General features: G+C 45.5%; 2 protein-coding genes across 9 annotated transcripts in view; both read left to right on the forward strand.

Moving 5' to 3' along the window:
• The first annotated feature begins 478 nt into the window (after positions 1-478).
• LOC119179735 (uncharacterized) lies at positions 479-25,049 on the forward strand. 4 transcript variants are annotated; one of them, XM_075869789.1, is made up of 3 exons: positions 497-774; positions 18,429-18,750; positions 22,962-25,049. In XM_075869789.1, exons 1-2 carry the CDS (start codon positions 654-656, stop codon positions 18,746-18,748), a joined length of 441 nt encoding a protein of 146 aa, XP_075725904.1. In that variant the 5' UTR covers positions 497-653; the 3' UTR covers positions 18,749-18,750; positions 22,962-25,049. The 4 variants fall into 4 exon arrangements, with proteins under 4 accessions (XP_075725906.1, XP_075725904.1, XP_075725905.1 ...); XM_075869790.1 differs by having other exon boundaries at positions 24,610-25,049; XM_075869791.1 differs by lacking the exon at positions 22,962-25,049 and having other exon boundaries at positions 479-774; positions 15,458-18,440.
• A 24,052-nt stretch (positions 25,050-49,101) lies between these two features.
• The window catches only part of LOC142767652 (uncharacterized), a 25,934-nt gene continuing 2,946 nt past the window's right edge, over positions 49,102-72,089 (forward strand). The window contains exons 1-4 of one of the 5 annotated variants that reach the window (XM_075869794.1): positions 49,102-57,240; positions 61,264-61,585; positions 67,612-67,648; positions 67,719-72,089. The exon at positions 67,719-72,089 is cut by the window's right edge and continues 2,946 nt beyond it. In XM_075869794.1, the coding sequence (XP_075725909.1) occupies positions 69,322-70,221 (900 nt within the window). In that variant the 5' untranslated portion in view covers positions 49,102-57,240; positions 61,264-61,585; positions 67,612-67,648; positions 67,719-69,321 and the 3' untranslated portion in view covers positions 70,222-72,089. Of the gene's footprint in view, positions 57,241-61,263 lie in introns of all 5 variants that reach the window. The other 4 variants (XR_012885074.1, XM_075869795.1, XM_075869792.1 and 1 more) reach the window with 4 other exon arrangements.

Below are 72,089 nucleotides of genomic sequence, written 5' to 3' on the forward strand. Positions count from 1 at the left end.
CTGCACCAGCTCACTCTCGCTCGTGGTTTTCCTTTAGCCATCGCCCGGCCGACCGTTGGACCGAGTGCCCGACAGGCCTACGTTCAACCCTAATCCCGCTATCATGCCGCCTCCGCTAACTCTCCTACCGGGCGCCCTGAACTTCTTCAAAACAGCCGCCCGCCCCATTCACGTGGTCAACGTCACTGCAACGTTGCCAGTGTCTCACACCTACAGTACTCTCAACGCAAGTTATTGATTAGGATAGAAAAAAATAATAGTGTTCACAAACACAAAGAAATATGTGATGGTGATGATGATAGGTGGCTGTTCCCTTTGAGTCGGGTGGTCACAGATAGTGTGACCTAGCCGATAAGAAAAAAAAAAGGAAGAAGGCGAGAGATAGAAAGTCTCGGATGAGACAGCGGGGCACACTTGTCACATAAGTCTTTTTGTCCTATATAAGTGCCGTGTCTGTCTTGTCAGTCCCTATCGCATCGTAGCTTCCACCACATTGTTTTAAGAACAGGGCGCGCCACCTGGCGGCTTGAAGGCGTTCGCGCGCGCAGGCCAGTCTTCACTGCACATGTTTAGCGTGAATCAAGCGTGGGCTTTTCGAGCGCTTGTCCTTCGCGTCTGAATAATTTGCGCCCGTTTCTGTAACTGAAGCCCACATGGCATCATCAGAACCATCTGGCCGTCCCCATATCAAGGAGAAAAGCGAACGCAGGTACCGCTCGGTCAAAGACTGCTGCAGAAAAGGCGCAAGTGGATTAACGCCGGGCGGCAAGTCAAGTGAGTGAATTCATCTTTATGAATTCCTCTTTCGAAGTGTGCTGCTTTCGCTACACACTGCGATAGCAGCCTAAGACGAGGTTCGGTCTTTTTTTCGAAGCAAACTCGGGTAACAGTCATTGTGCGGGCAGTTTACACGGGGGGGGGGGGGGGGGGGTGCTTAATGTAAGTTTATTGTATTGTAAACGTCTCATGTTTGGTAGGTTGATATTTTTGAGCTGAATTTACGGATATCGTTCTGATGAAATGAAGGACGTGCAACACAATTTCTGTGCTAGCTTGCGAAGCACCGAGTTGCCGTCTTACGCCATGTGTTTTTTGTTGATGACGATCGCACTACATTTGGGCAAAAGTGGATTATCGTGTGGTTCGTCGCAAGGAAATGGGAAATTGCATGTTCACTGGAAGCCGTTCTCTGTTTTGTTCGCGCTTAGTTTTGTTTCGACACCGCATGCTTTACGCGGCGTTGATGTGGTTGACGCGGTGGCGGCCAAGAAACGGCAACGGACCATCGCTGTCATGCGTGTTTCTTGTCCGCTGATACTTTTGCGCTATTAATTAAAGCTATTTATCCCCGACTGTTGTATTAGCGCATTCTTGTACATTGAAATTGCGATTAAATATTGCGCCACCCATGCAGGAGAGGAAACTTAAGAAATGTGTGAACTTAAGTTGACATAAAAGATAATTTTAATGTGCAGCGTGTTTATTGTTTCAACCATGACCCTTTCATTTATTGACACTGCTGCACCAGCTGCAGTCGGTTGATGGGACTTACTTTTGTTTTATTCACTTCAGTTTCGGGGACTCCTTGATCAAGCTGGCAGCCCCGCCGCGGTGGTCTAGTGGCTAAGGTACTCGGCTGCTGACTCGCAGGGCGCGGGTTCGAATCCCGGCTGCGGCGGCTGCATTTCCGATGGAGGCGGAAATGTCGTAGGCCCGTGTGCTCAGATTTGGGTGCACGTTAAAGAACCCCAGGTGGTCTAAATTTCCGGAACCCTCCACTACGGCGTCTCTCATAATCATATAGTGGTTTTGGGACGTTAAACCCCACATATCAATCAAATCAATCATGATCAAGCTGGCAGTCTCGTCAACCTCACGGACGCCGAACACATGGTTATTGTCCAGCAAGCGGCGTTCTTTCCGCAGTAGCGACGGCTGAAAATAGTCGTCAAGGCCTTCGACAGGCTTCAAACCGCACTACACAACACGCGACATCGTGCCTAGCTTCGCACTGTGTGCAGGTGCTGCTGATTGAAGAAGTTCCTGATCAAACACAGATTGTGCTGTTGCGCGCTGCAACTTGGTGGGAGCTCTCACCTTGCGAGAAGACGAAACGTCGGCCATCAAACTTTTAAGCAGGAAATTTCCAAGGAAAGGATCTGTGATAATACTCGGGGTAGTTCTCTACTGTTTGAGGCCAGGATGGGAGTACTGTGAACGAAGACATATCGGGCCAAATACGAAGGGGTAGACACGGTATGCAGTGCATGTGGAGAGGAGGAGGAAGCTGCCGAACACTTGATAATGTTCTGTAAAGGGCTTCACCCTTATAGTTCAGGATGATGGCACAGATTTTTTCAAAGCACCGGGGTTTAGGGACAGAGAGGGCAAAATAGACTTTAAGCGGGTAGAATTAACTAAAAGAAGGTTATCTGATTGGTGGCTAAAGTCAAAGCACGAGTGAAAATTAAACCCTTCACTGCATATTTAAAGGGAAAAAAAAAGATAAAACTAGTGGTTAGTTCACTAAGGAAAACGGCTAGGTGGCGTTAGCCGCCGCCCGATCTTAAGTGTACAGCCACATCTATCCATCCATTGGTGGCGTCGCCTGACGATTGTTGGTGTTCCCTATGCGGGTATGTTCCACATGGGATTGACACTTGTAGTAGCTACCCAAGACGAGAATACACATGGGGAATTTTAGTGCATGAGCATTAAGAAATGCCCAACATCGGTAGCATCTACCCGAAAAAAGCATAGAATAAATGTCAAGAGTTCCAGCTGGAATCGAACCAATGCATTCTGCGTGGCAATGAAGCATTTTGCCACAGAGCTATGCCAGGTCCCGAACTGCTTTTCGAATAGACGCTTATCTTTGTGAAACGTCAATAGTGGTTGCAGTGCTGCCTACCCAATTTTATGAACATTAAATACGTACTCCTTTGAAACAGCCGTCAGGTCGAGGTAACGTCAATTTTGGTTAGCTGTCATGCCCTGAAGTTGATTTATATAGCAGTGTTTAAGGCCAGCATCTTCGCGAGCATACGCTCTTCATATGAGCTTCTGGTGTTGCTAATATGCATGTCCCAGTTCGCATCGTTGTGCAAGTGCAAACAACTGAAACTCTTCAACGTATGTCTGTGCGTGCAACATTTGTCCATATATTTAGAGTCATTTCAAGACGTGTCACTCAATGAAAAATTTGCAACACTGTAACCTTCCCTTTGCATTCTTCCCATAATGTCGATTCCCAGGTATATGGGATCTGCCAAATTTTTCCTATCCTATTTATGAGCAGCCACTATGTTGTTGAGTTTATATTGACTTAGCCAAATCAATTTTCTACTTAAGTCGGGGCTTAGTCCGGGGACTGTTCGTATTGTAAAATGATGTGCCCAGTTATGTGTCTGCCAAAACCCGCATTTGCGCTGATGGCTGTGTACTGTTGTGTAATTAATACCAATAATGACCACATTTCGCATAATGATTCTTTTGCAAGTGGTGCGACACATGGCAAATGAACATAAGCTTTGTTGAAACAGTCATTTTTTCCTACTATAAACGCACCTCTGTTTGTTCGTTCGACTACTCTTTCAATGGCTTCTCTCTGAAACGTGTGTCCAATAAGTAATCTAAGCTTTATCTTCACAGCCAACATGTCCTTGTCTAAACGCACCTAACACACTTGCGGTAAAGCTTAAAAGAAAGCTGGGCTATCTAAACGATATAATGCTTCACTCGAAATAAAATTGCAAAAAGTATAAATCGCTCATCTGTCCCATCCTCGAATATGCTTGACATTATGGAACCCTTATAAAGTATCGGAGATTAACACACAGTAATCTGTCCAAAGAAAGCCATCAGTTTTATGTTTTTATTGCTGCAATTTTTCACCCTACACTCGCCTTGCTACATTAGATCTACAAACAACTAACAAATATCTGTCTTTCAATAATTTTTAACCCACAAGAAATAGCCGCAACTTCAACCTGGCACGGTTTTGTGCCTGTTTTATGTGTTTTAAATTCAGCTTCTTTCGGCACACTGGAAAAATAGAATGTATTGTCTTGGTCAACTAAGTAATTGCCTTTTGGGAAATTTCTTGATTGAATGTATTTTGATTCGCACTTCATTTATTAAGAGCTTTATTGTGTTTTTTCCCTCATTCTTTCACTTGTTGCGTTGAATAGCCTTTCTGTGTGTGTAATGCAAACCTACTCCTGCCATAGCCCAAGTTGGGCTGTAGTATACTAAAATAAAGTAAAATAATAAATGAAGTTATATTGCAAGCGACGTTGTTCACATAGGCTGAGGAAAACAAGTTTATGGTTTTTGCTTGTACCGTTATGTGCCATCAATTTTTTTTTTAACCTGTTACTACTATTGCATATATTTACTAATGTGTATCACCATGCCTAAAGTCAGAAAAGTTATTACCGTTAAGTTATTACCGTTACCGTTAAGTTATTACCGTTAAGTTCAACAGTCATTGCATAATGGCAAAGTAAACATGGGTGCGCTAGCAGCGTTAAATCCCTGCTGCTGTACCAGTGTCGAAGTTAGCCCATGTCACCGGGGTGCCATAATTAGCCCACACCATGTCGTATCGTGTTGTGGCTCTGGCAGTAAGTTGGTTGCTGCCCTTCAATGCGGCACATTCTCTGCTCTGAAATCTCTTTCTAATAGTAAATTATCACTGTCACCACTGCACTGCTTCAGTAGGCATTGGGTATGCTGATTTCTAAATATTTTGGAGCAGTATTCAGTCTACATTTAATAACACTTGTAATAAATCCTAGCTTCTAAAGTGATAATGTGACACCGCCGACCAGCATAGGCACTAGCTAGTGATGTTATCTTGAGGGACTTGAAGGTTTAAACATTTTGTTTGCCTTCCTTTGCTCAAAACAATATGTTTATATAAAAACTACAAACTAAACATAATAATAATACAGTAATGTTTTAGCTTGCAGTACTGCTAAAAGGCCAAAAGCCAACCCTGTTTCAACCGCCGCAGAAGAATATGAGACGTGTCTCAATGGCACCTGCCCTAGCATACCAGTATAGTGTCCGGTTCTAGCAGTTCTTTGTGGCTGGTGCGTTCTTCTGGGAAACATCAGTTCAGTGCCGTCATTGCGACTAAAGGCAGTGAATGCTCGTTTTGTCTTGCAATAAAATCAACTTTGCATGCATCGGCACTTCATGAGTCTGGTCTTTTGTTGTCATTTGGAGCAGAAAGCGAGTACTTCTCGTGGATGGACTTGCAATCGGTCATGCATCGTGGGAAAGACATTATTTGGACATTACAGGTTCGAAAAGTGATTCGTGTCTCAAGAAACCACGCAAAAGCAGTACACGTGCACCAATTATAAGTGCTTGCAAACAGCATGTGACATGTGCAAGATATGGCTTGCCCCAACGTACAGACAGAGTGTCGGAACAACTTTCTTTTTTCATTTCAGTTATAGTTCTGTTCGACCAAAAAAAATCTTCCTTTCATATCTGTTCAGGAAAGAGAACAAACAGTTTTGTAACGGTAAGTGTTGAATTGCGCTAACAATGCAGCAACATAAGAAGAGATGATGACACGGAGAGTGTGAACTTACAACAAAAGGCTATTTTCTTGTTCACACAGTTTTTATCCACCAGACAGGTGCTACCAGAAGTGTACAATAATGAATTTTTTAGAAGCGTAAGCTTTTTACTACATACTACAGATAAAGAGTGTTCCACTCTCACTCTCATGGTTTACTGATGGCTCTGACTCGCGCTCTAATGTTTAATGCTCATATATATCCCATGAAGTGGAGGGGTAACAGCTGCGGTGGTAGCTCAGTTGGTAGAACATCGAACATGTTATTAGAAAGTCGCAGGTTCGATTGCCACCCACGGCAAGTTTTCTTTCTTCACGTTTACAATTACTTCTAATAACATCCCTTATATTTTCCTTGATGTAATTGTCTGTTATATCTTATTAATAAAATCCTCAATAGCATTCCATAGTGTGGTATTGCCAGACACGCAGGAATATGCACAGTGCATCATTGAAGCCTGCACACATAAAATGCATTTGTTTTCTTCTTGAAGTGAGAAGTTTGTTTGCCCAACAGCTTTTCTGATGTTGCGGCTGTGCTGAGGTGGTGTGATCAAGCTGGTTGAATGCAGCGCATTGTCTGAAGATAAGGTGTGCTCTTTTGAAGAAACATTCTCTTCTAATTCATACTGGGCAGCGAGAGCAAAACCAGAGTCGGATAGTGTTATTTTTATTGGTGTTGAGTTTGTGGACAGTGTGCTCAGCCATATTGCCGCTTTATTGTGCGTCTGAACTCGAAGCACATTCTATGAACAAGAAAGACTGAGACCACCTTGTAAGATTCGGCAATAAGCTGAGAGCAGCTCTACTAAAGATAGAAATCAACTTCCACTGCCCCTACAAGGGAGTGCCAATAAACATAAATATGAAGTTTAACACGCCTCTCTTGCAAGCGGGTGGTGAAGGAAGAGCACTCCTGTAGACTGCACGATCCACTGAATCTGTGCTGGAACGTAGCACAATCAAATTTCAAATGCTTTTTGCGAGTCCTAGGAAGTGACAGCACTTCCCACTGACGAGATCTCTGCGAATGAAAAGTTTCATTTTTTATTAGTTATTAATACCCTTTTACTCTCACTATTACATAAAGGGGCCCTCAAACACTTTTCTGAGTAACCGTGAAATAATTCATTGGAAAAGCGTATTAGCTCACAAATTCAACACCGCAAAAATTTCAAGAATCCGTCTAGTACAAGCAGAGTTACAAAAATTTGTCACACGCTGCAATCGCATTCTCTCTTCTCTTGTCCCGGCAAAAGCGTTGGAAGCTAAGCAGGGATGTATGGGAGGGGCAAACAAAAAACGTCACTTGCGCCTCGTGACCTTGAGCACTTTTTCTTTTTTCTTCCAATACGCGGCTTTTACAGTGTGATTGCAGGCATGGACAAGTGACGGCTACTCGCGGCGACCTCTGTATCAACCGAGCACGCCCTTTTCAAATCAGCCAATGGCTGATAGATGGGCTTACTACGAGTGATTTTTGGGCTTGTTCCGTGATTTGTCGAGAGAAGAGAAAGCTACTTTTAGCTGACTGATAATTTATTATAAATTCTAGGCCACATGCTGCGCTATATTTGGCTCGAGTATTGTAGGGAGCCTCCCCTACCGATTGGCAGCGTTTTCTGACCATGCCCAAGAAGTGTTGCAGGGCCCCTTTACATAACATCTTGAATGTATTAGAACATTCGTAAGTTTCAACCAGAAAAACTGAAATTTTGGATAAGTTTTATAAGAAACCAGATTTCTCCCAGATTACCAGCTTGAAATTATGTCAGCGGCTTATAGTCTCCTGAATTTCAAAAAATATATAAACTCAAAAACGAACAACCCTACCTGCATGTTGCTGAATGGCACAGCCACAGGTGTACAGTGCTCTAAAGACAAGTGCTTACATATTTGAGGAAAAATTTTAGCTGCCTAAAAGACAACAAGAACGAAGAGGCACAGAGAAAGAGCCAAATAGAAATTTCCCCTTATTATGATGTGCCAACTAGTGCAGCAAAAAGTAATTCTAAACTTGCATTATTATTGCTACTACTGGCTGCCTCCTCAGCAATGTAGCGTTGAAGTGTAACAATTTGACGAAAATTTATAGGTTGATACCACACCAACAATAAACACCATTGTTCACATGACTCGGATTGGTACCATGGATATGAGTTGTGTGGGTGTACTGTAAGTGTCTGTGCTGACTTTAAAAGTGGTCTCTGTGCTGTTGCGGATGTGTCCATTCCATCAACGGAGCATCCTAGCAATTGTATGGTTTGAGCATTGCCAGGAATGCAACATGCCCGCATCTTGGAAATTGATAATTTGTTTACTTTTGTGTTCATGTTTGATTTGTTATCTACTTTATTGTGAGTGTTTATGCTGGCTTTAAATGTGGTCTCTGTGCTGTTGCAGATGTGTCCATGTCATCTACAGAGAGTCTAAGCCTTGACCAGCATGTTTTCAACTGGTTAAAAGCATTCCGGACACACACCAGAAACAATTTGTGCATGTTAATAATCTTTCCTTCAACCTCTCCTCAGTCCTGTCTGGCGTGCCTCAGTGTACCATCCTCGGGCCTCTTTTATTCTTTACATATATTGACATTTCATTTTCTGTAGAATCTAACACTCTCCTTTTTGCCAATGACTGTGTCCTTTACCGCTCAATGCATAACACTACCGATATTTCTTTCCTACTGCTTCACCTTTTACATGTTCAACAGTCGTGTAGCACATGGTAAATGTCACTTAATAAGAATAAAACATTGCTCATTTCTTTCCATTGTTGCAGAAACGGTGCTGGCTACTTACACCATCAACAACTGTCATATAGCTGCTACTAATTCGATCAACACCTAGGTGTCCATCTTTCAAATTACCTATCATGGTGTGACCACATAGATCACATAGCTCACTCCACTAACCATGCCCTTAGGTACATACGCTGTAACATATTCATGGCAACACCTTCCATTAAACTACTCACTTATGCCCCGCCGCGGTGGTCTAGTGGCTAAGTTATTCAGCTGCTGACCCACAGGTCGCGGGTTTGTATCCCGGCTGCGGTGGCTGCATTTCCGATGGAGGCGGAAATGTTGTAGGCCCGTGTGCTCAGATTTGAGTGCACGTTAAAGAACCCCAGGTGGTCGAAATTTCCGGACCCCTCCACTACGGCGTCTCTCATAATCATATTGCCACGAACGTAATAACAGAGAGCGACGAAACGACTTCTTGCTTGTCCTCAGACCAGGACGCAAAAGCCCTCTTCTTTCTTCACTTCCAAGGGATTCCCCCTACAGTTGATGGCTCATACCCACTACCTGTGACATTACTCCCTCTCCTCGAAAAGCATCGGCTCGATGCTGGTAATGAGCATTGAGAAAAAAAATGCGAAAGAAAAGATGCTACCATGGAACCCAACAACTCCGTCGTAAGGGAAAAAAAATGGGCTGGCGTCATAGAAGAACTCAATAAAGAAAGGAGTAAGTACACAAGACAATAAAAAAAACTAAAGTGGCAAAAAAAAATAGTCATTGCATGGTAAGTTAGTGCACGTTCGATGGATGACGCGAGAAATATGGCTTGAGTCTTGACACGTGCACCACATCACTTTGTGGAAACCGACGGGAACGTCTTGAGGTGCCCTCAGGGAGAACTTCATACGTAACGTCACTGAGTCGGCGCAGAACTTTGTAAGGGCCGAAGTAGCGCCGAAGCAACTTCTCAAAGTGACCACGCTGTCGCATGGGAGTCCACACCCAAACTTCATCGCCTGGTTGGAAGGTAACCTCTCGGTGTTTAAGGTTGTAGCGGTGTGCGTCGGCAGTTTGGCGAGCCTGAATACGGCATCGGGCGAGTTGACGGGCCTCCTCGGCGCGTTGAGCGAACAATGCAGTGTCCGTGTTGAACATGCTCAAGTTGTTGGGAAGGAGCATTGCGTCGAGCATTGTGGTGACCTCTCGACCATGAACTAAGCGAAATGGGGTGAAACCTGTACTCTCTTGGACTGCTGTATTGTAAGCAAAAGTTACGTAAGGGAGTATATCATCCCAGTTCTTGTGATCAACGGCCACATACATAGACAGCATATCTGCAATTGTCTTGTTCAACCGTTCAGTGAGTCCATTTGTTTGGGGGTGATAACCCGTGGTTTTCCGATGTTCTGTACCACTTAGTCTCAGCACTTCTTGAAGCATCTCTGCGGTGAAAGCTGTACCACGATCAGTAATTATCACAGCTGGCGCTCCGTGACGAAGTACGATGCTGGTGACAAAAAACTGTGCGATTTCCGCTGCGGTAGCTTTGGGCAGGGCCTTTGTTTCGCTGTAACGCGTTAAATAATCGGTGGCAACCACAATCCACCGGTTTCCAGACGAAGAGGTGGGAAATGAGCCGAGCAAGTCAATGCCACTTTGATGGAATGGTGTCTTCGGCGTGGCGATGGGCTGTAGTAGTCCTGCTGGTCGAACAGGTGGAGTCTTACGGCGTTGGCAGTCGCGGCATGTGCGGACGTACTGCTTGACTGTCTTCGCGAGGCGGGGCCAGTAGTATGAGCGGCGAATTCTTTCCAATGTGCGCGTGTAGCCAAGGTGTCCGGATGATGGTTCGTCGTGACAAGCATGTAAAATATCGTCCCGAAGCGAGGTTGGCGCAACCAGTAGGTAAGTAGCCTGGGTATGGTCGAAATTTTTCTTATAGAGGACTCCATCCCTGATGCAGAACGAGGCCAGCGAACGTGCGAAGTTTCGAGGAAGGCTGCGTTTTCGGCCTTCGAGGTAGTCAATCAGCGGGCTTAGCTCCATGTCGTCGCGTTGTTGTTGAGCCAAGTCGGTTGCTGACACAGAGGAAAGGAATGTATCGTCCTCTTCAACGTCCGCGTTAGTACTTCCAATTGGTGCACGTGAAAGACAGTCCGCATCAGTGTGTTTGCGTCCTGATTTGTGAATGACTGTAACGTCAAATTCTTGCAGCCGAAGGCTCCAGCGTGCTAGACGACCGGAAGGGTCTTTGAGGTTGGCGAGCCAGCATAAAGAATGGTGGTCGCTAACTACCCTGAATGGTCGACCGTACAAATAAGGGCGAAACTTTGTTATAGCCCAAACAACGGCTAAGCATTCTTTTTCTGTTGCAGAGTAGTTTTTCTCTGCAGATGATAGTGTTCGACTTGCATAGGCAATCACGCGCTCTATGCCATTTTGCCATTGAACCAGTACAGCTCCAAGTCCGACGTTGCTGGCATTCGTGTGTAGCTCTGTGGCAGCGTTGTCGTCAAAGTGAGCGAGTACAGGTGGGGCTTGGAGATGGTTTCGTAGCGTGTCAAAGGCGTGATGCTGATCATGGCCCCAAACAAATGGTACGCCGTCTTTCGTAAGTTCATTTAGCGGTTCAGCGATATTAGAAAAGCCTTTGACGAAACGTCTGTAATGTGCGCAGAGTCCCAGAAATCGGCAAAGGTCGCGCTTGTTCGTTGGGACAGGAAATGCGGCAATAGCTTTCGTTTTCTCAGGGTCTGGGTGTATACCGGCGTGGCTGACGACGTGACCAAGAAATTTCAGTTCCTCGAATGCAAAGTGGCATTTCTCAGGTTTGAGAGAAAGTCCAGCTGTTCGAATCGCCTGAAGAACTGCCTGTAAGCGCTGGACGTGCTGCTCAAACGTGTCCGAGAAGACGACCACATCGTCAAGGTAGACAAGACACGATTGCCATTTTAGCCCAGAAAGAACCGTGTCCATCATTCTTTGAAAAGTAGCTGGTGCCGAGCACAAGCCGAATGGAAGGACCTTGAACTCGTAGAGTCCGTCAGGAGTAATGAAGGCAGTCTTTTCGCGGTCGCGCTCATCAACAGATATTTGCCAATAGCCGCTGCGTAGATCCATGGAAGAAAAGTAACGAGCATTGCGAATGCGGTCCAGCGAGTCGTCAATTCGTGGTAAACGATACACGTCTTTCTTTGTGATCTTATTCAGCTTTCGGTAGTCGACGCAAAATCGGAGAGTACCATCTTTTTTCTTTACTAACACAACAGGGGACGCCCAGGGACTGGTCGATGGCTGGATGACATCGTCCTTGAGCATCTGCTGGACCTGTTGGCGTATAACGTCTTGTTCTTTTTGCGAGACTCTGTAGGCATGCTGTCGAATGGGTCTCTCCGTAGGCTCGGTGATGATACGATGCTTGGCAAGCGGTGTTTGGTTAACTTTCGAAGTCGTAGCGAAGCAGTCCCGAAATGAGCCAAGTAGCTTCAAAAGACGTTCCCGTTGTGCAGACGGTAGACCCTGGTTTACGTCGAGATTGCTTACAAATGTCATGGCGGAATCATCGCACGACGAAAGAGCAGATAATGTTGAAGAACCAGGGACGTCGGCAATATCCTCAAGGTATGCGATCGCAGTGTGTTTGGTAAGATGGCGGTACTCGTTGCTGAAATTCGTGACTAATAGGCAAGCCTGCTCTCTACTGGGCTGAACAATACCTTGGGCAACGCAGATTTGTTGTGCAAAAAGTAGAGACAAATTTCCTTCTGCAATTACAGCATTGGGGACGTCTTGGTCCCATTCAACGTTGATAAAAAGGCTGCTGCGGGGAGGCAGAGTAACAGATTCGGAGGATACACGTAGGGCAGGCTTCGATGAGCGGGCGTTTTCCGATTCAGGATGAAACGGGTCCTCGAACGACACCTGCAAGTCTCGTAAGTCAATAATTGCGCCGTGTTCGCGAAGAAAGTCCAGCCCCAGGATGAGTGGACGGGAGCACACAGGTAATACGAGGAGAGACCCTGTGAACATCGAAGCACGAACTCGAACACGGGCTGTGCACATTCCAGTTGGCGTGACGAGGTGGCCCCCTGCCGTGCGCAACGGCGGTCCTTGCCAAGGCGTAGTTACCTTCCTCAGTTGGGATGCTAGGGCGCTGCTCATAACCGAATAATCGGCGCCGGTGTCGACGAGGGCAGTGACGACGTGATTATCGACGTGTACGGTGATGTCGGCGGAAACAGTCTTGTGACTTTCGGAAACGACTGGAAAGTCAGAACGGTCTTTGTCGGGTCTTTGCGTCGAAGGAGGCTCTTTGACAGTTCGTTGGGACGCGGCTTCACCCCCAGGAGCCGCGGTTTCTAGTTGCCCCTGTGGGGACTCGGTGACCGGCCTCTGAAAGGAGCATAGGATGACGAGGGAATGCTAGGTGACGTGGGGCGGCGAGGTGATGGCGATCGTGATTGGGGGCGGGGACCAAGGCGAGGAGCTTGCTGGCCCGTAAGGTACGCTTCAATGTCGCGGGGATGCTCACCGTAACGCAGGCTACGAGCATCTGGGTGAAAGCCAAGGAGACCAAGCTGGCGGTACTGGCAGTTCCGGTAGACGTGACCCGCTTCGCCACAGTGGTAGCAGAGTGGACGGTTATCGGACGTACGCCACACGCTGGCCTTTGTGGCGTTCTGCCGCGATCCAGACGGACGATAAGTTGGTGCACTCTGAAACCTTGAAACGGGTGGCGGAGTCGAAGAGGTGCCCTGGAATCGATGGCTAGTCTGATCCATTCTCCCCATGGTGGGATCAAGGCCATGTGGTGCAGGAGATCGCAGAGCCGCCGCATAATTCAGCACAGGGGCCTCAGGTCTTGTTGGCGCGAGTGGGGTGACCACGTGTCAGATCTCATTTCGGATTAAGTCTGCGAGATCACTTATGGGTGGTTGGGGTCCCGCTGCTTGGAGTTGGCGCAGCTCGTCCCGCACGACGCTTCTTATGAACTCATCGAGGGCTTGCCTCTCGCTGTCAGCCCCGATAAAGCATGCAGCAGGGGTCAGGTCGTGGCGTTCATACTGTGACGACCTATACTGGAGAGTACGCTCCATTGTGGTTGCCTCATTTATGAACTCTGCCACAGTCGTCGGTGGATTGCGCACGAGTCCGGCGAAGAGCTGCTCTTTTACCCCTCGCATTAAATGCCGCACCTTTTTTTCCTCGGACATTTCAGGGTCAGCACGCTTGAAGAGTCGAAGCATGTCCTCGACAAACATCGAAACTCTCTCGTTGGGACGTTGGTTCCGGGACGAGATAGCCTGCTCCGCTCTCCCTTTCCTTTCAGTGCTGCGGTACGCATCACGAAACTGTTGGCTGAACTCATGCCACGTCGCAAAGGAACCCTCGTGATTCTCGTACCACGTTTTGGCAGAGTCTTCTAACGCAAAGTAAACTCTCCGCAGCTTGCGAGCTTCATCCCATTCGTTGATGTTGGCAACTCGATTGAAGTGGTCAAGCCAGTCGTCAACATCTTCATAAATGTCTCCATGAAATGAGCGTGGTGTTTGCGGCGCATGAAAAACATGCGGGAGAAAAGAATAGGCGTCATTGGTTTGACTCGCCTGGTTGTTAGTTGAAGTTGCCATCTCGTCTTGAGAGAGGGGACCGTACTCGGGAGATAGTCCTCGCAGGCGGCGACTGCTTCGTGCCGTGGGAGCTGTAGCTGTCTCCAAGTAGCTCGGTGTGTCGGCTGAAAATCTGCAGCCGAGGCGCATTTACCCAGCACCTCCACCAGTGCCACGAACGTAATAACAGAGAGCGAGGAAACGATGTCTTGCTTGCCCTCAGACCAGGACGCAAAAGCCCTCTTCTTTCTTCACTTCCAAGGGATTCCCCCTTCAGTTGATGGCTCATACCCACTACCTGTGACAATATGCTGGTTTTGGGACGTTAAACCCCACATATAAGTCAAACTACTCGCTTATTGTCAGACCTAAACTTTATGCATCTGCCGTCTTTGACCCCCATCAAACTAATCATATTATAATTATGGAGTCTGTTTAGAACTGAGCTTTCAGATTCATTGCTTCAGATCACTCCTGATACTGCAGCATCTCCAGCTTACAAAACCAGTTAAAGCTTCCTACCCTCATTCTTCATTGTCGTATTGAACATCTCTGTCTTTTCCATAAACTTTTTTACTCAGCTGCACGTGACAACCAGCTAATTCAACCAGTCCATTGAGGTTATCGCACAAGTCAGCCAGACGCTGCGATTCCGCCACGTGATCACACCACATAATTTCAGCAGTCATTCTTCTTTCGCACCGCCCGAGACTGAAATGGCCTTCTGGAAGACGTGGGCCGTCAGCCACGATATTCTGTGCACTTTGAGAATGCCATCCAAGAAGCTTACTCAGCTGTATCTTCATCATTACTTTTGATGCCGCTTTTTTTTTTTTTTTTTTTTGTCGCCCACTCCTCATGTAAAGTTTCATACGGAACCTTTGAGAATACAGTGATTAAAAAAAAAAGCTTGTATGGTTAGGACTTTGCCAGCAATGCAACATCCCACCTGTTGAAGATTGGTCATTTGTTTAATGTTGTGTTGGTGTTTGATTTGTTATCAGCTTAAAATTTTGACAGTGATATAATCATAGTTTTTGGCTGCTTCCTCTGACTGCCAGTTTGCTTATTTTAAATCAAGGAGTCTGATGTTCTCTTGTGTCCTATCATAGTTTGCTGATGTTCTTAAACAAAAAAAAAATGAAATTATTGCTTTCCAATAGTTACACTGGTTTTTACAAAGCAATAATTTAGGCTATGTTGCTAACACATACTGTTGCCTTTAGCAGTCTGTTTAACAGTCCCAGTGTTTTTGCGACTTTAGACGAGTCAAACAGTTTTGTAGATAAGTTATTGCAGTTCTCTGCATTCGTGAATTTCTTTTGCATTGCAAAAAATTGATAACAATATTGAAAAAAGTTCACTAGGACAGTTTGTTTTTTTTACACCATTATGCCTTCTGTACTTTAAATTAAGCATTTATATTTGAACTTTTGTGCTATACTTTCAAGTCTGTAGAGTTGCAATATTACTGTTGACAAATACATGTCGCTTATTTTTTTCTTGCAGGGCCACATTCTAAGGGACCACAATTTCCTGAATACACTGAATTATGCTTGCATTCTCTGTGACCATCAAGTGTTTCAACATATGCACTGTCAATTTTTTTAACTGTAGCTTTTATATTTTGTGACATCTATTTCATTTATGTTATTTCTTGTGTAAATTTTTTAATGGACTTGTTGTGCTCATTGTATAAATAGTTTGATGTCTTAAATTCATTTATAGCCTTGTTAGGCTGATTAGTGCATTGTGGCTCTCATATCTAGCTATAACATTCATTTAGGATGATGTTTTATTTTGTGGTGAATGTCTACTTGCTTGTAGTAGTTGCTGGACTGAAACGTAATCTAGTCAATAGAAGTTTACCTTTTCCATGTACTTTTCGCATTATCGTGTTACTGAAATACTGGATGAAATAAGTATGTGCATGCATCTTTATGAAATATAAACTCTCTTTCATGGAACAAAAAATACATGGAAGTTACGTTTTACATTTTCGGCCATATCTAACAAATTCACCTTTGTTCGTGGCTGTCCACAATATCAGCTTTGCAGTGACTCCAGATGCCAAGTCAAAATTAACCAAAGTGTAAGCACTAATAATGACCACAATATTTCAGCTAGCTGATAAAATCTATAGATCAGATCTACAATATCAAATCCATAGACATGATTGGCCTACAATCCCTGAGAGGCCGGGCAGGTGGTATCATCGTGTGGGGCCTGCAGCAACCAGGCAAGCAAAAAATTGTTATTGCAAAAGCATTGTGCATTCCACTTCTGGTGTAAGTCCCATGCAGTGGCATAACTACAAATAAGTTGCTTTTTAATTTTTTTTTCTCGAAAAGCAAACATGTTTTTAATTGCACAAGGTGTCACAAGATATCAATACCAATATCCGGTATTTCTACATCTCTTTGTGGATACTGTAATGTGGTACATGCTAAATACCTCTAATTAGGTTATGTCACAGTAGTGATTGAATGTTATTTACATTAAATGTGATTTAAATGCATTTACTATTTTGTTTGCACAACTGTATACATTTACATTCGTCCATGAATATTTTCGTATGAGGAGCTAAAGCTCTCCTAGAGCACGTGTTTCGGTGGCATGATGTGTGAAATATAGTATTCTGGCCACAGGGTAACATTAAAAAAGTAGTATGCGGACAAGCTATAAATCTTTTAAAAAGATGCTAAAGGGAATGATGAGTATCATGTGTTTATTATTTGAGAGAAAAGTCAAGGTCATGTTTGTTTTTTAATTTTGTGCCGAGATTACTGCAAGTGACGCCAATAATTTCAAAGCGTATTTTTCGCATTTTGGCGACAATGACTCAATAAACATTCTGAAATTCAGTACTTTAAGTACTGGTCACCATGAAAGGACAACTTCTATATTATAGTTACTGATTAGGAATTATCTAGGCCCCAGAAATGCTGTCGAAGCCTATAACGTGCAAGACTTTCAAAAAGGCATCGCTGCACTCGTATTCCTTTTGCATGTTCTTTCGATTACCAATCATGTTCTTGAGGCAAGCATGGTTATATTAATATTGCAAAAGCATAATTTACAAATATAGAAAACCCATTACTCTCTTTAGTGTGTCTTCAAGCTATATTTGTGTTCTTTTTTTTTTTGCATTTTGCTCTCATTCAACCTATATAAAACTTGTTTTGGAGAATGTGTCAGCAGAGCATTCATAGGGGAATAGTACTATCCTTTTTGTAATACTTGAAAGCATTGGTGTATTGTTTGTTACTACAAACTGTGACACCATTCCGACCATTGTAACTGTTTTTCTGTTGTGGTATTTTGCACGTAATTTTACATTAACTTCGATCCGAATTTCCATTCAGATTTGGTCTGGCTTTGAAATGTCGACTATTTTCGAATAATTTTTGGTTGGAGTCTTCTAGTTTTCCTTGAGTAGTACATAGAGTAGGAAGAAATACAGCTATTTATTTGTACACTTGAAATTCAATTTTAACAGAGTGATGACCACGCTTGGAATATTTTAGTAAATTTAAAATATTGTAAAATAAACATTTTTCGGTCTTTTAAACTTTATTATCATAACTAGGATCATCTAAAAGCTACTACAGCATTGTTCTTTCCGACAATGTCCCGTCTGTTCATGTGAAAAGTCTATGAGAGTGACTAGTGGACACCATGTACTGTCAGGTAGGCTATCACATAGGTTGCCAATATGTGATGATGGGGAGAACCAGTACAGTAATTGTGTATGTTGGCCAGGTGTGAAAAAATGCAAGCAGGTAATTAGTGATATGTGGGGCACAATCCCTTAAATAAAGTAAGCTACCACTGCTGCCTCTAACACAATCTGGCACGTAATGGCACTACCAATTGCAGAGTCCAATGTATCGTGCATAGACCTGGTGGGCAACCTTGTCAAAGAAAGCTGGGGCAGCTCGATATTTCAGCATGATAGTGTAGCTAATGCTTGAAAGAAAATCACTCCCTGTGAAAGTTGAAAAGTAAAACATTTTTTTTACTTTTATTCAGGGAAGAATCTCGTTAAATAGAGTTTAGTGGCCATATTAGTTCATTAATGTCAATTGATCACAGCACCAAACCCTACAAATATTTGTTGGCAAGTGGAAACTTTTTTTTTTTTGTCAAATAGTAAACTTCATACTTCATGGAGTCCGGTTCTGTCAGATCAAGTTTTAGCTATTTTATCATAATTGTATCTAAATAACACTTCTCTTGGCAGCAGATGTTTGCATCTATTGAGCGTAGTATTTACGTACAAAGAGTTGGGAACTTGTGCGATTCGTATTGAGTTGATGCACTGTTACCACTTCAGCAACATTTGCTTTTGGGTAGGCCAATGTTAGCACATACAGGTGTAGAAACCATTTCCAATTGCAGGGTACTACACTGCAGTTTCATGTACGAGTGTGTGATGCATAGTTTGAATTGGCTTTCTGTTCTCCCTGTGCTTTAACAGGTTACTCTTCAATGGCATCCCTGGACCAGTATCATACGCTCGTGTCAATACAAGATGAACTGCATTATTGCCGGCAGTGTATCTATGTGACCAAGCAAAGAGCAAACATGAACGCACACCTTCGCAGACACACGGGGGAGCGTCCCTTCAAGTGCCGCTTGTGTCCTGCTGCCTTCACTCATAACTGCAACCTCAAGCAGCACTTGCGCATCCACACAGGAGGGCGTCCCTTTTCCTGTCTTCTCTGCAATGCAACCTTTTCGCAGAAGAGCAACCTCAAGAACCACATCTTCTGTCGTCATTCAAAGGAAAAGTCTTAAAGGTCTTTGCTGGAGTTAGCATTTTTCTTGTGACAGAGCAGCAGGCTTAATTGGTTGAATGTATGTTTATTGGTGAGGATGACTTCTACAGTTCATCAAACTTCTTCAAATGCACGAAAAATGTAGTTTCTGGCAATATATCGTTTAGAAGTCTCTTGAACTACTTGTTCATTCACCTTCCACTATGTCCTTTAGAAGCTTTTTTGCATGATAATGGTATTTGACAAACAATGGCCTCCTTGCATTCTGTATTGCGGAAAGAATGAATTTTTCTACACTTAACAGGAATACTTTAAATGCCTTTGGTTTTGTTGTCAATATGTTTCAACAATTTGCACTCAGACACAAACTTATGGGAAGGCGAGAAAACTACATCAGCACAGTATCGCTTAGCAACATTTTTCAAACTGCGTGTCACTTGGCGAGTACACGGCATGGCCGTAGACTTTTTGTTCCTGTGGTTTGTTCAGCATACCCTAGACAAATGAAAGACGGGCTTGGGATGACGAACGGTCGTCTTAGTGGAGCACAAATTTTCATCGTCAGAGACGCAGGCATTTTTCCTCACCACCCATTGTCGGAAATGAAGCTGTACACCCCTCTTTGGTGATGCGATAATACTGTCACATCACCAACAGGTCAGCAAGAGAGTAACGTATAAGTGCTAGCTGTTGGGCTGGTTGGTGCGTCGTGAACTTCAATGACGGGGTGTTAGCGAATACGCAGAAATATGTACACAAGAGGGCAGTACACCTTGACAAGGGCTGGACTGTGCTTTATTTGGAAATACCAATGTTGAACAGGACTTCTCAGACATGTGCATTCCGTAACGGAATGCACGTGTATTTTGAAATACCGCACAGCTGAAAGTTCGGCGTTCGTCTGTGTGCACCGCCTTTTTGTGCATGTGTTTGTGTTTTTGCTGGCACCCCAGCGTAGTTCATTAGTGTAGTCTGTGAAGTTCATTAGCGAGTGAAGCCATTGAGGCCTTCCATATTTGAAGAAAAGGCAATTGCACTGTTGCTGCTTCAGGAAAAAAAGAAATTCAAAAGCTTTTTTTTTTGTTTTAACAAATAAAAACGAGCCTTTAAAATTCCCTTCTTTCATTCATAGCGAGGGCCTCGTTTTGGCAGACTTGGTCCATTCAGCTAGTATGTGAGTGATTATTGGTGAGCTGCCAGATCGGAATAAGACCACATGCTATGTGATGCCAAGCTAGTATGTGAGTGATTATTGGTGAGCTGCCAGATCGGAATAAGACCACATGCTATGTTATGCCAAGGGGAAGAAGAGGAGTGTTCTATACTCACTGTCAAGGCTACTGGCGGCACTGACTCATGCTCCCACGTTTAAGTGTACACGTTGTAGATGCTCAGTTAACAAAAATCTCAAAATGAACTACTGCTTAAACGGAATGACTGCATCCAATATAATTGGTTTCGTGCATCAATTATGCATCCCTGTTCATCTCGCGGTAAATGGAACTCCTGCTAACTGGAACACATTTTCCTGGTCCTTTCAGGTTTCGTTTAACGAGTCTACTGTATATGCCTCGTAAGTGGACGGAGGAATGACAGTCATTGTAGCTCAGTTGGTTGAGCATTAGACGCATTATTTGAAAATCGCAGGTTTGGACCTGCGAGGGACAGTCTAGCTTTTCGTCCACTTTTCTTTCTTGACAACTAACGGTATTCCCCATAGTTTAGTTAGCATCATTGTCTGTTCACATCATTACTTAAACAGCATTGCCTGAAACAAGTATCTGCTATGTGAATTAAGTACTCGTTACCATTACCATAATTTCCAAAATATGCTTCCCATTCTTGTGTAGCAGCATGCAGCTTAAATGACATTCTGGCGACGTGAGTGCACTCATTCAAAACAATAAGTTTACCAGTGGGACCAAGGTATGACAGTGTATGTCTGTGCGAACAACAAGAGGGGGCAGACAAAAGAACACACAGTGCTTCTGCACGCACTTGTTATTTGCGCTAATATGCACTCTTAACTGTCAGCCAGTGTGTCCGATTCTACAGCCGCCTAGGAAGGAATGATGTTTTGACACCTATGACTTGCAAAACTGTGCTTACTATGCTAGCCTTTTCACCGGTACTGCACCACAGCGTGCATCTTGTGTTTCGCAGAGCACGTGTTGGGGGGGACTAGTTGGTTATATATTAATATGGGAACTTGAGACAGCCATGTATAAAAATTCAGGCTAGGCACTTTTTCAGTGGCACACTGACTTGGGTGAGATTGTATTCAGGTGAATGCAGCGCAACTTACGATGAAAACATGATGCACAGATAGAAGAGTGCATACTTAAAACGCTGAGTTGTAAGTTGGTGCTCGTCTGTGTCTGTTCGTCTAAGTCGCAATGCATTCGTCCAATAAACTTTTTTTTTTCTAGTTTGTTGTCTCATCTCCCAGTGCAGTTCCCAAAATATTGTATGTTGTCGTGAAGCCTGCTTTTCACATTATCGTCTAAACAGCCTTATTAGTGGCTGCCCGCTGATAGTTTGCTGTCTTGATTACATTAGAGCAGTACTTCCTGGTTGCAAATTAATAAGATTATGCACTGAAAAGTTACAGACTTGCTGTTGTACTACTCCATGTGATCACAAATCCTAATTTTTACGTTCCAAACCTACTCCAAAACAGTTTTTTTCTCCATCTCCAAATATGCTTCTAAACATAGTTATTCCTGCTGAAAATCTGCTCCCGAACTGCTTTTCTCTTACTCTAAAAATTGCTCCGAATTGTAAACTGGCTGAACCAACATTGACAAACTTAATTCTGTTACAATTTTTACTACAATGACATATCTAAGTACAGTTAAACCCTTTTATGAGAGGCACTGATTTAAGATACAAATGGGTATATAAAACAGCGATGAGTCCGCACAAAAGTAGTGGTTTATCAAAAAATGAAAACATTCTACTCTACTTATAAGAGACACCTCATGTTAGTGACCAGAACTCCTGCCCAGTGCATGTTTCTTATAAAGCTATTCAACTGTATATATATCCATGTCATTATCTGAGATAAAATTCAACATCAGATAATATTTGCTTGTCGTTGTGCCTCCGAGGTACACTATACTCTGTGTAAGCACAGTATCTGTTGTAGCTCTATCTCTCTGGGCAGGATGAAATTTCGAGGTACCCGATTTCATACCAACCTGAATGCAACCTGTAGTGAGGTTGCATTATAGGGAAACGGGAACCCGGCACAACTGACTTTCTGAGCTTGTTGGTTTTTATGCTCAATGCAGCCATAGTGCTGACAGAACTGGGGCCGAGGAAGAGAACAGAACATGTGCTACTCCCAACTGGAATTCCGGGTTGTACACTGCCTGTCCTCTCCCTGGTCACTGTCTTTTCAGTGCTATTACTTCGTTAACAGGACAAATGGGAAGAACGCTTTCAAAGAGGAGCTTCGAAAATTTCTTCTATCTTGTAACAAAAAAAGTAATTATAAAGCTTGTCTAATAAAAAGAACAAGCTATTTGCTTGATTGAAGTCAATCATTTAATTTTTCACCATTATCTCACACTATTTGTCTATGGAACAGCCTACCGGAAAACATTGCTTTACTTGGTGACCATGATGCTTTCTGCCATCACTTGAACAAAAACAGTGCTCTTAGTTTTCACACACTGTGATAATATATATATATATGCGTGTGTGTATACGTGTATTTTACTTGTGATAAGCTTATGCAAAGTGGTTTTTCATTCTGGTTACATTTGTCTTTTTTATAAAATTGTCACAAGCTTTCATTTTCGTTAAATAATTTATAATGGTGTAACTGTATTATGGCTGCATTGTAATATGTACTGCAAGTGCAATTTGTATTTACTCCTTTGCATTTTTCTGTTATGTCGCAAATTTCTTTAATATGCATATTTAAGGGATTTTATTGCACTGTAGGCCCCCCTACCCTCACGTAACGCCTTTTCTGGGGCCTATGAGGTATCAATAACTAAATAAAGATGGTTCTGAATTTTGGTGCCACAGGTAAGGTGCATTGGCCAAAAAACATATTTGATTGCAGAGGTAATTGCTCCATTACATATATACCGGCAAATGGCAATGAAATTGATTGCAACGAATTTGCTTGGTTCATGTTTTATTGACGCTGGAGATGGAAGTTTGTGTGGATGTAATGTGTATTCGTGCTGGCTTTGAAAGAGATCTCATTCTTATTTCAGATGTGTCAATTTTGTTCAATGAAGACATCCAAGAGGCTGCAAGCTTCGAAAATTGCTCTTCCAGACGGCATCAGCCTCTTCATAGAAATGGCTTATTTAACATTATGCAGAAGTTTGATTTGACGTGAACTTCAGACTGTGATAGGGATGCGACTTTGTTCACTGACTGCTAACCTGAATTGGTTGTAATATTAGTTTATTGAAATATGGAAAGAAAAAAGTGATTCGATCATGGTTTTTATGTTTGAATCAGCGTAAGAAATCGTGCTCGTGTTTACAAATCATAGGTTCAAGCTAGGTATGTGGTAGTGCACGGTCTCATCTTACAAGTCTGTTCGACGCTGAACACATTCACGCAAGTGTAGCTGAGAAAAACAGTTTTGCAGATAAGTTACCACAACGCTTGTTGGTAGCACTTCGCTTTTTTCATTCAGTATGTTAACAATTATTTGGAAACAAGTTTAAAGTAGGAATCTCATGTTACACATAGTGTATTTAAGCCTGTCATATTGTGTGTTTATTTTTTCTGTTGTACAGTTGAGCGAGAGATATATAAAAAGTAATGCCAAAGAACTAACCTCACCTATTTTCCTTCTATACTCTGGCACTAAAGAGGAACCCAAGTGCACTCGAATGTGACTTTATTCTCTTCCACAATTAAAGATGACACCATTTTCACCTTGATCTGATATTGTTTATGATACGTTTTTAGTATGTCGGGTTTATTTCGTTTGCGAACTTTTGCACTTATATGCGAGTGGGCGCATTTGATGTGCTTAGAATGCGTAATTTTTTATGCCCTAGTTGTGCGTAGCACTTTGCTAAGTGGTCGTGTGCATCGTTTGCTGTAACAAATCGAAATAGCTTTAGTCGTGCAGGCATATTGAGATGGCTTTCCGAATGTATTTTCAATGTTTAGCCATTGTATTCATTCAGGAGAGGCTGTCACACATAGCGACAAAATGTAATCTCTACCCATGGGAGTGATTCTGTTAGTGAATAAGTTATTTTGGTTAGTACCTCATTATTTTGTTGAAATGATGTAGGTACTTTATTGGGCAACATATAAACTGTGCTAATGCGAACATAGAGCAATAATCAGTTATGTTATGACCTAAGGTGTGCTGTATTTTATTTTTTTTTACCTTTAGAAACAGTGATGGTATTTTAGCTCTTAAAGCTTTTTTCTTTATTTCATTTCCCAGTTTATTTCATTTCATCTTTCAGATATTGTATTTAATATGCTTCGTGTCTTAAATACTGAAGTATGCTCTGCCCTCCTGCATTTTACAGATACATCTGTGTGAAAAAGGGGGTGAAACAGTTAGATGTGATGGCGCATGTGCATACAAAAATTCTGGCTATTTAAGTGTATTCTCAGAATAATGTCAAACCTCTATGTGTCGGCAGCAAGTGTTCTCATCTACTAAGCATAGCGTTTATGTAGATAGAGTTAGCAACTTGCGTGAGAGGAGTGTTGGGTCAGTATACTTTGCCACTGGAATAATGTGGTTAGAGCACGCCAGGGTTATTAAACACACTCATAAGTGTAGCTAGTCTTCATCAGTTACCTGGTTCTGCAATCCATTTCCCTGTAGCATGTGACACGTGCTTTGAACTGCCTTCCTGTTTTTCTGTTGTTCTGCAGATTCCTCATCATTGATGTCTCCAGAGCAGTACACAGTACATGTGTACAAACAAGGCAAACTTCATTGTTGTCGGCACTGTAGCTACGTGACCGAAGTAAAGACAAACATGAAAGTACACCTTTGCAAACACACTGGCGAGCGCCCCTTCCAGTGCCATTTGTGTCCTGCTGCATTTTCTCAGAAAGTCAACCTCAAGAATCACGTGCGCACCCACACTAGAAAGCATCGCTTTTCTTGTGTCTACTGTGGTGCACACTTTAAACTCAAACAAGCCCTCAACTATCATATGCTCCATTGTTATACAGAAAACTCCTGAAAGGGGAGTGTTCTAAACTTTTTTTCGAGGGGGGGAGTAAGGTTAACAAATCAAGTCGATTTGTGGTGGCATGGAGCAGTCTATTGATCAGATATGTCATTGCTAATAAAAGTTCCAAAAGAAGTCTTGTATCTATCCTTGCGCATGGCATTCCTGTTTATGCCATGGCTTAATGGGCCTATGCAGATCAAAACCCATTGTTTCGACCTTTGTGGCGGCACATCATAAATGTGCACATTGTAGGGACACTCACTGGGACATAAATTTTACTCTGGCATTTTGTTCCCGCAATATGTTACTAGTGGTCTTTCGGTCATAAAATGAAACATTCAGAAAAGCTATAAGGTTGGCTAGTTGGTGCTGGTTCTTTTTCAAAAGTGTGCTTTGTAAACACGGAACGAAAAGACACGGTACTGGACAGAACGAGCGCGAACTATTAACCAGTTTGTTGAATGTGGAAAAAAAAATGTGTCAAGCATGTGCAGACGACCATAAAGGACTGACCTTTGTGCACTGTTGCCCTGCACTGTCAGTCTTTATGAGCATCGGTGCTAGCTTGTCTGACACACCCCTTTCATGGGACCATGTTTTTCTTCACACTTAATAAACCATTTGGTATTTTGTGCACGTTCCTTCTTGCACTGTGTTTGTTTAAGACTCACTCGCGAAATGACTCGCGAGTGAGGCAATTCAAAGCTGTAATATCCCTCGTGAACGTTCAACGATATAGCATAACTTCTGTTATAATAGATTTAGAGCATACATTTTTGTTGCACTGCACACAGTTTTGATGGCAGATTATCGTGATATGCTGACTTTGTAATGCACTCAGTTTAGAAATTATCTTAATTGCTCCCTAAAAGGCATGTGAAATATTTTGTGTTCCAAAAAGCACACATTATAACTACGAAACTAACTGCATATTTGAAGCCAGCACACAAATGTACATAAAGTTGGAAAGTTTCATCTAAGTCGATCAAGAAGTGAAAAGTATTTTTTTCAAGTGCCATGTCGCCCCACTTAAATCGCCATGGAATAGGTCGGCAAAAAAGTGTGGAGCTCACTCAGACTCACTAAGTCTTTCCTGTACCAGACTCCATCATACTCACGCTCACCAAGATTTTTCTCAACCAGACTGTTTGACTCAAACTTGCAGAGTATCACGCGGCCCAAACTCGCTCAGACCCGTGGCTCGTTCCAAGTTGAAGTGAGTCAACTCACAAGTGAGTTTTTCAGGCTGCCAACCTATGCTAGTAACTTCAAAGTTGCATATTTCAAGCATCAAGGCCACTCGGGTCATTCAGTCAGACCTTTGAGCAAGGACAGCAATCAAAGTGCATATATAGCCTGTGTTTGGTCGAATGTCCTCTTCTTGTAATTGCAGTATTTTTTGTCTGTCAGAGTATTTGTGACATTTTCTATTTAAGGTGTGCAAATATTTGTGTCAAATAATGTCGACATCCAGCTTGGTTTCGAAAATGGTTTGCTTACTCTTAGAGGTGTGAATGTAGATCATTCACTATGTATTCTTCTGACCTGCTGTCATCACAGTGCAATTCAGTCTTAAAATATTTGGATGCCACTAAAAATAAAATATTCACAGTGGTGTGACAGCTGTGCCAATTGTGCCAGTTTGTTTGCTACTATCTCATTTTGCGGCATAATATTGTTGAATCAACTAAATATAATTTTTACTGGCATAAGGTTAGAGAAAAGTAATACTAGTGCTGTTACACAAATTTGTAGAGCAGCAGTCTTATATTTGATTGCATTAATTAAAGTGAGCAGTATATCTGTGTGTTTTAAAATGGCATGTTGTTTAACAGCAGAGCTGGTTAAGCATGGCATTGGTGGGTGCGCGTCACTGACGTACACTAGGTATGTGCCAAGCAGCTACATGTTTGTACAGTGCAAGAAAACGAGGACATAGGGAGGACACAAGACAAGCAGCTAGCTGCTTTGCACAGCATAGCAAGGAGGGATTGAAAAAACTGCCAGGCCTGCACGGAACGCACAGCACTCTTGCAGCAAAAGATTAAAGAACAGCCTTTTCAGAGTCTTGCAGGCCTTTTGAGCCCACATGCAGAGCACACACTTCGCCATTAACCATCGTATATATATATATATATTTTTTTTTGCAATAGGAATCGAGGCATTCACTGTGCCATTTTTTGTCATTCTTCAGCGAAATGTGGTCCGTGCTACACTTTTGGAAGATATTTTATGCAATTTTTCTGATGCAGTGGATGACGACGAATTATGCCTAAAGTTTTATTTCTAATGGGTTGGAGCATTCGACGACCCACTAGTTACCCAATTCGCATTGTGTCAATTTGTGTGATGCTTGGTTTCTTAGTGTTTTTTATCTACCTTTTTTTTTCTTATTTTGCACGATAGTGGTTATGAACACCGGTGGACAGATGGCAAGGAGTGGTCAAGAAAATGTGAGAATGAGGAGCACAGAAGAGTGCATGTAGTCGGCGCACGTTCGCCCTTTGCTGTGAACGAGACAGAATTCTCGAGTATGGCCGACACGCAGAAGGCGAGCTTTGTGTGCAGGCTGTGCAAGGCACTGAAGGCGGCCGTGCAGCGCATAGAGGCTAGCATCAAAGGGCTTCAGGGGGATCTTAGGGCGGAACGGGAGCAGAGAATAGAACTCCAAAAACAGCTCGGAGCGTCGCGTGAGCGGGAGGAGGCTACCGCCAGCCTATTAGAGCAAATGAAGGGTGACCTTCGAAAAGAACAGGAAGGGCGGACCGAGTTCGAGCAGCGGGTAAAGGAGCTAATGGCACTTTGCCCCAGCCTCGAGCGGTGTGAGATAGAAGGCGTGGGTAGCAGAGAAGGTGACAGGTGGGAAGGAGCAGGCGAGAAGGGAGGTCAGGGGGCCGCAGTGTCTGGCCACAGCACGGAGGATCCGAGAACATACAGCTCGGTGGCGCGGCAGTCTTCGAGCATGGCAGAAACACAGGACAGACGGCAGAGAGAGAAACTAGCGAGGCAAACAGGGGCGCCATCACAAACAGGCAGCCAGCGATTGGGGCGTAGAAGGGTCCTAGTGGTGGGGGACTCCAACGTGGCCAGGGTTAGGGATAGCGTCTTCACGGCAGTGAAGGAAGATGGGAGAGTCAGGGTGGAGGCCCAGTCAGGGAAGAGCATGGTGAATGCACTGGCCAAAGCTCAGGAGGTTGTAGAGAACAGCATGGAGGGCGAAAATCTCGTCATTATTCATGCTTGGGTCAATGATGTGTTAAAGGGCAAGGATCAGAACCTTCAGAGATAGTTAGGGGATGGGATGCGTAAGCTCCGAGAAGCCTCTTGGAGTGTGCATGTGACCATATGCGCAGTTCCAGAGGTCTGAAGGCAGTCTCGTGGGATTGAAAGGAGGGTAGTGGAGGCCAATTGTGTGATCAAGGGTATGAGCCGGCAACTCGGATACAGCGCAATGGAAGTGAACCAAGACGTGTACGAGCCCGGCGCTCGCCCCTTTGCACAGGATGGCATTCACTACAGTGGAGTGACGGGCAGGAGGGTCGATAATAGAATGGTCAATCAATCCACAGCTTTTTTAGGGGGACCCTGAGGCCAACAGTGTAGCCAAAGACGGTTCTAAAGGGGCACAAATATTGAAGCCACACAGAGTCCATGGGAGAAGAAATCGACGTAAGCACAAGGGCCGAGCTAAGTCAGACGTAGGTTATATTAACATGCAGGGGGCAGGAATAGGTTAAAGGGAGAAGAGATAGAAGAGCAGTTGAGGCTGAAGAAGCCGATGGTATATGGGGTTGTGGAGACACATCTTCGGGACATGGAGCAACCACCTTGCAACCCGGACTATGTATGGGATTATGGCAATAGAACAGAAGGCAGCAAAAAAAAAAATGGGGGGTGCATTCATACATAAGAGCATGGGTTGGCAAAGAGTCAAGCAGGGATGCATGGAACATTTATGGTTAAGAGGGAATGTAGCTGGGCAGATGACACTCCTTGGTTTGGTGTACTTGTGGACGGGAGCAAAGGCCGGGCCAGAGAGGAAAACCAGGCAATGGTGGAGTGTATATCAAAGGACATTAAGGAATCAGGAGGAGAGTGCGAGATAATTATACTAGGAGATATGAATGCGCACATAGAAGATGTAGATGGGTATACTGACTCAACAGGCAAAATGATCATGGATATGTGTGAAAGGCATGATTTGATCAATTGCAATAGTACTGAGAAGTGAGAAGGGCAAATAACATAAGAGGTAGGAAGGCTGCAGTCAACGATAGATTACACACTGATGTCACACAGGATGTATGATAAGCTCAGGGGAATGCACATAGATGAAGGTGGCTCCAGAAGTCTGGGTAGTGATCACAAACGTATCAAGCTAAGTATTGGAAAAGCAGCGAAAGTGGGAAGGAGACAAGATGAGCAGCTACAGGGAAATTTTCATTCAAATAGGCAAATAGAAATTGCTACTAAACAAATTGAGAAAGTAATCACTGAGGATAATAAAACAGTGTAGACATGCACAAATATAATTAGACTTTTTGGGCTGGAGCTTGCTAAGGCACGTGACAAGTCACCCCGGAAAAGAAGACACAAGCCCAAAAGTTGGTGGGATGAGGAATTTAAGAGAGCCATAGCAAAACGTCGGGAAGCCTCTAGGGAACACAGATATGCTAAGCAGGGGGGTGAAATGACATGATGTTGAAAGAAAATGGGAAATCTTTCTAAGCTCTAGAAGGGAAGCATCCCTCCTGATCAATGAAAAGATTAGAAGAAAGGGTGTTCAGTGGCTGGCAGAAGTACATAAAAAGAACAGAAAGGCAGCTGCGAAATTTTGGAACCATCTAAACTTCCTAAGAAATGAAACAAACCTAGAGCAGAGGTTTATAACTACAGCTCAAGGTGCTAGGCTAGAAGGGGTCGAAGCTATTGAATATATATAAGAACAAGGTTGACAGAAAAATTTCAACAAAGAAGTACTTTATGCACCACAATAGACAAGGACGAATCAAGTGATGCAATGGCTCCATTTTCACAACGAGAGTGGGAAAGGGCTGAGAAAAGGATTCCTAGTAGTACATCAACAGGCCCAGATGGCATTCCAATTATGCTGATAAAGACACTAGGCCCGAAGTCTAAGCAGGCTTTGAGAGAGGCAGTGAGCAAAATAATAATCGATGGTGAAGTTCCCAATGGATGTAAACTTAGCAGGATGAGCATGATCTATAAAGGAAAGGGGGACAAAGCTGACATAAATAACTACCGTCCTGTAACAGTGACATCAGTGGTCTACAGGTTGGCGATGCAGATTATAAAGGAAAGACTGCAGGCATGGATAGAGGATGAGGGGGTGCTGGGGGAACTGCAGAATGGGTTTCGGAAACACAGGAGGTAGGAAGCCAATCTGTTCTCACTGATGCAGTGCACCGAAATAGCAGAAAAGAAACTCAGACCCCTGTGGCTAGCATTTTTGGATATCAAGGGAGCGTACGATAGCGTGGTTCAAGAGGACTTGTGGGGAATACTAGACACACTGGGTGTGGAAGATGGAGTCACTAATCTTTAAAAATAAATCTATAAAGGTAACAAGGTAGTTATAAAGTGGGAAAAACGGGTATCCAAGCCTGCAGAGGTAAAACAGGGGCTTAGGCAGGGGTGTCCCCTGTCACCCTTATTATTCATGATGTATTTACAAGGATTAGAGGCCAAATTAGAGGGTAGTGGACTGGGCTTCAACCTCTCTTTAGGAAAACTCATTGATCAGGCACTACCAGCATTAATGTACGCAGATGATATAGTGCTAATGGCCAACAACAAGGAAGATTTGCAGAAATTGATGGACATCTACGGTAATGAGGGAGATAGGTTAGATTTTAGATTCAGTAAGGTAAAATCAGCAGTCATGATTTTCAATGACAACGAAGGTAGTAAGCTTAGAATACAGGCCTGTATCATGCTAGAGATAACAGATAAATACAAATATCTGGGCGTATGGATAAGCAATGGGATTGAGTACCTAAGGGAACATGAAGTATACGTGACGACTAATGGTAACAAGAATGCAGCGGTGATAAAAAACAGGGCACTGTGGAATTACAATAGGTATGATGTTGTGAGAGGAATATGGAAAGGGGTCATGGTTGCTGGGCTGACGTTCGGCAATGCGGTCTTGTGCATGAGATCAGAAGTTCAAGCAAGATTAGAAATTAAGCAACGTGGGATGGGTAGGCTTGCTTTAGGAGGTCACGGGAATACACCAAATCAGGGAGTACAAGGTGATATGGGATGGACATCATTTGAGGGCAGGGAAGCTAGCAGCAAGATAAAATTTGAAAAGCGATTGAGAGAAATGGGGGAGGAGCGTTGGGCTAGGAAGGTGTTCAGCTACTTGTACACGAAGAATGTCGATACGAAATGCAGGAAGCGAACCAGGAAATTGACTGGTAAATACTTAGAAAGCAGTGGGTGGCCAAACCCAAAAGAATTATCGGTTAAGAAGAAAGTGAAGGAAACGGAGACTGACATGTGGAGAATGGGCATGAATAAGAAGTCCGCACTAGAGATCTATCGAACCTTTAAGCAGGAAATTGCCAAGGAAAGGATCTATGATAATACTCGGGGTAGTTCTCTACTGTTTGAGGCCAGGACGGGACTACTGCGAACCAAGACATATCGGGCCAAATGCAAAGGGGTAGACACAGTATGCAGTGCGTGTGGAGAGGAAGAAGAAACTGCCGAACACTTGATAATGTTCTGTAAAGGGCTTCACCCTATAGTTCAGGATGATGGCGCAGAGTTTTTCAAAGCACTGGGATTTAGGGACAGCGAGGGCAAGATAGACTTTAAGCGGGTAGACTTAACTAGAAGGAGGTCATCTGATTGGTGGCTAAAGTCAAGGCACGAGTGAAAATTAAACCCTTCACTGCGAAGTATGAATCCTCAACTTCATCATTTAAAGGGAAAAAAAGATAAATGTAATGGTTAGTTCACTAAGTAGTACGGCTAGGTGGCGTTAGCCGCCGCCCGATCTAAAGGGTACAGTCACATCCATCCATTCATCCATCCATTTTAAAATGAAAAAAGGGAAACGGTAGGAATCTTCGATTTGGCTTGCACTAGTTCAGAAAAGTGCAGGTGCAGAAAAAGCGGTGCCAAGCGGTGCAGTGAGCGTGCAGCGCCGGTCGAGCAAGTGCAGGTGCAGCCTCAACCACGCCTCGGCACTAGCCGACACTAGCGCGCGACGGCTACAGCCAAAACGAAGGCGTGAGTTGACGTGAGTGCAGGCCGGAGAACACCTTGTAGTGTAAGCCTAAAATAGCCGCCTCCGCCGCCTTGTCCGATCAATACACGGCCGTGATGGCACTTCTTGTGACTGCGATGGAATTGCTGGACTCGAGCAGCGACGACGATTCCGTCAGCGGTGCCGTTTGCAGTGACTGCGACGATGAGTACGACGATGCGTGCATCTTGGTCGCGTGCGCGTTGGTGCGCGACGATGCCAACCGTGTACCCGGGTACGAAAGCATTATCGGCAGGTACCATGAGTATGAATTCAAGCGCCTCTTCAGGCTGTCCAGGGAGACTTTTGATAGTTTCAGGGCCAAGTTCAAGACTTCAGCCTTCTACCCAAGGGCAGTGCAAGGCCGCCAACAAATCAGTGCCGAAAAAACATGCCTCATAGCGCTTGTGTACCTAGGCTCACAAATATCTATGTACGCCATAGGCGACAAATTCGATGTTACCGAGTCGTCTGTTCATGTTTGTGTGACACGGGTCGTTCACTTCTTACACGCTATTAGCGATGAGATAATTTGCTGGCCTAGTAGCGCGGAAGTGACCCGCATAAAGAACGGCTTCCTCGCCAAAAGTAAAGGCAAGGGCCCAAGAAACACCATCGGCTGTATCGATGGATCACACATCGGGATACTCACTCCAAGCGAATCTACGCAGTCTTACTTCAACCGGAAAAAGTGGCCTTCGATAATCCTGCAAGGAATCTGCGACGACAGGAACAAGTTGCTGAACGTGTTTATTGGGTTTCCAGGTTCGGTTCACGACGCCCGTGTCCTGAGGGAGAGCCCCTTCTTTGCACGCGCAATTCAGGAATGTGAAGACAATTATATACTGGGTGACAGTGCATATCCACTGATGCCATGGCTCATGACCCCATTCAAGGACAATGGAAGTTCTTTTCCTACGTGGAAAAAGAGCTTCAATAAACGACACAGTCAACAACGAGTGCTTATTGAGAACACCTTCGGCCTGCTTAAACAGCGTTTTAGGAGGCTCTACCTTGTTGATGCAAAAAGTGTGCAACAGTGCTGCTATATAGTTATGGCTGCGTGTGTGCTACACAACATGTGCAACGATGAAAGGGACTTCCTTGAGGAACTTGCAACGCTTCCCCAAGAAGAAGATGTGGGCAATGATGAAAGTGAAGGAGATTTTGATTGCAGTCTGCCAGGCTACAGTCAGTCTCTGCGAGAGTTCATTGCAAAGGAACAGTGCTAGAAGTTCATCTTTGCTTCGCGATTTATTCAGTGTGCAAATGTTTTGCGAAGTGGGGTGCCGCGTCTAGAAGCAATGTTTTTTTTTAACAAATTAGATGGAGTAGACACTGCTAGTGTTATAAAAGTTTATTGCCCATATTATAACCCGTCCTTATTTGAGAGTACGTCGATCAACCGATCGAATCGCTGCATGCGCTCATCATGCCGCTTTGCCTTTGCCTCTTCCCATTTTTTTCTTTCCTCCAGTTGTTTCACTGCTGCCTCCTCTTGCTTAGCTCTCGAAGCTTGCATTTTTTCTAATGCCTCCAAGAGCGGCGTGACTTGGGACCTACTCTGGCGCTTCCTTTTTGGCGTTGTGCTGCTCCGAACTTTGGATGCTGTGTTGCACTCGACTGGGACTGCTGCATCTTGAGGTGCTTCAGTGATGCTGGTGCTGTTGAAAGTAATTGTACAGGTGCCATGTCATTTCCAGGCTACAGCACAAATTAAGTAATTTTTACTTACTCTGGACTTGCACTAGGCAGGATTGTTTTTCCAGGCTCCAAGAGCAGCCTTGGATTTACACTATGTTCTTTTTCCAAGACTTCTGCCAGCTCTCTGTAATAGACACTATGAGAATCACTGAAGATATGAAGACACAATCGTAACTTACTCTTCATATTCACAGTTCACACGGTGGTGACCTGAAGAATTGTTGTCTTTTTTTGACTTTTTATATGCTCTGTCCAGCGACTTCCATTTGTTTTCCACTTGTGTGGCAGTCACGTTGCACAAGAACTCCGTATTGATGGCCTCAGCCAACTTCTTCCACAGAAGCCTTCTTGTGCTAAACAAAAAAGCAAAGCACAGTTAGTAGGAAAGAAGGAAGCGACGTAACGTGACCCAAGTCTTGCAGTAGCACATGAACCTTTCCTTAGTACTTCATATGTGTAGCTTTCAGGGATAATTGCTAGGGATGTTCGATTATTCGAAAATTTTGGATAATGAATCAAACAGCACTGTATTCGGTTCCTAAGTCGAATCGAATTGCACATATTCTAAGTAACAAATATTCTTTTAATAATCGGCACTGGCGGGAGAACCCCAAAACAACGAAACAGCTACAAGTCATTCTTTCAATCCCTAATGTGACCTGTACGCAGCCCAAGCTTTTGCAAGACTACCTACACTATATTGATTGTCGAATGAATGCGCTTCTGAAAGCTCCATTCTTGCTCAATTTTTACTGCACTTTAGCTGTATCGCATTTATCAGCTCCTGTCTTCGTCTTGTAATAACCAAAGGTGGGAACTACGAGTGCTTGCAGCTTCACGACTAGCAACAGATACAAGTTTTGCGTTTGCGTAAATTGTTCTTGCAGATGTAAATTTCAACGCCCATTGTTATCCGCTTTTAGTGCGCAGGCCATGTTGTGATGACGGGTTGATCTGCTCCGTTACATATTTAGTTGTATCTGCAATGTTTGGTTGTAAATTGTTTTGTTTTTGTGTCCCAATTTTATTTAAAGTGAGGTGACAAAGTCTCACGTTGATAACGCTAGTCAATGCCGTAGTTGAACCTACAATTACAAAATGTTACGAATATTCTAGTTCCTGCTGCATACGAGATTACCTTAGTTTTCGTAATTGTGGTATTTTGAGTAGATTCAAACTGACTGTAATGGCCTTTGTCGAAAGTTTGTGACTATTTGTTTCAAATAAAATGTTCTGTTCTAAGGCTGTTTTGAAAATGGTCTACTTACTATTCAAACAGTATTCAATTACTATTTGTATTCTATTTGGTGCCATTACTATTTGACTCTTACTTGATTAGGTTCCGAAATTCACTATTCACACACTTCTGATAACTGCGAACGTTCTTTTTGTGCGGGAAGCATTATGTTGGAGAAGTTGAACATTGTGTAAATCACTCTTTTGGATCATAAAGCTTCACTAAGGAGACAGCCATATTCTAACCTGTCTTTGCATTGTAAAACATGCAGCTGCGCAACCTTGTTTGCTGACACGACGGCGCAGTCTAGGTTCAAAGATAGGGTAGCACGTGTCAAGAAGCATATCTCTTTTAACAATGAGCTGCACCATCTTGAAAAGTGGCAGTGCGAGAGAAATGCGGACAGACAGTGAAGACACAAGGACTGCAGGGCGAGACTTGCTAGAGATGTGCCTCAGAATAACAACATGCAATTCCCTCTAGTGCAAATTCTCAAGGCAGCACTACACTTGCAACATGGCTTGAGCTTGGAGGTGCTGCACCTTTTCGGCAAGACAGCGGTTGTGCAATGCCCAACACAAAAGCACCGTCGCTGTTTTTGAAGATCACTTGACTTAATGAAACATTACGAATGCCTTCGTTGTGTATATATGTGCGTGACTATACATACTGTTTGTGTGTATATGTAAACGTATATGTCACAGTCAGGCGCATAGCCAAAATTTTTTTTCAGTGGGGGGGGGGCAGTAAAATGTAAATTGCTGGCAGTAAAATGTAGGCAACAATAACCATCGCCATTGTGAACTTCATGCGCCCTTATCTTGTTGGTGCTTGCCTAGAGTGAAACGGAATAATAAAAAGCTGCAAATAATTTTGGACATAGGATGACATACCGAAGTGCCCTGGTTTTTCCCACCAAGTCCTTCATTTCCGAGTATTTGGCGATGAAGAACCTTGTTTTTCGGGCGCTCCAAAGCTCTTCCACATCTTCAGCCGACGCGGCTGCTGCTGGAAATGCGGCTAAAGCCCCATCGCTGTCAACGTCGCCGTCGCAGGCAGGAGAAGGCGTCGGCGGTTGTGCCGGAGGGGGGTCATTTTCACGATTCCCTGCCATGAACCGCAACGTAACGCGCTTGCCGTCTGCAAGGGCGAAAACCAAGATTAAAAATACCGACATAGCATAAGCAATGCTACGAGGCTGTTTGCTGACCGACTACGACTCCTGGCCGCTAACCACGTTTTTTGGCAATGCATGCAGCCTGACTTACCTGATGCCTCATAGACGTAACCGTTGGCGTCCGTCATAAATGACCCGTCGGGATTGTGAAGTGCCTTAACTTCCTTTTGAACGCCCTGAACAACTATTTGCAACGTCGTCTGCTCTGGCCTTGGGGGGACGCCCGCCATGCTGCACTACTCTGCACCTGCTTTGGAGTGCGTGCACGCCGGTACAGAACTCGTCAGGAACTAGGCTTACACCTAGACAAAACGAGGGAGCCAGTGCAGAGGGTGCGACAGAGGGCGCGCGCTGCTCCGGCAAAACGAGGACGAAGGTGCTGCACCCTTTGAACTGGTTCAGCCGGTGCAGCCAAAACGAAGAGACCAGGTATGGCACACGGAGGAAGGAAAGAGGTCCATTCGATTCACCTGCACCGGTCAGAACCGGTTCATGGCTGTGCACGCGAAGTTCAGAAATTGTGCAGCGTGAGTTCAGCGGTGCAGGCAGAGCAAACCTGAAACAAATGACGATGTGCCGACAAGGTGTTGGCCTTATTTCTTTTCGTTTAATTTACACCGTTCATCAGACACTGACCTATGGCGAAACGCACATGCGGACAGTTTATGAGGCGCAAACATCTTGAAAATACACAGCGCGTTTGTAGAGGCAGGTACGGTGCCTAAGCCACCTACGTCTAAGTGCTGCGTCGTCTGCTCAGCTGTACGCGCGGCGGCACCAAGCCGGCACCGTCAGCGAAGGAGGTGCAGGAAAATCGTAAACCGGTGCTGCACCTTTTCTGCACCTTTCGAAACGAATGGCAGGGTTCAGCGGTCGTCAATGCTGCACCTCTGAAACGAATGGCAAGGTGCAGCACCTTGTGAACTGGTTCACGTGGTGCAGGCGAATCGAACGGACCTAAGGTCTTCCTCCGTGGTGTGGCAGCTGTTTTTCTGCTCATGCGGCAGTCATCTTCCTAGAGGAAGCGTTGGTATTACCCGTCATTCCCATGGTCGCTGAACGATCGCAGTGCCAGAGTGCCCTCTAGTCAATTTTGGAAAACTCTATGGGTACAGCCACATCCATACATCCTGCGCTCGGGGAGATATTTCTACCCACGGGGGAAGGAAAGTCCTTCCTCCGGTTTTTCCGTGTTTCTACCTAGCCAAAAGGGCGTAAGGTGTAACATTCAACTTCCTTGTGGAAAACGGTGATGCCTTACCGAGTGGCAAAGATAACAGCGATAATGCGAACGGTTCCACCGCGGTCATCTCGCACCCCGATATTTGATCAGTCCGCCGTCATATAACCGTAATCAATCAGCACGGATCATAGTCGACGCCGAAATTGACTTGGGAACGTGCGAAATGGTGTGTTAGGATATTTAGGTTCATTGACATGAAAGACGCGTGCTCATCTGTAAAGCGCGCAAAACAAGCTTAAAGACTAGCGCTGTTTTGTTTTGTTTCCCTGGGACAGTCAGTCAGTCAATGAACTTTATTTACAAATTGTCCTGAGGAGCCGATTCCCCTCAAGAGAGAGGGTCGGCTGCGGGCCGCACCCACGTGGGGACAGGAAGAGCGAGCCCCTCCGCCAAATTGCGGGCCCTCTGGACAGCCCGGATTTGGATAACTCTCGGTCCGAGCTGGTAATTGCCATCCTCCAGGCAGCTTCTGTGCTGAGAGGCTCGCCATCGCGCAGCGCCGCGCATTGCCAGAGCATGTGGGGTAACGTGCAACGTCTCTCTTCGCAATGAGGGCATTGCGGCTTTATGCTGTCGATAAACTTGCTGTACACTAAAGGCGACGGGTAAGTACCCGTTTGCAGCATTCTTAAAGTGACTGACTGGGCCCTAGAGAGTTGCGGGTGCGGGAGCGGAAAGCTACGCCTGGCCAATTGATAATTTTTGCAAATTTCGTTAAAGGTGAGGAGCGAATCAAGCTGCCGGATGCCATTCCCAAAATTAGATGCCGATTGCCCGTCACGGTGAGACAGTTCGCGTGCTCGGGCATGGGCAAGCTCATTGGCATTGGGGATAACAGTCTCTCTTCGCAATGAGGGCATTGCGGCTTTATGCTGTCGATAAACTTGCTGTACACTAAAGGCGACGGGTAAGTACCCGTTTGCAGCATTCTTAAAGTGACTGACTGGGCCCTAGAGAGTTGCGGGTGCGGGAGCGGAAAGCTACGCCTGGCCAATTGATAATTTTTGCAAATTTCGTTAAAGGTGAGGAGTGAATCAAGCTGCCGGATGCCATTCCCAAAATTAGATGCCGATTGCCCGTCACGGTGAGACAGTTCGCGTGCTCGGGCATGGGCAAGCTCATTGGCATTGGGGATAACAGGGTGGACATCCTTGCTCATGTGGGCAGGAAACCAGGTGATGTGGCCGTTGATTTTCGTGCAATGTGGTCTTTTGGTAAGAAGATGGGCCGCCTGCTCACAGACTGACCCGGTCATGAACGCTCGTGCAGCAGCTCGAGAATCAGTGAAAATGCGCGTGCGCATGGGAATCGCCACGGCCATTGCTATAGCAGCCTGCTCTGCCCTAGCCGGCGTGGTATCTCGAAGAGATGCTGCTGTGAGGATTTTACCGTGAAGGTCAGTGACCACAGCCACGAAATTGGTTGTGCCGGGATACTGTGCCGCGTCAACGAACGCCACAAGTTCAGGGGTGGCAGCGGCGGAACGGAGGAGCGACCTAGCCCTAGCGGCCCGGCGGCCGACATTGTAGAGAGGGTGAACATTTCTAGGAATTTGTGAGACCGTAATCTGCTCCCTCAATTTGGGTGGAAGCTGTATCTTTTTGTCTGCTACCATAGTTGGTTCGCAGCCCAGAAACTCCAGGATGCGTCTCCCAGCTTTGGAAGAGGACAGTCGTGCAGCTTGTGCTGTTTGTTGCGCTTCTGCAATCTCACTAAATGTATTATGCATACCAAGAGCCTTGAGCTTTTCCTCATTTGTGTTGTTTGGAAGGCCCAAGACCCTCTTAATGCACTTTCGAGTAATCGCATCCAGTTTCCCTTGTTCTTTCCTTTCCCACCTATGCGCTGCGGCAATGTAATTAATGCGACTCATAAGAAAGGCATGGAAAAGCCTCATGAGGTTGGCCTCACAAAGCCCTCCACGCCTGTTAGACACCCGAAGTATAAGCTTGACCATGCTCTCCGCCTTTGCCGCAATACGAGTCAGAGTATGCGAGTTACTTCCGTGCTCCTCCAGGAACATGCCTAATATCCGAATTTTATCGACACGGGGGATGGCCTGCCCTGACCGTGTGTGAATTTCGATCCTGATCTCTTCCGGCGGAAATGGAATAGTGGTGAACTTGCGTTTCTCCGGCTGTGTGTACAGGAGGAGCTCCGACTTGGCGGTCGACAAGTGCAGCCCCGTGCTATCCAAAAACTCCTCCGTGCACCTGAGGGCCTGCTGGAGGGACTCCTCAACGTCTCCGTCCCTACCCCCAGTGCACCATATATTAATATCGTCCGCATACAGCGCATGTCCGATGCGGTCGATACGAGAGAGTTCGAGCGAGAGTTTCCTCATCGCGATATTAAAAATTAGCGGCGAAATGACCGATCCTTGAGGGGTTCCCCTAGGTCCAAGGTGAAATTCCTTGGAGCAGAGGTCCCAGAGCCGAATGGTGGCAACGCGATCCCTGAGAAAAGAGCGGACGAACCCGTAAAAGCGGGCCCCCAATCCCAACTCAGAGATCGAATCCAGTATGTGAGGATGTGAGATATTATCGAAAGCTTTCTCCAGATCGAGTGCAAGAATCCCTCGGACATCTCTGGTGTCTATGTCGAGAATTTGATGTTTAATCATTTTCATAACGTCCTGCGTAGAGAGCGCGGGACGAAAGCCAATGAGATTGAAAGGGAAGAGCTCGTTTTGTTCAATGTGATGGGAGATTCGGTTAAGGATTGCATGTTCCGCGACCTTACCCACGCAAGACGTGAGCGAGATCGGTCGGAGCGTGCCGAGCCCGAGAGGTTTACCAGGCTTGGGAATGAGGACGACAGAGGCCGTTCGCCACTCCTTCGGCACCTGCCCCGACTCCCAAACCCGGTTGACCTCGTCAGTTAGTAGCTCAATGGATCTATCGTCCAGATTTTTAAGTAGCCTGTTAGTGATACCATCCGGCCCGGGAGCCGATTTTCCATTGAGATCAAAAAGGACCGCCCTGATCTCTGCCGTGTTGAAGGGGGAGTCCAGCTCCGCATCCTCCAGACCAGAGAAATCCGGGTAGTCTGCATCCGTGGTAGCCCCCAGGGGGAGGTACCTATCCGCCAGCTGTTGTAAGATTTGATCATTGGAGAGCCCAGCAGACCTCTCCTTGTGAATGAGCCGATCAACAGTGTGTTTCTGATTAGCTTTAGTTTGCTTATCTCCCAGGAGGTGCTTGAGAATGTTCCATTTTGCCCCTGACCGCCTCTGCCCATCGACAGCGTTACAGACCTCATCCCATTGTTGTCTGGCCAGGGTTTGGCTGTACGATTCAATCTCCTGTTTGAGCAGAGCAATTTTCTTTCTGAGCCGCCTGTTGAGTCGCTGCGTACGCCATCTGTTAAGTAAGGAGTTTTTGGCTTCAAGGAGCCTCGCTAGGCGGCTGTCCATGCGTTCCGTTTTAAGATCCGTCTCCACCACCTTAGTGGCATCTTTAACATCTGCCTTAAGACGCTCAAGTAGCTGGCCAAGGTCATCGTACTCTTTTTCATCGCTTTGTCTGAGTTCCCGAAAGGCATCCCAATCAACAATTTTGAAAACCCGCGGCGGCGGTGCTTTAACATCGAGGGAGATAGACGCGATGAAATGGTCGCTCCCCAAGTTCTCATGCAAGTTCTGCCAGAAAGGGCACTCGACGTTCCTGACAAAAGCCATGTCCGGCGTGGTGTCCCTTGCTACAGAATTGCCGAGACGTGTGGGAAAGTTGTGATCAGTAACTAGTAACATATTAAGATTGGTAGTATGCTGCAGAAGCGCCCGCCCCTTAGCCGTATTATTGATATAGCCCCATGTCTGATGTTGCGCATTGAAGTCGCCAGCAACTGTCAACGGAGCTGAGCCCGCAATTTTGGAGGCTTTGCAGAGAAGCGCATTAAAAGTCTCCCGAGTATCAGATGGTGAGCTATAAACGTTGAGAATGAATAGGTGCTCCTTAAGCCGAGAGTTTGGGATTAACTCAATGAGTATGTGTTCCACCTTTAGGTCTGGACGTACATCGCGAACCTCAAAGGAGAACTCTTTGGATATGAGGGTGGCGACCCCGCGTTTTCCTTCCCCCCAGCAGGCCACGGAGCGATAACCCCGGAGGGCCACCTCTCCTTTAAGGGTCTCCTGGAGGAGTATTACGGCTGGCTTATTCTCCTGTGAGCTGACGAACTGCTGCAAGACTGCCTTCTTCCTGTGGAAGCTCGCGCAATTCCATTGCCAAATGACAAATGTTTTATTTAGCTTCGCCATGATTGCTACCTAGGTTTTGCTCCACCACCACCACCCTTGCAGAAAGGGACTGGATGACAGAGCTGACACCAGCGATGGCCTCCTTAATTTCATGGACCACCCCCATAATTTCTTGTTTAAAGTCACTGAACTCCTTCTCGATATCTACCGGAGGGTCAGCGGCTTTTCGCTTACCGCCTCTAGGTTGTGCCTCGGCCTGCTGCACTTTCACCGCCCCTTCCGGCCTGCGTTCGCGCTGCCTAAGCTCCTCAACTAATGCTTTAATCTCCTGAAGCTCACTCCTCAGAGTTGCATTCTCACGCTCTAGCTGCTGTATTCTAGCCGTAGCTTGCTCTGGCAACTGGCGCTGCACGATAGTGCGAGACTCACGTTTTGGGCCCACTCGTTCAGCCCAGGTAGGTTCCTGCTGAATCCGGGCACAGGAGGCAGACCTATCCCTCGAGCGAGAGCGGTGACCCGCACCCCGCCCAGGGTTATCAAGGCCACCCCCCTGGTTGAACCCAAGCCCGGGAGCTTGCTGTGGCACGAACTCTGCGCGCTGCTTGTTTGCTTTTCTCCGTCGTCGCCTTCTACGCCGAACGATGTAGGGAACCTGGTACCTGCTTTGGCAGGCCCGATCCGCCGTCGGATGCGCTCCTCCACAGATGGAGCACTTCGGCTGGCACGTATGATTCTCAGGGGGCGATGAGACCCCACAGTCCGGGCAGGTGATGACTGTAGGAGTGGGACAGCTTTCCGCAGGTTCGACAGGCGTCGATTTGTCGTCGGTAGAGCGTGCACCGGATCAGGTTCGTCCCACACATGACGTAGTTTGGAACTTTCATACCGTCAAACAGGACGATCACCGTGGGCGTTTTCTTTATGCGCCGTACTCCAAGAACCTTCGGATTTCTCGCGTGCACGAAGAGCTCACCAAGCCGGTCATCAGAGAGCTCAGGGTCGATACCACGAACAACTCCTCTGCACGTATCCCCGGGTGGCGTCACGTAAGTAGAGACTTCATGGAGCGTTTCTCCCACTCGAATTTGCTTCACTTTAGCGTAGGCTTCTGCGTTCCTAGCGTGTGGCGTGCTGATCACAAAAATGTTCTGCATTTCATTGGCACAAACAATATCTTCCTCAGCCTGCGGCGGGCCGAGACAAGCAGCCATCACCAAAGCTTGGGTAACCTTGATTCCACTGACCTTGCGCACATCCATGCCTCCCTTGGGACGTACGACAACCCGGTAGTGATCTTTAGGCAATCGCGACAGGCGCGACGCGGCGATGAGCTTGTTTATCGGCCCCTTCGGGTGCGCTGGACGGGCGGCACGATGACCGGCACTGGGGCCAGGGCTGTCGCCGGGCGTAAAATCCTGACGCTGCTTCTTCCGAGAGTGGGCAACAATCCATCCGGAGGCTTCATCCTCCTGCCTGGAGATTTCTTCGCCGAAGACCATCTCCTCGAGCGGCATCCTCGAAGCGTCTCGCTCGGCAGGCCGAGCTGAGCGCCAACGTGGCACAGGGTGAAACACCCAAATAAAAGTTCGAAAGCTTGACCTACCCGCAAAAGTCGGGTATCCACTCGATCCTTGAAAGAAACTGGATCAGATGAGTCAAAAAACCGAGCTTGATCGCCAAATTTGTGGTCAAAAACATTTAAAAAAGCAGGAGCCGATGCGAGCGCGTCCGGCTCGCGTCTAGCAAGCGGCGTTCCTCCCGTTTCCCTGGGAGGTTGGCTCATACCCACTCAAGGGGATTGGCCAAGAAAGTGTAGTGCAGTTTTTCTGTGATCATTTTAACTATGTGTAATGAATTGGTATTATAATAAGACTAATGTAAAAATAAAAACAACATAAAAAAAGCAAACGAAAAAAAAATCAAGTTGAGCAATTTTGAGATTTGAGGTGTTATGATTACCACTCAGCTGCGTTTACTTCACTCTGCCCTGGGGAGTAATAAATAATTTTTTGATTGAAGATCACAAAGGTATACGCTTGGTTGCCTGAATATAATCGCAAACCGCATTGAAAGCATCCCTGTGACAATGTCCCAAAGCTGAGGCGCCAAAGCATAGCGCCGTTTCCGCCGCTAAGCTGAGGCGCCAAAGCTTAGCGCCGTTTTCGCCGTCAATCTAAGGCCTATTTTCCGAAATGGCATAACTAGTAACCTTTTTCTAAGTATCTCGTAGCGGCGACAATACAAAAAATAATGATCTAGTGATTCCATTTCTCCGCAGAATGCGCAGAGGGGTGATGTTGTCTGACCAGCTCTGTGTAGATACAGGTTAAGGGGGGGGACACGACATCGAAATTTAGTAATTAAGACTTTGAGCTTTCTGGACTGACTCCAGTGGGGTTGCCATGGAAACATGAGGTGGTTATAGTCTGTCCATGTAGTTACTTTTTCTATCGTATCAGTGGAGATTGCTGATTTTCGATATCTTATAGCCGTGATATATTCAACATCTGGCAGTATGGACAAAACTGGCCCATCAAGTGCGGCTCGTGCTAAGGAATCGACCAATTCATTTAATCTTAATCCACAGTGTCCCGGAACCCATAGTAATCTCAGGAGTCTCAACTGCGGGGGTACTAATGTTTTGAATGTGCTTAGAATTCGAGAGTTCTCTGAAGCTGTCAGAGCTGCACAAACTGAAAGAGAATCCGTCATTATTACTGCGTTGTTTTGATTTGATGGAAGTTTTCGAAGAGCTAAAATAATCGCCAAGAGCTCCGCTTCAAAAACTGGAGTAAAACCAGGCAGTCTCACTGAAAAGGACCAGTCAAGCAAATCAGATGCAATGCCTACGCCTGCCTTTTGATTATTTACGGAAGCATCTGTGGCTATTATATTTTTAGTTTCTGCATGCTCCAAGTAATCTAATAATATGTTATTTAAAAATTTGAGGGATTGTAGTTTGGCGTTTTGGGGGAATATATCATCATACTCAATAATAGCATGACAATTCGAGTCATTAGTCTCAATTACATTTCTAATGTTCACATTTATACTTTGCAGATTTTTTTGTACAAACATTATCTGAGGTGTGTGAAACCGTGGCCAATGAGCAAGAAAGAAGGCGTCTGGGTTTGCGATAAAAGCATATTGAGATCTTCTTGCCGGTAAGCTATAAAATTTTAAAAAAGCTTGTACGATCAAAATTCGAAATCGACAAAGTAGTGTAGGCAGGCGCGCTTCCTGGTACAGTACGTTGATAGCCACAAATCTACGGAGTCCCAGACACATTCGCAGCGCTTCTCGCTCCAAGAAAACTAGAGGTTTAGTTTTATAAGCAGGGCCTCCCGAGAATAATATGCAGCCGAATTCCATGATGGGGCGCATGTACATCTTGTACAACGTTATCAAGGTGTGCCTCCGTAACCCATATTTCCGGTTACTTAGCTTGTGTAGTAAGCCTGAAGCCCGCTGTGCTTTGGTAGTTATGTACTCTATGTGTGGACTCCAGTTAAGTTTGTCATTATAAATGATTCCCAAATATTTTATAGAGTCTACTTGCTGGATGGGTTCCTGTTTATATAGAATTGAAATTGGTTCTGCAAGCGGAAACGCCATGAGCGCGCTTTTGTTGACATTTAACGATAACGAAATCGACTGCAACCAAATTTCTAACATGTTAATATATCTTTGTAATTTAAGTTGTAATGAGTAAATACCACAGTCAGCAGCAAAGAGTGCGATGTCATCAGCATAAATGTAGACAGTAACTTCTTGATCTGTAGGAATTGTGCTCATTAAAGCATTAAATAATAATGGAGATAAGACTGCTCCTTGGGGAACTCCGCGCGTTTGTTTAAATCTAGATAAGGAACATTCATCCTTGACGCAGTAGAATTCTCTTGATTTTAAGAATTCTGCCACCCACTCAATAAAATATTGTCACGAGGTTGTGACACGTGTCAATATTTTGGGAAGTTCAATCTCTCTAGAATATTTAACAATATGAAATGCTCCACACTGTCATACGCCTTGGCTATGTCAAGCGTTACTAAAGCAGCGTATTGCCTTCTTTTACGCGCAAGCTGTATTCGGCTCTCTAAATCAGCATGGGCACACCAAATTGAGAAATCACTACGAAAGCCGATTTGGTTCGGTTTTATTACTAAATTGTCTGCCATCCAGATACTTACTCGGCTATGTAGGACCCTCTCTACTAGTTTGACCATGTTAGATGTTAGAGAGATTGGTCTGATATTATCGACTGTTAATCCTCCACCCGGATTTTTTAGTATAGGAATCACCTTTGCTATCCTCCAATCCTGCGGCACCCATGAGTTTTTTAAGGAGTAGTTAATAACATTGGCGACGTCTCGAGGCGTCGTGTCTCTTCTTCGTCCACGTCTTGAAAGCGCGTCTACTTCGTCAATATGCAGAACGAACTAGCCAAAACTAAGTGGAATGCAACTGGAAGGTTGAAAACCCTTTCGGCTGCGACTCACGAGTCTCTTGAATACGAAACCGAAACTGCACTCACGTCGTCGTCAACAGACTGCCAATGGCTTGCCACTAGCCACGAAACTAACGAAATCTGTGTTGCGTGCGACGGTGTTTGTGTGTGTATGCGGACGCGCCACTTTCATTTTAATTTTAAGAAATTATTTCCGGCGTGTGACTTGCAAGAAACATGCCTCTGACGTTCCAGAGACTTGCTTGCGTCGTCGGACGAATTCGCGAAGAGGTCATTCGGGACGTGGTATGTGCTGTGACCAAGTGTCAAGTAGTCAAATGCCAGAGACGTAGTAAGTTCCCAGACCTCTGCTCCATGTCAGCGTGGCGTGGGAACTTTTGACCCCCTCTCCTACTGTACTTTACGGCCGCTTTCAAAGAACTGGTCCAAAGCAACACAGGGCTGAATGAGCTGGTAAGTAGTCATTGTAAAGAACCGTGCGAACAACGGGCACAAGAACAGCAAACGTTGAATAACAACTGTAAAGGTGCACAGCAGCGGAAAAGAAAGGAAGCACGAGAAGTTGCCGGTGATTGTAACATTCCGATGGCTGTGATGGTAGAACTGTAGACCTGGTGCGTGGATAGAGCGTATCCGCAGTCACCCGCACGCATCCATGAACCACGTTCAGAAAAGGCGCGAAGACCAGCCGGGTTCGCTTTGAACTTGACTGGCGATGATTCGTGCCAATGCAGCAGCGGTGGTGGAAAACACAATTGGCCTGAACATCATGCATGGTTGCTGGCAGCGCAGGCGGCATTGGAAAACAGTAGCGCTACTTTGGTCCCATAGGGACCATATACAGTTACTCTATGCGCACGGCTTTCAAGGCGCCCCCTATAGTAGATCCCGAACCGAGTGTATAGCATGCGATTTCTCGTTGCAGCTGCCTTTTTACGAGGTGTGCACGTGCTTGTTTTTGTCCATCCCCCCATTTCTCATTCAACATTCGCACCTGCAACCGCACCACAGCTCTGTATGCTTACTGTCCACTCACAGAGCAGAAAATATCATATTAACTGATCAGTTAAAGTGATATTTTTTGTCTTAAATACAGCTCTATTTAAAAGCACCCTGGAATATTTTTCTCAGATTAATTGGGACTGTAGTAACAGGCTTTCAGAACATTAACAGAGTAAGCATTCTGTGTAATATGTATGTTTTATTAGGCATTAATCATGCACATCACAAAAGATTGCAACGTGCTGCCGCCCTAAGTTTTCGTTGCCCAGGCTTTCAGGTGTCATTTTTTCTTCATAGAATTGGCATTTCTGATGTCACAGGTAAGACAGATTGGGCGGCTTTTTGAGGGCTTTCACTGGTGGACGGGAAGAAAATAGAAAATGTGAATGGCCAGGTACAGTGTTGGTCAAAACTTCCCAGGCTAAGCTTCCGTAGAAATACATTTGATCATGACCTGGGAAATTTTGACCTTTCTCTCTCTCCCCCCTCCCGTACATGGTGGCAAAGAGATTCTTGAAACAGTTCTTAAGCCTGCGCTCGACAATCTATGGCTTACTGGCAGAGGATCACGGGAGATGGATGTTAGCACTAACCACTTGATAAATTATTCGATGAGAAAAGGCATGGCTTAGGAATAGGGTATCCTATAATCACTTGTAGCTCCTTCGATCGTTCTTGCCCGAACAGTACACAGAGAATATGTGCAGCCAAAGTTGACCACAAATGTACATTGTGTTTTGTACATTGTTCCATTTTAGAACAGCTTGCCATTGCTCTCGAGGCTCCATCGAACTTCATCCTGAGGACACTGTGTGTTTGTTCTTCCAGCATGAAGAAAAATGGGGACGTCTCTCATTGGAAAGATGCACTTGATCAAGCTGTGTATTCATGCTGCTGAAAGCTGCTTCGGCATGACAGCTCGATCACAGGATGATCTGTGTGAAATATTGCAAATGATCTCCACAGTCGTATGCTGGTTTGATCATCTGTATTTAAAGGACTGCAATGGGTGGAAGTAGATTAGGGATTCAAAATCAAGCAAGTTGGTGTGCATATTAGCTCTGTGTGCAAAAGGTGGGCGACCAGTAGAATGGCAGTAGTACTGGGGTCTGTGTGTCATTTTTCTGTCTGTTTTCTGTGCTGTATTAGATTACAAGTGTTTCGCATCAACCTGCCATAGGTTCATAACAGCATCACTTGACACACCATAAGAAGGAGTGCACAACGCCCAGTGCTATCTTGCAGCTAATGATTGTTTTAGGATAATGAACAATTTGTGAGGGACAACATTGATGTGATCTGAACTTTTAGGCATACAGAAACAAAAGGCATAAATAAGACTCTGCATGGCTTCTCAAATATTTTAACAATCTCCATAAGCTTGAAATTTTTTTTAGTGCCCTTTTAGATGCGAAGCAGCTTGGGGTTGAGCTCAATCCAGTGTGCGTTGTGACCACTCTTACTGTTCTCACAGGCTTCCCCTCTCTCGTCTCGCAACACAGATGCTGGCAGCGTCTGCTAGCGAGTTTCTTGATTGTAAAAGCTGACTGCTTGCGCAGCACAACAATTCACTGGCCAACCTGTATATATAGGCACTGGATCTTGAGCTCCAAGGTAGTGCTGGTAGGATATTTCCCCAGTGCGTTGTTGAAAAATGAAAATTCGCAGCTTGGGCATGAACTAAAAGCGGGCTGCGGGTCCCTGTGTATAATTGCAATCTTCTGTCTCTCATTGCTTATTAGCAGTGATTGGCATTTTTCAGTGGGAAATAATGGTTCATCACATCATGCTTTGTGCCTCCCCAGGTTTCTCCCTTGCACAACGCCGTGATGAGTGCCAGTGTCCACGCCAACACCAGGGTAAAGCGTTAGCCCGCTGCTTCGTATCTACACATGGTTCGCTTTAGCTAGAGTTGGTGTAATTTTTTTATTAGTTTTTGCGGGAAGGCAAAATCGGTGGGCAGCATTTTGTCAGCTATGTGCCTTGACTGAATGCTCAGAAACTCTGTGGTATTCGGTTTAGTTTCTGTGAGTATATCATGATTTGTTAGGTGGGCACAATTGCTCTATTGGCTACTCTTAGGATGATTGTGCCTAAATGCACGCTTGAACATGCTGTGGTTTGCATGATGCTATACTCTGCAAAGAATTGATCCTAGTTTGTTTTTGATTACGGACGCTGATCAGCTGTGCGGGAGCAGTATTGGGCCATCTTATAAATTTTACCTCATGTTGGGTTGCCCACTGTCATGGCAAAAAAAAAAAATTGTCCTTTTGTTTTGAGCAAAATAAGGAGAATTTAAAGGCTAATTTTTGAGCCTTTAAATTTTGAGCCTTTATTGTTAGACACAAACATAACCAAAATTAACTGACATTAAAGCAAAGGAAAGTATGAAGGGCACTTTTTATAGCCTGTTAACTATATTATACTAATTATGATATAAATATGACGGAATTGAGGTACACTAAAAGGCAAGCTGTTGCCATCAGAGACAAAACCTGCAACCTTCAAATACCTCTAACTTCAAATAATAATATAGCTTGGGAGGCATTTTAAATAATTATAAGTTCAAATTTTGAAGGTATTGAAACCATCAAACGGGACCCCAAGGGTACCCCCTTCCTTCCAGCACGTCAGCACGCTGCATTGAATAAAGCAAGTTATGATAACGTCATAGCCGCTATAATTTTTTGCTACTTTCGTTCCCACAGCCTATACTTCTCGGCAGCTGGTCGCGAGTGCGTGGCCACAGTGCACACGTTGAAAGTTGTGGATTTGGCGACACTGCTGTCGCGTTTCCTGTTTCATAGGACTTCTTGATTTGGACAGTGTGGAAGTGCGTCACAGTTCCATGTGCTGACGTGGTCGAGAGGTGGTGATGGGTGGTGATAGTTGCACCCGGCAGCTTATCGTTTATAGAGCTCTCTTAAACTGCAAATGAAACAGGTCAGTAATGATGGGCCTATATTTAGTTATTTGTCATGCGCTACAGCAAACAATGAGTCATATTATGACTAACAGGCCCCCAGCAACATATTGCAGCAAAAACTGTGAGGCCCTAGTTTTTGTGTCAGCACCCCTTTAACCCTCTATTGGATGTATTATAAAAAAGTCAATTGAAACAATTTTTTTCCATAAGATCAAGGAAGAACATATGCAAAAATTTTTAGATTGATTGTGACTATTGAAAAAATTCAGGTTTGTTCCAGATATGGCACACCACGCAGATGAGAGGGTGATATTGCTACTGTAGTTGAAAAAACCACATCTCAGTTTATGGCTCCTTTGGTGTATTGTGTGAAATAAAGTAAAGCAATTGTTTCCTGTTTCAGGCATAATTGAACATTTTCACTTGTGCATCTTACTGCCAATATCTGTCTACAAGATTGCTGCTTAAACATTTGTCTATTTGCATGTTGTCATCTTGCTGTACATTTCTGCCCGAATTACCGACCACCTATTGGCCTTTGGGTGCGTCATTTGTCGTGGAAATCGAAAGGGCTAAATATCAAATGAGATCAAGACCAATGCAATAGAACTGCATAATTGGGATTTTCATTGGCCAAAGTATGCGAACTGGTGTGCAGGAACAATGCTTGTGGCATTGGCAAGACTCAAAGCAGCTACGTATAGGTGCACAGAAAGGTAAAGGCCTGGCCAAAAGGATCAACTCTGTATGCACTCCAATATTTCACAGGAGTAGGGGCATAAGTTGTTCAAGAATGGGGTGTATTTGAATCAATGAGTAGAAGCTTTAGGCACTAGAGGCTGGTGCTGCACCAGTAGAGGATGCCATCATAGAGTACAAACAAGTACTGTGATGGGTATGAGGGGCGAGAGCGTAAACATGGATAATGAACTGCTTGTTGCACGTGTCGGTAAAATCAGATATAGCAAATACAGAGGCATTACAATCCTACTCTGACAAGTGGAGGGGACGAGCGGAGGGATCGATGATAAGATAAGCAATCAGCATCCTAATGTTCATCTATACTCGTAATTAGCAGCCATAAACCTGCAGGGCTGGGCAGAGATACAAAGACAAATATTGCGGAATGCAGAAATCGCAATACATGTGTTAGAAGTGATACTTAGATGCATTTTTCTTTGATGTAACGAGATATTTTGAATATACATTTTCAAAAAGAAAGAAAGAAGTACCCGGAAAACAGTTGCAGGAATACAGATAATGGCATACTTCTTTGTTTGGGGGATGCTAAAGTTTCTCAGGGACAAAAAGGACTGCCTAATGTCGTGAATGATGTTGCAGCACATTGAAACTTGCAAGTCAAGTTGTTAATGAATGTTATGTAATTAAAAGAAGGTATATATTTATTTTAAACATGGGATCCATCTTGCCTAGAAGGTTGTTCTATTCACTGCACTAAAGCAAGGGTGGCTTCTCCAATTGATTGTTTTAGCGAGCGCCTGTTCAACTTCAACACAAAACTGTGTGAAATCGCTTGCCGGCTGAAACAATTATGGGGTCTGTCCAGGTTTGAGAGGCAGCCACTTTTGTTGGCAGAGGCCGACAATACTGCCTGGTAAAGTGGTATAGGGACTCATGCGACTCACCGGTAAAGTGAGTCGCATAAGGCTCTTTATCACATGGTTTATCTGTGCATATTAGAAACCATTCACAGTCCTCCCTTTTTCACTGAACAGTGGTGTGCTTTTGCTTGGCTTAGCATTAAAATGACCTCCTTTCTTCTGCTATGTATGTCAGCTACTTCGAACAGCAATAACCATAAAAAAGTAGCAAGGTATTCGTGTACGGCACAGTATTGCAATATGATTGATCTGTCAGATAAGTATTTATGTACTGGAATACACTTACGTTTTCACATGTATCTTTATACAGAAGTACAGATACTCGGTAGTATCTCTGAGATACTATCGGGATACTCTTGTAATGGGATACTGTCCAGCCCTGCAAAGCTGCTTTATTTGAGCTTCCTGGCCCAGCAACCTGGCTGTCCAATCAGATCATTGTGGGGAAGACAACTGCCGGAAATCAGATCTTTTTGGTGTGACAACCGGCACAATGCACGATCATCTGATTGATATGTGGGGTTTAACGTCCCAAAACCACCATTTGATTATGAGAGACGCCGTAGTGGAGGGCTCCGGAAATTTTGACCACCTGGGGTTCTTTAACGTGCACCCAAATCTGAGCACACGGATGCACGATCATCTGTGACCACTGATAATGTGCAGCCAAACAAGTCTGGTCAACATTTTTAGATTGCTGAAACTTGGGCAGAGCACTTGCACTCGGCCATCCAAAGTAGGCAGAGCTGTGTAGACAGGTAGGAGTTTCGTTAGATCGTGGCATAGAGGAGACGTCATCGTGTGTTACATTATTTAAGTAACTGCCAGTCAATGTAGAGAAGCCAGCTTTACCCTCTCTCACCCTTTTCGTCCTGCTCACCCTCACTCTACTCTTCCTTCAGGCTTACTGTCGCTAGTGCAAAGCTGCCTTAATTTTTTTCTTTTTCATGCAGGATCACATCAGCATGGGACATGCAACAAGGGCGTTTACAGATTGGGCCGGTATCTCCAGTGTTGATCTTACGAGTCGCAACGGATGTTTGACGTAAAGTGTTGTCACCAGTGTTAATTATGTCACTGTAGGACAGCTAATTCAATTATTATAAAAATGTAATTATTTGCATTTTTTATGATACATTATCATTATGTCACATGCAAGCAAAAGTAATCAGTTAGCTTGTGTCTTTCGATGCAGCCCTTCACATTCTCTTTATTTTCATTGGCATTTGTTTCTTGTTGCTGTTATGTTTTTTTTTGGTTCTTATATGAAAACATTATTGGTAACTCTATTATAGACCCTTTACCTTGTTGTGCCCATAGAAAAGGAAGGTAGCGTTGTTGAAATATGCTTTGCATAAGGTTTCATTTACCCAGTCACTGAATTTTCTCATTTCCTGCCTCTTTCAAGTGAAGCGCTACATTATCGCTTCGGCAGAAGGAATACACTTTTAGTAAGTGCAACAGAAATCGGAAAGAAGTCTTATTATTACTCTCTGTCCTGCTGTTGGCCTTCTTACGTAGCTGTCCTTATCAAGCCATGGCTGCATTGACTCAAACAGTTGGCCGTCATGATGCATTGAGATAAGCAAACAAAGACTGGGCACCCTGATTCACTTCATTGAACATTTGAATCTTTTGTATTGTTGCATGGCACAAGTCCGTGTGCTTTACGGTGAAGTTTTTGCCAGTTATTTATGCTCAAATTCGTATCAGTGGCTTGAGTTGTTTGACTCTTTGAAGGACCCATGACAGCGAAACTTTTTAGTAACTTTATTTTCACTGTAATTGTGCTTCGTGCCTGGTAATTCTAAAATTGAGTCATAACTGCTCCATCCAACATACTGTATAATTAATGCTAGCATTGTTAATTGTTAACAATATTTGTGTCGCTTCAAAACAAATAAAATTGTAAGAGACCAGCTTCCTACAGCGGGGGAGCACGTGGGACCACATTCGCTAGTGCTTCGGTGACATGAACGTGCAGTTATTCAATGGGGAGGACCTGTGCGCACTGAAGAATGAAATTGCACACGTGCTTTAAACCTGTCCCCCTCTGGAAAAAAATAATCATTCCTGATGTAAGCAGTCAAAACCATCTTGGAACAAACAGCCCTACAACAAAGCGAGAGGGGCTAGGAAAAATGGTCTGCATTGAGTGGCAGTTTTGGTTTTGCATGTGTCCCGTGAATGTTCTGCAATGTTCATTATGCTTGCTTTGATTTTTGAGTAATGCCATCGGCGCCTCTTTGTACTCTCAACAGCAAAAATTTGCAGGACTGAAAACGCTCAATAAAGCAAAATACCCACTTTGTCTGGGAATGTAATTTTGAAATGAATGTTCCATACTGCACTTGGCATTCTAACCCATACATTCACCAGCTTGATTACAAGCATTAAGCTCTGATATAGCAGAAATTTGGATTTCATGTGGATCCAACACCCCGCAAACTTTCGCTGTCGATAGTATATCATATTAGTGGCCATGCTGCAAGGTGCTGAAAACTCTGGTGAGCTTTCATACGTACCTTAAAATCAAATATAAAATATCTTGACGACAACATTCTTTACTCATAATCGGTCAAGCGTGCCCACACATGCAGAACTATCAAACAACCCTAGCATTATTAGTTTCTGAGTTTTCTGCTGGGGGTCCTTTAATAAGTGTAAGCAGCCATATGAAATTAGTTAAAAGAGCCAAATTATGTAACCACATATAAACTGACAAACATAATTGGGTACAAGAATTTGGTTCAATTCTAGTTGACACGAAGGGTCAAACTTTATATGGGTATAATGTGTGTCTTCATGCTGCTTATAACACTGACTCATTCCTATTTCAGATGTGCTTGTTGCCCCTTATGGTGCATCCAAGAAGATTCGTGCCTCGGAAATTGCTGCAAATGCTCGACATTGGTTCCTTTATGAAAATTTCTTTACCGTTGTACAGCAATTTTATTTGTTATCAAATGTGATTGTGACGTTACTACAACTGCTGACTACTGCCTTATAGTGGCTTTGGAAGGAATGAAAATTGGATGATCACTTCTGCACTTTTAGTTCTTTTATATTGGGGAGAAAAGAATGACTTTTATTACGCTGTTCAAGTTTCAGTCATTATTAAAGGGGCCCTGAAACACTTTTTGAGCAAACATGGAATTAATTCACTTGAAAAGCGTATTATCTCACAAATTCAACGCCGCAAACATTTTAAGAATCCGTCCTGTACGAGCGGATTGACAAAGATTTGTCGCACGCTGAAATCACATTTTCTCTTCTCTCGTCCCGACGAGAGCACTGGAAGCTAAGCAGGGAGGAATGGGAGGGGCAAACAAAAAACGTTGCGCCTCGTGACCTTTAGCATTTTTTCTTTTTTTTTTTTCTTCGAATACGCAGCTTTTTTAGTGCGATTGTGCGCTGCCCTTTGCGGTGACCTCTGTAACAACCTAGCGCACCATGTTCAAATCAGCTAGTGGCTGATAGATGGGCTTACTACGTGGGATTTTCGGGCATATTGCATGATTTGTCGAGAGAACAGAAAGCAGTTTTTAGGTGACTGACAATTTATTGTGAATTCCAGGCCTCGTGCTGCGCTGTAATATTTGGCTCGCGTGTTGTTGGGAATCTCTACTACCGATCGGCATCAATTTTTGACGATGCTCAAAAAGTGTTGCAGGGCCCCTTTAAGTAATTGTGCCTGCCTTGACAAAGCACTGTTTCAGACTGGGTAAGTAGTGCATACCCTGGTTTTACAAGTTTGTTTAGCAGTGTGAATGTTCAAGCTAGTTTAGCTGAAAGAAAACAGCCCCGCCGCGGTGGTCTAGTGGCTAAGGTACTCGGCTGCTGACCCGCAGGGCGCGGGTTCGAATCCCGGCTGCGGCGGCTGCATTTCTGTTGTAGGCCCGTGTGCTCAGATTTGGGTGCACGTTAAAGAACCCCAGGTGGTCTAAATTTCCGGAGCCCTCCACTACGGCGTCTCTCATAATCATATAGTGGTTTTGGGACGTTAAACCCCACTTATCAATCAATCTGAAAGAAAACAATTTGTACGCAAGTTACCGCAACACTTCAAAGTGGCACTGTAGTTTTGCGCTGCAAGTAAAGAGTACTGATGCACAATTTCATGGCCAAAGTAGCCTGTGGGATCGATTCCTATGAACGTGCATGCATCATCTACCAAATCTAAACTGTGAATATAGCTTGGAAGGTAGTACATACGAATTTTGAAGTTCACTTGTGCACTCTAGTGCTATACACTTGCAACCATGACAGCTACTGGGCTGACATGAGAGTGACCCCTAACTTCGGCAACATCAGCACTGCAGTCAAGCTCTAAGCTCTCAACCAAAATTTAGACTATTCAGTAATAAACAGACTGTAATTGATTATCTGTCGTGTGCTTGAGCATCGATGTGCCATGTCTGACTTGTAGGGCTCTAGAAACACACTGTAGCGAAAGAGCAACAAACCCAAGTTCTTGTGCCATTAGCCCTTTAACAATAATTTGATAATTCCAAAATTATTTTAACATGAAAATTTTGTGCTATTTCGCTGTTACCCCTGTCCTCCTTTGTCTTTCTGTTCTTTCGTTGTGCTTTCAAGCCAAAAGTATATCGAAAGTAATGTTGGTCCAATTAATTCATTTTATCTTTACTGCGGTGCTTACCAAATTATTCAAATGCTCTCAATTGTAACATTGTTGCTTTTCACTATAAAATAGAGTACCGATTTAAATTGGATCAGTTATTTTTGTTGTACCATTTTAGAATTCCAGGTTCATTTTGTTCATGTTCTAAAGATTTTTGTATCAGTTGGGGCATTTGGTGTGCTGATGATGGGAATACTCTGATGCTTAGTTTGTGTGCAGTGCTTTAAGTTGATGTGTGCATTGTGTAATGTAAGATACCGAAAGTTTTGATCATTTAGGCATGCCAAGATGGCTTTCCGAGTGTGGTTTCAATGTTGAGCAAGCTTTTTTTTTTAATATAATCATTTACATACTGGGATCAAGGGTAATACGTAATGTGTAGTTGTTTGAGTGAATGAGGTAGTTTTCATATTCTGTTGTATCTTTATTCCCACATTGAAGCAAATAACAGAACATTAATGGGAAGGGTGTAAACTTGAGGAATGTGTGTATGAAACAGTAATTGCTTGTGTTATGCATAAAAGTGTGCTGGCATTTTTCGTAGCCACGAACAGTTATTCTATTTGAACCCTTTTAAATGTTCTTTTTATTGTTATATTAATATAAAAGTGTTTTATGCCGAGGTCCACCACGGCTTCGCTGACGGATTTTCGTCATGGATATGTCGTTTTAAAACATATATATGCCAACAGATTGCAAAGAGAAAAATGATATGCGCAGGCTCTGTCACGAGGCGTCAAACCGGTGACCTCTGGAACCGCAGCGTGCAGTGCCAACCGCTACGCCACAATGAGCATGCAGTCAAGAATGCTAAAGGCAAGCCATTTATATATACCACATACCATTTGACGGACCTCGGAGCGCCACAGCTCAGCGCATTTTCGTCATGATTACGAGATGGCTTGACAAGCATGCGTGGGGCCCGCTCTAGAGGTCGTCGTTTCACATGTTAAAGAGCACTGCCTCCTTGGAGCCTGGTCTTTCTTGCACGTGCGCCTATTAGACTTGTGATTCGGGAAAGCACGAAAGTCACTTCGCTCGCTGCTGCAGCCGCACTTCCGAAAAGAACATGCTGCTCACTCGAAGAAGTAAGAATTGTGACGGATTGCGCCCATCTTGTGTACACTTGTGCGTTCGTTTCGTGCGCCATTCTTTCTGTTTATACAGCGCGCTTTAAGTGACGAGCTGTGGCAGTTGTTAGTCCACGCTCGTAGTGTGTGTTCATTTTGTGCGTGCCTTCTGCTTGAGGCGCAAGCTGGAAGGTTTGAGCTGCTGCTGCTTGCCGTTCTTCACGTGACTTTGCAATTTGTTGCTGTAGCATTAATTCTTTCGGCCTTGTGGCGAAACAATGCACAATAAACGCTCAACTACCTCTGTGAAGACACGTTTCACTTTTGTGTTTTACCGATTCCTAGAAAGAAGGATGAGTCACATTTTTCCTTTGGTCTGTTTAACTTTAGCTTCTTTCAGTCACATTCCATTTCATGTGCCTCATGCGTTAAAGATCAAGCAATGCTCTTGCTGCCTGTCGTAGTATAGATACGTCTACCCATGAAAGCATTGCAAAAATTTGTTCTAAATGTACTTATGCGAAACCATTTGGCTGCTTAGTTATACTATCCAAATTACATCCAAATTTGACCTTTACACATCAACAGGTCCGAATGGAGCTAGCTGCAGAGAATTCATTATGGCTAGTAGCGCGACAAGCAAACACAGAGAAGAACCACGTAGGGCACGTAACCAATTCAACTGTTTTTTATTCACGAGAATCGCTTCCTTAAAAATTAACAAAACAAAGCAAGCTCAACAGTCACGCACTCTGTAGCACAGCTAAAGCAACAGCACAATCAGCTAGCTGATTAGTGTAAACATAATAAAATAATTGTGCTGAGTAGTGTGAGCAGTAATTATCATCGTGAACCACTACATGCTCGCTTCATCCTCCTTGAATTTCTGCTTCACTCCCACAACACGTGCGCCAATTTGCTTGGTGAGAAATACAATAACTAGGGTGAGCGAGTTTGTTACGTCACTAAAATATTCACCAGGCCAGTGTGGAACACGCAGCACAGTCACAATGAAAGCTAGAAAAGCAGCTTTTCTAGAGTCTTTTTCTAGGCATTTTTGGGGAAACTACTGTGAGCACACTTGCATGGTACCCACTACACCGTAAATCATCGTAATTTTCGAGAAGTGTCCACTGTTTCATTAGTATTCATCATTCCTCGGAGAACCGTGGCGCCGGCTACACACCTGTGAGGCGTTATGTGCACTGTTTACGGTGTGGCTGACGACAATGAAGAATTGCATCTGAGCCTTTTGTAATGGGTTGGAAGCATTGAATGACTCACTCATTACAAAATTTCATTGTGTGATGCCAGATTGTCACTTTTGCTCTTTTGAAATCTTCTATTACTCATGGTAAAGTCATTCCGTAGCTGACACCTGGCCTGCATAGGGTCAGTGTGCAACAGAGTTTTAAGCACAGGAGTGACTGTACGGTATAATGTTGGGATGCCACACAAATATCCCAGGTTCGAATTTCACTCTATCCTGGGTATTATAAATTATATAGATTTTTTTTACGCAATGGCCGTTACAGGCTTCGGCAGTGACGAACAACTATGGCGCCAAAATCAACCCTTCTTTTGATACCATGCAGCTTGTGCTGTAAAATATGTAACGTCAAGTAACAACTTTTTATTGAACTAAAATGACAGAACATCATGTTACAAATATTCATTAGACTAAAGATCACATAGCAACAAGTCACGAGACTAAAATCATGTTGTATCACACACCTAGTTATGAGACTAAAAATTACACATCTTATAACAACCAGTCATATGACAAAATCGTGTAACAGCACTCATGTCTCAAAATCATGCAGTTAGCTTGGTGACAAATGATGTACTGTCACATAACGACTCGCGTTGCTCAAAATAACGCGTTTACTGGCAGAACTAAAAATTATGCAAAAATTATTCACATGGCTAGAAATTGTGTAAAGTTTAGTCATTTGACTAAGATCACATCAGATTTTGTACTTACTAATTATGTGAGTAAATTGCGTAACATCTTGTTACAGCATCACGTTACTGATATCACACATTATCACGTAACAGCTTGGCATGTTCCCACCACAGACCACATAACTACTCAAGGAACTAAAACCGCCTAACACCACATAATATCTGATCACATGACTAACCCCTGCCAATATTATATGGCCACTAGGGACATGACATGCTCCTGTAAAAGCCACATAACAGCTGGTCACGTGACTACTAAAATTATGTACCCTTGATCCACAGCTTGACAAGCGACACCTTCCCGTCGAAACCACTTAGTAACACCTTGTAATGTAACATGTTTCTGCCATGAGCTATGTAACCACTAGTCACGTGACTGAAACTACGTAACATGGCATATGCTAGTCATATTTTTAAAATCGCATATAACCGCATGAGAATGAGTCACGTAGCATGTTCCACCATGCAGCATGTGCATAGTGTAAGGAACCAACTGAAAAAGATAAATCTAGCCATACTTAGCACTAATACAAGAAACTTGGCATCTTTCACGAAACCTTGACGTTACTAGCAAAATCTATCAAGGGCGAACACTAGCCCCACCGTTGATTCCAGCCTTGTGCCACTAAGGCAAACTGCAAACTTTTTCCAATCACTCATGGCACGCCATGTGCATGTTTAATGTTGAATTTTAATGACAAAAGTGTTTTTCGTTGGGCTATTTGGTCACACATTGTAAATGGCAGAGTTGAAGCAGCTGACAGACTCTGCAAGTGGAACATAACATGTTCTGCTGAAGCAACAAAGTAGAAAGTATACCTTTCTAGTGACAACTGGCCCAGAGTACCTTGCATACAGTTTGTTTTAATTTGCTGTCAAATTTCCAATCTTACGTGGCAGTTCCAGCATCACTGTCTCTATCTGATGATTTCTTTGGGCAGGAAGTGAATCTTTCTGGCTCTGAGGCATGGCTGTCGAGCAGTGGAATCAACGCCACACACTCTGCCTACACATTCTTGTCGTCTGCCATTATCACCAAAACAAGCGACTACTAGTGGCACCCCCAAGCAGTCAAACATAGGAAATACATAACGCCAAGTTCCGGTCCACTGTGCCGATTTTGGTGGAGCAACTTTTTTTGCGCTATAGAGTGACTCCCTGATACAATCTGACTCATTAGAATGCCTCTCTGTAGGTGGTCTACACATGATCTAAAACGACCAGAAAAACTTGCTCTGACTCTGCCTTTGGAGTTCAACATAACCCTTTGCTAAATGCTCTATATTTTATTCTCTAAAAGTGTTATGGAAGACTTGCTTACACAGGCATTCCCATGCTTCTTAATATGGCACGCCTTCATCACGTCACGTGATTTCCATTTTTATGGTAAACAACCACTATAGCTTCACCAAAAGCCAATGCGCAGATCACGTAATATATTGAATTCTACTGCTATGCGTGTTATAATGCTTGTACCATGTGGTTCTTTTCTCATTCTGTTTGTCACAGTATTAGCATTACATATTGAAACCTAGTGCTCAGATGTGCTAAGCATAAGAGAGTTGGGAACACATGTGCCCGGTTATCAACTCTATAATGTGCAGTTTGGGTGTGCTACAGTAATGTAGCTACGTAGCTCTTTTACATAACAATATCATCCTTATATGTGTAACAAGCCTTCTTGACTGCCTTGTGCTGCAGGTGCTAGGCAATGGAGATGGCTTGCTACACCTATCAATGAAGGGTACCGTGTAGGGCCACAAATGGTTTGATTTGCCTTTGTGTTCTTTCTGTGGGTCTGCAGGTTCCCTGTCACAAGCCTATCAGGAGCAGTATCGTTTGCTCGTGACCATGCATGGCGGTCGGCATTATTGCCTGCAGTGCACCTATGTGACCAAGGAAAGTACAAACATGAAAATTCACCTTCGCAAACACACGGGGGAGCGTCCCGCCCAATGTCACTTGTGTCCTGCTGCATTCACTCAATACAGCAACCTCAAGCGGCACATACGCACCCACACAGGAGAGCGTCCCTTTTCCTGTGTACACTGCAGGGCATCGTTTACTTCAAAGACTAGCCTCAACTACCACTTGTCCCATCGTCATGCAAGGAAAAAGCCCTAAAGGTCAATAGTATACACTTTTCTTGTAGGGTCAAAGGGAGAGTTAATTGATAAAATAAATCACTATATGAAAAGGGTCACTTCACTTAAGGGCATGAAATTGTGTCAAATGCCTCGGAAATGTAGTTTGTTATTGCATATTGCTTACTGAGGAATCTGTCAAATTAATGAAAATTTCTTACCTGTTGGGTGACATATCCATTCCATGATTATGAAGGCTTTACTTGCATTGGATGTAGATTGGCTAAAATTGTGTTGGTTTGAAACTTTCTTGAGTTTAGTTGTATGAATATTAGAGGCTAGATTTATAGGCATTAAAGAAACTATGGACCATCTCCCCGAAGGGAACCCTGATGGGATGCGAAGCAGCAGTGGTGGCACGGCGTTGACCCAGTTGAAACGGGCGTCGACGCGGGTGCTGGAAGAATGGTTTGAAACGCAAAGAGACAGGAGGACGAACGCATTGAAGACTCTTGCACTTGGGTTTTTTGGCTCTCAACTCATCGGTGTTACTTGCGCGCTGTCTCTATTCTCAAACGCGATTGGCGTTTTTGACTCTCACCTTGTAGGTGTCGTTGGTCTTTCACTGCCGACACTTGTGTTCGGCTTTCCTGGCTAGCGCCTCATCGGTGTTTCAGGCGCGACGTCGCCACTCGTGAACGGGATCGGCTCCGCTCACCCGTAACGCTGGCGATGACCGGGAAAAGTACGCGCACACTAGCGGGAAGCATGTCTCGGCCGCATCCTTCTTGTCGTCGTGATCGTGCGGCAAGCAACGGTGCACTGTCCACATTGCCGACACTGCGAGACTAGGGCCGGACCAGATAACAGCGCATGCAGCGTGCCTACCCACGTTTTTTTTCTCGCCAACAGATGGATAGAGGTGGTGCGGGTGAGAAGATAATGCCGACGTGAGGAGTGGGCTTGAGCGTCCTGAGCGGTAGAGAGGATGAAGCGAGAGAGATGACACGCGCAGCGTGGTGACAGGCTAGGGAGAGAGTGAAGTCACGCGTGCGCACTGCGAGAGAAGGCATAGCCTACTTTGCACCGCCCCTGTGCGGAGGGACAGCGTTACACAGGCTAGTCAAAGAGCTGCTTCGAATTTAAAACCAGGTATGAGGTGCCAAACACAGGTGGGCAAAACACTGTTTTAGGCCTCTAAAATTGTAATTATAGGCACTGTAATGATGAATCTAGTGGGTCATGCAAATCTCGGCTAACACATTGTCAGTGCTAAGCACGAGACGCTCGGCCCGGACTGTTGCTGATTTCGCTAGCTAGGCCTACGCTCTTACCTGGTCTCGAATAACAGTTTTGACTGTCTCAGTTCTTTATTATAATTGGTGGAGTTTGCGGGGTCTCCTTGAAATCCTGGAGTTGCGAAGCCGGACTCTACCTGCTGTCATGACCACTGCATCTGCCACAAGCCCTCCTCCTATGGCTTCCCAGGCCATCGTGTGTTCCAGCGCGGTCCGTCAGCGGGATCCTCCCATATTCAGCGGCACTGACGATCACGACGTCGACGACTGGCTGGCTACTTACGAACTCGTGAATGTCTTGAACAAATGGGACGAAGCCACGAGAATGGCCACTGTCGGCCTTTACCTCAGTGGCATTGCCCACTTATGGCTTCGGAACCATGAGACCGACGTTCCCACCTGGACAGCATTCAAGGCAAAGTTCAGCGAAGTCTTCGGTCGTCCTTCTGTCCGCAAACTTCGTACGGAGCAGCGCCTTCAGTCGAGATCTCAACTGCCTGGTGAGAACTTTACAAGTTACATAGAAGACGTCATTGCCTTGTGCACACGCGTTGATGTGAACATGACAGAGGTGGACCGCATCAAGCATATTTTTAAGGGTATTGACGAGGACGCCTTCCAGATGCTCATTTCAAAAAACCCTGCTAATGTCGTCCAAGTTACCGAGCTCTGCCAAAGCTATGATGAGCTCCGCCAGGAACATCTCGTCACCCGCCGTGCTGTCCCACATCAGGAATCGATGCTCGGCTTAACTCCCTCGCAGGATCCCGTCCTCCTCTCGCAGATCAAAAATTTTGTGCGCGAAGAAGTTGCCCGCCAACTCTCGCTTATCTCTGGCCTACCGGAGCGCAGTGCGCCGCTTAGCCCTACTCTACGGACTATTATACGAGATCAAGTGTCTGAGGTCCTTCCTCCGCAGCTGGTGCCACCAGTAAATGCACCATTGACGTACGCTGAAGCAGCAGCACGACCACGACCACAGACGCTCCAGGTGCCGCCTCCACTGCCTGCTCCTGTTTATGCCGCCCAGCCGCCACGACCTCTAGTTCGCCGAGTCCCTAATCCATGGCGCACTGCCGACAACTGACCGATCTGCTTTTCGTGTGGTCTATCTGGGCACGTCGCACGCCTGTGCCGCCGCCACCCACTCCACTCACCTCACGTGAAAACCCACGTCCATATGAGGACGATTACACGTACACTCAATACACTCCAGACCCCGAATCGTACGCTCCTCGACCAAGCCACCGACCAGCTCCTGATCGCCGATCGCCTTCTCCACGTCGACACTCGCCCTCCCTGATGCACCGACGCTCCCCTACAATCGACGCGGAAAACTAAATGACGCAGTTCCCGAGGCAAGAACTGTGTCCTCGTCGCAAAGCACAAGCCGTCTTTGTTCGCCGACGAATGTAATTAATGCCGTTCTTGAAGGTGTACCCGTACTTGCCCTTATTGATACTGGTGCCGCAATTTCTGTCATCACCGAAAAAGTTTGCCGTTCAATTCGAAAAGTGACAACGCCTTACTTGGGTTCATGTCTTCGTACTGCCACTGCACAGCCTGTGCAGCCTGTGGCGGCGTGTGCTGCCAGACTTGTAATTCAAGGGGTGCCCTACACAGTGCAGTTTGTAGTACTCCCACACTGTTCTCATGACATCATTTTAGGTTGGGATTTTCTCTCCCATCACCAAGCCGTCATTGATTGCGGCCGTGCCGAAGTCGCCTTTTGTCCCCTTGGTGATGCGCTACCAGTGCACGATCACCCTTCCTACGCGAAGTTGGTCATTAGTGACGACACCCAGATCCCTCCGCGCGCTACTGTCTTGACACCTGTGTCTTGTTCCGCCGTCGCCGACGCTACCGCATTCTTCACGCCTTCCGCTGCTTTCGTTCATCGCCACTTATCACCGCTCCCAACCACTCTCCTTACTCTTCAAGGTGGTGCGACCAACGTGCCTGTGGAGAATCCGTTCCCATTCACGATTACGCTGCTTCGAGGCGAATGTATCAGTTCGATAGAATCATTCGAAACCATCGCTACACTTGAGGTTCCTGATGAATCATCGGAAGTCAGCACCCTCTCCTGTAGTTCCGTGAATGACCCTTCCACTACCGACATTTTCAACCGTGTCAGCGACGAAGGCCTAAGCCCGCAACAGAGGTGTGAGCTTTTGAGCCTCCTTGACAAGTTTCGGCCATATTTTGACAGTCACAGTGCTACTTTAGGTCGAACATCTACTGTATACCACCAGATCGACACAGGTAATCACCCACCACTACGGCAGCGACCATACCGTGTTTCGCCGACTGAACGCCGTGTCATCGATGAACAAGTAGGTGACATGCTAAAGCGAGGCGTCGTTCAACTATCAAACAGTCCTTGGGCGTCGCCGGTTGTTTTAGTTAAAAAGAAGGATGGCAGCATACGCTTTTGCGTAGATTATCGTCGCCTAAACAAAATAACATGAAGGGATGTTTATCCTTTGCCTCGAATCGATGACACCCTCGACTCTTTACAAGGCGCAGAGTTCTTTTCTTCTCTTGATCTACGGTCTGGGTACTGGCAAGTGCCCATGAATCCGGATGATGGGCCAAAAACTGCCTTTGTTACACCAGACGGCTTATACGAATTTAACGTGATGCCATTCGGCCTATGCAATGCGCCGGCAACATTTGAGCGCTTGATGGACACTATTCTACGAGGCCTCAAATGGAACACGTGTTTGTGTGCTACTTAGACGATGTAGTAGTATTCTCGCCCGATTTTTCCACGCACCTTCGTCGCTTGGAACAGGTTCTAGGCTGCCTCTCTGCAGCAGGCCTCCAACTCAACTTGAAGAAGTGTCACTTTGGAGCGCGCAAGCTGACCATTCTCGGACACGTCGTGTCGAAGGATGGCGTTCTTCCTGACCCCGCTAAGCTACGTGCTGTTCGCGAGTTCCCGAGGCCCGCGTTTCTCAAGCAGCTGCGTAGTTTCATTGAGCTTTGCTCATACTTCCGCCGCTTCGTCCGGGATTTCGCCTTGATCACGGCGCCTCTGACAGACCTACTTCAGGGAGACCGCAATCTATCTGCGTGGTCTCCAGCCTGCGACAGTGCCTTTGCGAAGCTCCGTAAACTGCTTACAACACCACCCATACTGCGTCATTTCGATTCAAGCGCTCCCACAGAAATCCACACAGATGCTAGTGGTGTCGATCTTGGTGCTGTACTCGCCCAACGAAAGCCTGGTTACCAAGAATATGTTGTTGTGTACGCGAGCCGCACTCTTACAAGAACAGAAGCAAATTATTCGGTAACTGAGAAAGAATGCCTAGCAATTACCTGGGCCATTACAAAATTTCGGCCTTAACTGTACGGCCGCCCTTTCGATGTTGTTACCGACCACCACGCGCTCTGCTGGTTATCCTCCCTCAAAGATCCCCAAAGGTCTATTCCAAACGGGTTGGAATAGACCTTTATGGTCCTCTACCATATACATCAGCTGGGAATCGCTGGATTATTGTAGCGATTGACCATCTCACGAGATATGCAGAAACGGCCGCTCTACCAGCCGCGACGGCACGTGACGTTGCGTCTTTCCTGCTGCAACGTTTTGTTCTGCGTCACGGCGCTCCACGTGAACTTTTGAGCGACCGAGGCCGCGTCTTTCTCGCGGATGTTATTCAAGAACTTCTTGCAGAATGCCATGTGATTCACCGCTGTACTACCGCATATCGCCCACAAACAAATGGCTTGACCGAGCGTTTCAACCGAACTCTTGGCGACATGCTTTCTACGTATGTCGCCTCCGACCACACCAACTGGGATCTTACCCTTCCCTACATAACGTACGCTTACAACACGGCACCTCAAGCGACGACAGGCTTTTCTCCCTTCTTTTTACTTTATGGTCGAGAACCATCATCTCCAATCGACACCATTCTCCCCTACCGACCCGACTCATCCGAAGGCACACCAGTTTCCAAAGCCGCACGATATGCGGAAGAATGTCGGCAATTAGCTCGCACCCTTACAGCACAAGAACAAGGGCTACAGAAATTTCGTCACGACGATGGACGGTCCAACTACCAGTTTTCGCCCAACTCTCTTGTTTGGCTGTAGGTGCCCCCCAGTGCTGCTCCTGGTACCTCTACAAAATTTGTCAGCAGGTACCATGGACCTTATCGCGTCATAGAACAAACTTCCGCTGTTAACTACCTCATCGAACCCCTCACGGCCACTGTGGACCTGCGTCGCCGAGGCCGCGAAATCGTACATGTGGATCGCCTCAAACCATATCACGAACCACTTGTCCTCACGACACCTTAGAACACTTACTTGGCACCATCTTCAGCGAGGGGGAAATATGTAATGATGAATGTAGTGGGTCATGCAAATCTCGGCTAACACATTGTCAGTGCTAAGCACGAGATGCTCGGCCCGGACTGTCGCTGATTTCGCTAGCTAGGCCTACGCTCTTACCTGGTCTCGAATAACAGTTTTGACTGTCTCAGTTCTTTATTATAGCACAATAAACTTCGACAAAATTCAAGTTTTCAAAGAAACTTGTGTTTCAAAGAAACTTGTGTTTCAAAGAAACACGACAGGAAAGCAAACAGAAATGTTTTAGTTTATGATGATACAAAGGCGCCAATAGTTTAGCATAGCCATGCATTTTTTTCCCCACAGGGTTTGCACAATATGGTCTCTCTTTTTCCTGTCCAGCTTGATGAGTTAAGTGTCCACCGTTGAATAAACACGCACTGGGGCCTCTTTTTTTTTCAGCATGGCTAATAAAGGCAACACAGGAGTGCAATAATAGGTGAGAAAGGTCTTTTTGCCTTGCATCACTTTCGTCTAACCGCACAGGGTCAATTTCTCTTCTGCTTCAGAGCACCTAAAAGGCCCTTCACCATGTTTGAGAATTTCAAGCAGGCAAGAGGAATGCATGTGTTGGGCGCTCACGATCTCATCCGCCAAGCTTTGCTCTGCTACGCAAACCCATAAAAAACACCGCTTGACCTTCATCTCACGGGCATGCGCCCCAACATGGTGGATGTTACATATACAACAAGGAATTGTCCTGCATATGTCAAAGTAGTATGTAGCACTGCGAGAATAATTGGAGGCGATGTGTGTAATTTGTGCAATATTTTGCCTGAATAGAAGTAAGAAGCTTGACAGAAATATTTAAACATACAAATGAAATCTATGCTCGTTATTTTTTTTAAACTTCGTATCGAGCAAGATGCGAGGCTAAGCTGCCTTCATTTCATTTGTGTAGGTGTTCTTGCCTTTCTCGCATCGAGCCGATGCTAGCATTCACAACGCTTGGCATAGTTCTGATGTGTTGTCCCTCAAAGCAGTTCGAGTGGTGCGACGCTGTGTATCGTGGTAAGGATACATGATTCGTGCCAGCCTCTCCGAACCTGCGAACATAGAGGGATCCATCTCACAGAAACATGCACCTACAATACAGAGTATGTCAGTACGAAACAACACCGCTTGCGAGAACGACCTAGTACGAACGTGTCATGCGAATGTAACCTTGCGTGCGCATGACGTGCTGATGCATCTGCATCGGGTGATCTTCCGGCTCCGAGTTGCTTCGATTTCAAAGAGGTCAGGGACGGAATTTGGCTTGCGAAGTCTACACCGGCCAAGTGGCAAAAGGTTTCAAGCTCATCTCCTCGCATCATGCTTTTGCGGCTTATTGTGAACCAATTTAAATATTCTTGTTGTACAAAGGTTTTTATTGGGCATGCAATAACTTCCAGTGTCCAAGTGAAATTTTTCATGTGACCTAGTGATGTGTCATTTAAAAAGTAAATGACAAACAAGACAAAAAAATACAGCATATCCATGGAGTGAATGATAATGAGTGGAGCAAAGCATTTATCCGTCCGTGCGCCTGCCCGCCCATCGCACCTCGTGATCCTGCCGACGAACAGAAGCCACAGCAGCCTTCTGCACCTGGTGCTCCTCATCCTTCATAGTTCACTAAGCACGATCCAGCAAGCGCACTCCTCCACGTACGATGACGATACAGGAGAATGAGAGATAATGGGCGCGACTGTGGGACCCCACGCAGCAGCCAATCGGAGAGCAGCAACATTTCTAACACTGTCTAGTGTCTTTTCACCTTACTGCCATATTGCACATTTCTCTGTGGGACAGCACCATCTGTTGTATGATAAAGGAGACATTACTGGGTGTGTTGGAAAGAAGGTTTGTCCTAGACATTTAAAAAAAAGGGCTTTGCCCCCTAGGGTGATTTCTTTCCAGCCATTCAGTTCAGAGTATTCCCAAGTGACTGCGAAAGTCCTGCGGTCTCTCCCGATACCATTTGAGCAGGTGAGCCCGTGTTTCGGTCACTTTTCGAAGATTGCCCGTACCGCCACGCTGGCACGACAGTCAAGCCAGTAGACAAGGCACGGCAGGCCTGACAAGTCGTCGGAGCAAGCGGGTACCCCATCCGCTGCACCGGCACCCGAAATGGAATTCGTGCAAGTCGAAGGGGAGGAGATATCGCCGACAGAGTTCGGAAAAGAGCAGGGATGGTGCGAGATCAAACGAAACACCAAGAAGGCGGGTGGAGACGCCGACCCAGCGAAGAACCAGCAAGCAACGCCAGCGTCTACCGAGAAGGCGGCGTTTATTCAGAAAGCGAGGCAGTACGTGCGGAAGATCACCATGACGAGCCGAATGCCCAACCTGCCAACGGATGACTACAAGATCATCGTGCGACCCCGGAATGGCTTCAACGTATCCCACTACCAGAAGGACCGCGTCCACTGCTGCATACGCAACGCTGCAGGGGTGGGGCGTGAGGTAGCCGAGGAGGACAGCGTCTGTCTCAATGAGCGACAAAATGTTATTGTGGTAAGCACGCCGTCAGAAGATCGCGCTAGACAATATGGAGGCATTTGCAAGCTGCGAATTGGCGACCGTGAGTTCGAAGCGAGTGCCTACAGAGCGGCTCCGGAGAACACGTCCAAAGGCCTCATCAGGGGCATATCGCTAGACGAAAAGCCGGCGGACGTCGTGAGAAGTCTGGTTAACCACCGCAACCTGAACGTCCTGCATGCCAAGCGCATGGGAAACACGACCAACGTGATAATCCTTTTCGACGGCTACTACGTGCCTTGTTACGTGAACTACGGCGGGATGGTGATAAGGTGCACTCTTTACAAGAAACATATCGATATGTGCTACGAGTGTGGTCGTCTGGGACACAGGGCCGACGTGTGCCCCAACCCGAACGACAAGAAGTGCCGTGGGTGCGGATGCGGTAACCCGCCCGACGATCATCGGTGCGAGCCGGTGTGCCAACTGTGCGGAAAGGGTCACCTCACCGGAGACCGCAAGTGCAAAGCCAAGTACAAGACACCCTAACTAGTCAAGCGCCGACAGTGGGAACGCAGAATGCGCGAGGAGGCTGAGGCCGCTTACAGCAGTAGCAGCACCGTCAACGACGGGGAGGAGGGCTACGGACGACGCCACGCACCGAGACGACGTCGCGGCAACAGTCGATCGGCCTCGAGGGAGACCCGCGCGCGGAGCCGCACTCGCTCCCGTACTCGTTCTCGAGCCCGCTCTCGCAGCGTCTCCCGACCCCGTTCAGCGAAGCCTCGCAGCACGTCGACGGCCCGAGCCAACCACACAGCGGCAGCCAAAGGCGGAGGAGAGGTTGACCCCCATAAATTGAGGTGGGTGGACGTCGCCTCCGGAAGCGCGCCCAGCGCACCGCTAACGCGAACTGAGACTGCCATTGATAGAAACCCAGATGTAGACAGACGCGGCAGCTCTGCTTACAAACGCAACAGCGACCCAGAAAGTCTAGTGCAGAAATGATTGGATCAATTCGAATCATTAATCCAAGAACTAAAGCAGGAAAATGCAAGGTTAAGAAACGAAATTGCCACGTTGAAGGGGGAGGCCCCGACAGTTCCCTTTCCTCCTCCTCCTCCAATTAAACCCGTCGCAGCTGACGCGGCTGCTAGTACAGCCGAGAGAGTGGAGGAAGTCATGGAGGCTCAAGACGCGCACCCCGCACCCACCAAACGTAAGGCACTTGACCCGGAACAATTCGACGTCAAATCGCAGAAACGCGAGGAGAAACTCCGCGAACGAGTCCATAGACTCGACGACAAGGTAGACGCGATGATGACCCAACACGCGCAGCAAACCGCGCAACTTAACAACGCAATCGCTCAGCAAACCGCACAAACCGAACAGTTGAGCATTGCAATATCTCAGCTCACGAAAATGGTCGCGACGCTGCAAACGCGCATAGACAATATCGAAATGCGACTTCCGGCCGCAGTGGGTCGCCCAGTACGAACGACTGGGAAACCGTACTTTAGGCCGTTACCCGACGAAGAGGCGCAGGATCAGCCGGACGGCAAACCATAACACGTGCAGTCACCATGGCTCGACACGAAACCACACAAACACAACGCCCACAACAGCATAACACACGAAACACGTTCACTATCTGGCAGTGGAACTGCAGGGGGTACAGGAGGAAACGGGCGCTTCTCCAACAATTCTTACGTAGCCGGCAACGACCGGACGTAATACTATTGCAGGAAACCAATGACCCGGTCAAGCTGGCGGGGTACAAATCTATAGACGAAGCTGTAACCGCGGGAGCCCCACCGGCCGCTGCAACGCTAGTGCGACGCAACCTCACCGTGGCGCAACGCGAACTTATGAACGTTAGCATACCGCATGTATTCATAGAGCTCATTCCGACGAAAGGGCGCGGCCCCAGCCTGTTTGTGCTGAACGTGTATAGCAGACCCAAAGCCAGAAACCGCTTTAGCACGTTACTGCGAGAGGCGCGCGAGGCAGCTGCCGACGGGCCCTTGCTCATCGCGGGCGACTTCAACGCGCCCCACGCGGCGTGGGGGTTTGGCTACGAAACGCCAAAAGGTAAGCGCCTTTGGGACGATGCGCAGAATGAGGGCCTCGAGCTCATCACAGACCCTTCCGCGCCTACGCGCAGGGGTAACAGCGTATGTGCAGACACCTCACCCGACCTCACATTTACTAAGAACGTCGCTAGCGCGCGATGGCACAATACACAGGAGGACCTGGGTAGCGATCACTCAGTGATCGAGATCCAGGTCGACGCTGAACCTCACCACCGTGTTCATCGGGCAGGTACCAAGGGCAAGAACCACCGGCTGGTGGATTGGGACGCGTTTCGCAAAGTCCGGAAAGAGCAGAATCGTGGCAATGTGGCTATTGAGGATATA

Source organism: Rhipicephalus microplus, chromosome 7, assembly GCF_043290135.1.
Source record: "Rhipicephalus microplus isolate Deutch F79 chromosome 7, USDA_Rmic, whole genome shotgun sequence".
NCBI classification, from domain to species: Eukaryota; Metazoa; Arthropoda; class Arachnida; order Ixodida; family Ixodidae; genus Rhipicephalus; species Rhipicephalus microplus.

Bases quoted from the DNA above. Each gene is read 5' to 3' on its own strand.
- LOC119179735 (XM_075869789.1), top strand. From the start codon at position 654: ATGGCATCATCAGAACCATCTGGCCGTCCCCATATCAAGGAGAAAAGC. The intron at 775-18,428 runs GTGAGTGAATTC...GTGCTTTAACAG, and splicing joins AACGCCGGGCGGCAAGTCAA to GTTACTCTTCAATGGCATCC.